This window comes from Ursus americanus, chromosome 15 (genome assembly GCF_024610735.1).
Source record: "Ursus americanus isolate L20-20 chromosome 15, mUrsAme1.1.p, whole genome shotgun sequence".
Lineage (NCBI taxonomy): Eukaryota > Metazoa > Chordata > Mammalia > Carnivora > Ursidae > Ursus > Ursus americanus.
In genome coordinates this window covers 34,302,006-34,374,094 of record NC_142141.1, presented here as the reverse complement: position 1 = coordinate 34,374,094, position 72,089 = coordinate 34,302,006, and positions in this window count along the sequence as shown.

Sequence of the window (72,089 nt, the reverse complement as noted above, 5' to 3'; positions counted from 1 at the left end):
TACTATAATGATCTTAAATGGGATCATTTTCTCTTTAAAACAACCAGGATGAAATACCCACCACAGTTAATATAATTCTAACAAAGATAGAAAGACTACCATCTGAAATATCAACCTAAGAAAATATGCTGAGCATTGGCATCTTTTTCAACCACGTTTTTGAATGTCAAGATTTAAAAAGTGAAATGTTAGAATCTACGCTTCTCACTGGAATGCTAGCAAATAAGTGAACCGAGGTTAATTTATTTATTACTGAAGGAAAGATGGCAACAAGCTTTGAGGATTTGGAATTTTGTTTTATTTAATGTTAGGAAATGCTAGGGAACTATCACTTCCTCTCTACTTACAACTACTGTTGCAGTGTATTTACTGGAACAAAAATTCAGTTTATAAACTCTGCAAAGGAAATAAAAGCAACTTTACATTGGTGGTGGCATTACTTTTTACGTAGGATTTCCTGAATAACATTGTGCAACACATTGTTGCTTGAGATTCTCTTCCTGTATTATTAAGTAACTAATCCAAACAGAATGTACCAAATCCCTTACAGATTTAGGGAAAATTACTGGCCTATGTACATCTCAACATTATTCTTCCAACATGCTGCTCTTTTTTTAACTCTGTTGTTGATTGTTAGAGAAATAATTTTTCTCTGTTTTAGTTGTGTAAAAATTAAGAATATTGGAAACTAAAACCAATTCTCAAGAAAGCCCATAGCTGTTGGTCCTCATGGCTTCTTTATGCAGATAATCTCTGTATTTCTCAGCTCTAAGTTACATCAAAGGACTGTGGTCCACCTTGTTTATCACTGTCTCTCTAGGTTCTTGCTCCATGCCTGGCTGATTGGAGTAAATAACTGTGGGAAAATTAGTGAATGTTACTCTTTAGTACTAAATTATTGACCCTCTATGAAAAGAGAAAGGGATAATTTACTATGAACTCCTCCTTGTAGATGGGAGGAATTTCTTCAGAAGGAGCTTTGAGAAGAGGACAAATGCATCCTAAATACTGTGTACTTTTTAATTTTTTAAACTGTCAAGACTGTTTGATAATTAACTAATTAATGACTGCAAAGCTTTTTGAAAAATGGAAAATTCCAGATACATACTGAATTTTAAAAATTTAAGAAATGAAAAAATTTAAATGTTCAGATACATAAAATGGGGGCAATGTTGAACAAGGATAGATCCAGGTCCTAAGAGTTTGCATTCGAGCAATGGACAGAGATCCTAAACAATCAATTATGCAATCATTTATTTAATTATAATTGTAATGAATGAACACATGGGGAGAAAAAAGAATGGCTATGACACTGTATAACAAGAGGATCTGATCTGGTATGAGGAGTCAGAGAAGACCTCATTGATGATGAAATGATATTTGAGCTAAGTTCTAAAAGATGAATAGGAATTAACAGATAGTCAAGGGGGTCCTGAGGATAGAAGGTGAGGGATTGTGAATGGAGTAGAAAAATGATCCTGAGCAAACAGAAGAGCAACAAAAAGCATCTAAGTAGAAATGGAATATAGTACATTCAAGAATCTGAAAGACCAAGTCATTGGAATGAAAAAACCCTATCAATGGCCTATAATGATGTTAATAAAAGGGTAGAGCAATCAAAACAGATTTACTTTCTTAAAAGATTATCCTGTCCCATTTTGGAGAAAGTGGGTATAGAATAATAAGTTCTCCTATGCTCTTCTATAAATGCAATGAAATACCCAGGAATGTGTCCACTGGACAATGATAAAAGACTCCAAAAGTAACCTGAAAGAGTGCCATTAGCACTAGGAAGGAAGGCTGGGAAGGATGGAAGAAGGCAGACCACTAGAAACCTCAGGACACAAGGAATGACTACATGGTGAAATTTCCTAGGTTTTCTGTTTATCTTCCAAATGCTCTCAGACTGGATACAGGAGAGGTATAAAACCCAGAACCACCAATAGGCATAGGCAAAACAAAACAAACGAAAAGACAAGCTTGTCTTCCTGGTCAAGCACTGGGAAAAGGAAAGCATAAAGAGACCTAGGGGGAGAGTCCCGGACCTTGCTTTATAATCCGGACCTGGCAGTGATCTGATCCACTGGAAGTAGGAATGGCAGGAAGCCCCAACCAACCCGGTCCTCACTAGACACCCAGTGGCAGTTCTGTTCTTGGCAGGGGCAGCAGCAATAGAAGCCTGTGTCTCCCTGTCCTGCACCCAGGATCAGAAGAAGGCCAGGCCAGTGGCTTCAGCTCTTTTGTCTCTTGCAGAACCTGGACCAGTGATATCAGGTGGCCCAGAAAGTTATCCTCTATACCTGTAGGTGACACCAGAAGGGATTGAGTAGGGAGTCTGTATTAGTTTGATCAGCTTGCTATAACAAAATACCATAGACTGAGTGGCTTAAACAATAGACATTTGTTTCTCACAGTGCTAAAGGCTAGAAGTCCAAGATCGAGGTGCTGGCAAGGTTCTGTGGAGATTAGATGGTTCTTAGGGATTAGATACAGAGCACGGAATGGGTAGGGCTATAAAGAGGTAACGTGAGGTAATCTTGTGATTGTACAGTCTAGTATTTTCATTGTGGTGGTGGTTACATAAAGCTACATGGGTGATAAAATTGCATAAAGCTGGGGCGCCTGGGTGGCTCAGTCATTAAGCGTCTGCCTTCGGCTCAGGGCGTTATCCCGGGGTCCTGGGATCGAGCCCCACATTGGGCTCCTCTGCTGGGAACCTGCTTCTTCCTCTCCCACTCACTCTGCTTGTGTTCCCTTTCTCACTGGCTGTCTCTCTGTGTGTCAAATAAAAAAAAAATTGCATAAAGCTACACACATATGCATGGAAGTGCATAAATAATGGTGAAATCTGAATTAATTTTATGGATTATATCAATGTCAATTTCTTTTTTTTAAAGATTTTATTTATTTATTTGAGAGAGAAAAACAGCAAGAGCAAGAGCAGGTGAGGGGCAGAGGGAGAAGCAGGCTCTCCACTGAGCAGGGAGCCCAACGTGGGGGTTGATCCCTGGACTTCAGGATCATGACCTGAGCGGGAGGCAGATGCTTAACCGACTGAGCCACCCAGACGCCCCTCAATGTCAATTTCTTGTTGGTGATATTATGCTATAGTTGTATACGGTGTTAGCATTGGTGGAGGCTGAGGGAAGGACACAGAGGACTTATTCTGTATGTTCCTTTATAAGTTCCTGTGAAACAATAATTATTTAAAATTAAGAAGTTAAAAAAAAAAAAGTCCAGCTTCTACATGAAAGTTGGACCGAAAAGGGTGAGAACACATAGGAGGAGACCACAAGTGGGTTGTTGAGGAAAGATGATGGTAACTTTGACAAGCATGATGGCAGTAGAGAAGGAAGTAGATGAATTGATAAAATATTTGGGAAGTATCAGTTTAATATAAATAAGGTGCCATGATTATTTAGATAGGAGGGTAAGGAAAATAAAACAATGAGTTTTCTGATTTGTAGATTTTGCTATCACTCACTAAGATAAGAAATAATGAAAAAAAACATTTAGAGTTGGTAAGATAACAAATATCATTTGGGGCTTGTTCATTTTGAAATACCTAGGAAGTATACTAATGTAAATACTATTAGTGGAATACATAGGCCAGAATTCAGGAGTTGTGTTAAAATATATAAACTCAAGTTGTCCATGCAGAGGTGACTATGGTGTGGCTACCTTAGACCAGCTGGAGAAGGAAAACATGGAGTGGTAAGTGAAGAAGACGTAGGAGAGAACCTTAGGAAACTACATTATTCAAATTTCAGGAAGTCAGGAAAAGGAGGTTGAAGTTATAAAAGAGATGAGGAAAGACAGGCCAGTAGGGTAAGATATCAGAATACATGAATTTAAGTCAGACTGAACTTGAAAAATGTAAGATCTTTGGGTGGTTGCCTTATTCTTCAAATCAGAATTTGACGAGCATTAAGGAGAAGGTGGGAAATATATCTTTAATTGGAAAGAAAGTGCTCATTTTCTTCTATTTTACTATAACACCACTTAGTGAAGAGGCTCCTCATGACTGAATGTGATTGTCTTGCGTTGTATTACACCCAGAAGAATGCTGGGAATATACCAGGGAGTGTCTGTGTTGCATTGAGAGGTTGGTTTGAGCCTTTTGTGTAGCACTGCACTGGCTCTATTGTTTTCCAGGTCCTTCAACAGATTCCTACTTGAGTTAAGAAAAACAAGAGAAATAGGATACCATTTGGTTATAATCTTTTTTCTGAAAGGATCTTAAGTATCCTGTAGATGTCATTCTATAAACAAGGTAAATATGTAAAAACACATATATCATCATGATCATTATCATGATTGCTGTCATCGTAGCTTACATGTCCCGAGTGTTCACTATGTTACGATATTCCAGGTACTACTCTAAATTACTCATGTAACATTTGATGTAATCCTTAAAAATGCCTCTTAGGTATTGTAAATCTTTTCATCTCTATTTTACAGATGACAAAATGAAGATTTAGTGATTTGAAGTAATTAAGTTCTCAGCAATAGTTAAAGAGCAAAGTAGGAATCCAAATCCAAATGCCCAAGTTCTTCACCATTATACAACATTGCCTTTCCAAGGATAAGTAAGTGGTGCTTTAATTCATTACTCTTGCCTGATACATGTTATTACAACTTTGAAGGAAAAATCATCACATGAATTATGTGTCAACTGTGTACAGAGATAGGTCACATCTCAAGCCTGCTGATGTTCACCTCTTTTTTCAGAGAACATATTAATTACAATCTGAAGTTCAAGGACTACAGGAATAAAATGTGGAAACAAAGGCTTTCAGGTATGTGGCTAGAGACAGAGATGTGACCTTGAGTATATGGTCTTGAACTGCAGTTCTCATTTCCAAGTGGAGAATAGGAGAGCTGAGGGCCAGGATGGTGATCTGTGAAAATCTGAGACCCTTCACAGGACTACACACACACACACACACACACACACACACACACACACACACCACACACCACACACACACACAGAAAACTAAAGGTCTTGCCTAAGCTGGCCTCTGCTTTTTTTTTCCCACATAACCACTGGAAAGTGTCATCTCTATTTCAAATGTAATAAATCATGTCCACAGCACCAAAGACACCTTTCTAGACTACGGTTTTTCTTACACAAAACAGTTCTACTTATTCAGAATCGTGTAAGTATAATTACTATGACCACACTGGGTCCCTGAGAAAGTATTCCTTTATAGTTTGATTTTTATTGTAGAAGACATCTTTAAATTTTTTTTTAAATACACTAAATCAAATCTCATTTCTCCCTTATTATAACAGCAATCATATTTCAAACTAAATAACTGAGAGCTAATTTTTAATGTTGAGTTCCAAACAGGAAAAAAAGAGACTAATTACTCACAATGGAAGATATTTAAAACAGGAGATTGGCTACACAGGTAAAGGAAGACTGAGGCTACCCAGAGATTAACAACAGAAGGAAGTCATCAAAATCCCTAGGCTGGAGGCTTCACGTGAGAAGATGATGTTATTTGAATCTAGAGCCACAATCACTCAGTGGAATCTGGAACCCAGTGCCCCTGGTCAAAAGCAGCTGGAGTCAGAGCTACACAACAAAATGTTTCCCAGGTGAAACAGGAGGGAAAAGGCTTTTTCCTTTGTTCACACTCAAATAGTCTATGAGTGTCTCCTCCTCTCGGCCAATCCCAGGAGAAGCCAGCTGTTACAGGAGCCTGAGAATTACAGCCTGAAGGTTCAGTTCTCCTGCCATACAGAGGAGAACCAAAGAAAGAAAGATCTAAGGGCAAATAGGCTCAGGACAAGCACACGCCCTGGGAGCAAGCACTCTAGTTAACCAACCATATGGTTCCATGTCATGGTATATGTGATCAGAAATTAAGTCATCGAACTCAGAAGTAGGTGTTTGAGAAGATTTTGATAAGTATAAGGAAAGAAATACAAGCTTTAGAAAAAGGCAGATCAGTAATTCATCCAACAAGTGTTTTACTGAGTAACTTTTGTCATCCTAGTTCTAGAATTTGGGAGTACAGTAAGTAAACAATAAATAGAAAACGAGTAAACAGTAAACAATGAAGAGGAAATAAGACAGAGAATTTTGCTGTTTTTGGATAGTAAAGCCTTTGAGGGATATTTATTTTGTTACCTCTGATTTAAATAATGAATTACCGCAGAGCTTTTTAGCTTCAACATTCAATTGACCTTTAGGCTCATGTTTAAAGATGTATTACACCCAAATTGCATCTATAGCTTATATTCACAAAAGTAGTGAGTAGGAGAAGAAGAAAGAGCATCGACAATCAACAGCCTAGACCTCCTGTGCCTTCCCTATATTGTTCAAAAGGTAAAGCTAACAGCACAGCAGCTATCTTATTCTACATATGCCCATAAGTTTTCCCCACACAATTTTATTACTTCTCCTCTCCTTTTGGCCTGTCTTTGATGTTTATTATAATGATGCACTCCTATAAATATTTTTTGCAACTCAGTATATATACTTTTGATGAATACCCTTTTGCTAAAATAGAATCATTCATGATATATCATTTTACAATCTCATTTTTTACTTAGCAATGTATTTTAGATATCCTTCCATGATAATATTATAGAGATACAGGTATAGACATAGATATAGATATAGATAGATAGATATACACACAAACAATTATACAAAAGTATATATGTATATGCAAATATATATCAAGTTTTAATTACTGCATAGTTTTCCATCATATGGATATGCCATTATTTAGTGAAATCACTGCTGATGTGTTTTGCTTCAAATTTTTTATATTTTTACAACAATGTGATGAACATCTCTAATCCTACATGTTTATTTACTTGTAAAGTTATTGCTGAAAATACATTCTCAGGTGGGGGGTATTGGTAGGTCAAAAGGTTTTTATTAATCAGCTTAGTCTACAGTTTTCTAGAGTAACAAACAACTCGAAGGATGTCAGTGCCTTGTAACAGTTTATCTCTTGCTTACACAGACTGAGGATAACCTCTATCTGGGATTGTGTAGGGGGAAAAGAGCATGACAACTCTGAGCTGGTTCAGAACACTTTTGTGTGTGTGTGTGTGTATGTTAATTATTTATTTCTTTTTTTTAAGTTCCATGATTTATTACTTGCATATAACACCCAGTGCACCATGCAATACGTGGCCTCCTTACTACCCATCACCAGCCTATCCCATTCCCCCACCCCCGAAGCCCTCAGTTTGTTTCCCAAAGTCCATAGACTCTCATGGTTCATTCCCCCTTCTGTTTACCCCCCTTTCTTCTCCTACTGATCTTCCTACTTCTTATGTTCCATAAATGAATGAAACCATATGATAATTGTCTTTCTCTGCTTGACTTATTTCGCTTAGCATTATCTCCTCCAGTCCCGTCCATGTTGCAGCTAATGTTGAGAAATCGTTCTTTTTGATGGCTGAGTAATATTCCATTGTATATATGGACTACATCTTCTTAATCCAGTCATCTGTTGAAGGGCATCTCGGCTCCTTCCACGATTTAGCTATTGTGGACAATGCTGCTATGAACATTGGGGTGCATATGGCCCTTCTTCTCACTACGTCTGTATCTTTGGGGTAAACACCCAGTAGTGCAATTGCTGGATCATAGGGTAGCTCAATTTTTAACTTTTTAATGGACCTCCACACTGTTTTCCAGAGTGGCTGTACCAACTTGCATTCCCACCAACAATGTAAGAGGGATCCCCTTTCTCCACATCCTCTCCACATTTGTTGTTTCCTGCCTTGTCAATTTTTGCCATTCTAACTGGCATAAGGTGGTATCTCAGTGTGGTTTTGATTTGAATTTCCCGGATGGCTAATGATTTTGAACATTTTTTCATGTGTCTGTTAGCCATTTGTATGTCTTCATTGGAAAAGTGTCTGTTCATATCTTCTGCCCATTTTTTGATTTGTTTATTTGTTTCTTGTGTATTGAGTTTGAGAAGTTCTTTGTAGATCTTGGATACCAGTCTTTTATCTGTAGTGTCATTTGCAAATATCTTCTCCCATTCTGTGGGCTGACTCTTAGTTTTTTGGACTGTTTCCTTGGCTGTGCAGAAGATTTTATCTTGATGAAGTCCCACAAGTTCATTTTTTCCTTTGTTTCTCTTGCCTTTGGAGATGTGTCATGAAAAAAGTTGCTATGGCCGATGCCAAAGAGGTTGCTGCCTATGTTCTCCTCTAGGATTCGAGATCTTTCATCCATTTGGAGTTTATCTTTGTGTATAGTGTGAGAGAGTGGTAAGTTTCATTCTTTTGCATGTAGCTGTCCAATTTTCCCAGCACCATTTATTGAAGAGACTGTCTTTTTTCCACTGGATGTTTTTTTCTGCTTTATCAAAGATTAGTTGCCCAAAGAGCTGAGGGTCCATTTCTGGGTTCTCTATTCTGTTCCATTGGTCTATGTGTCTGTTTTTGTGCCAGTACCATGCTGTCTTTGTGATCACAGTTTTGTAGTATAGCTTGAAATTCGGCATTGTGATGCCCCCAGCTTTGTTTTTCCTTTTCAACAATTCCTTGGCGATTTGTGGCCTTTTCTGGTTCCACACAAATTTAAGGGCTGTTTGTTCCAGTTCTTTGAAAAATGTCATTGGTATTTTGATCAGGATGGCATTGAAAGTGTAGATTGATCTGGGTAGCATAGACATTTTAACTATGTTAATTCTTCTGATCCATGAGCATGGAATATTTTTCCATCTTTTTGTGTCTTCTTCAATGTCTTTCAGAGTGATTTGCAGTTTCTAGAATATAGACCCTTTACATCTCTGGTTAAGTTAATTCCGAGATAACGTATGATTTCAGAAAACTTTTAGTCAGAAATATCCCACACCATTTCTACTCACAATTTACTGTCCAGAGCAAGCATGAATTCAAGAGGACAGAAAAGTAAAATCCTCCTGCAAAGAAGAACCCTAAAATATAATCCTTCTAGGAAGAGAAGCAAGTATTTTTTTTAAAGATTTTATTTATTTATTTGACAGAGAGACAGCCAGCGAGAGAGGGAACACAAGCAGGGGGAGTGGGAGAGGAAGAAGCAGGCTCCTAGCGGAGGAGCCTGATGTGGGGCTCGATCCCAGAATGCTGGGATCACGCCCAGAGCTGAAGGCAGACACTTAACGACTGCGCCACCCAGGCACCCCATGAGAAGCAAGTATTTTGAACAGCAAAACTACCAGAGGTGCTCATAACAATATGTACCGCTATGATTGTTACTATTACTGTAAAACAACAACCACAGGGGAAAAAAGGACACAGTTAAATGCTGCTCTAGACAAAAAAAAACAGAGATTCTGAAATAGAGAAAAAATAGCAGATCATTTAAAGCACATTATAGAATGGAGAAGCAAAATGGATGAGAGACCTTGTAGATACAACTAACATGGATAATCATGTCCATTTCCACTTGGCAAATAAACTCTAGCCAAAACATTACCCTACCACCAATTTTCAATCCCAATCATTGGATGACTACAAGCCATAGATTCTACCTCTAAATTGTCACTGCCTTCTTTTCCAAATTTGTTCAGAAGAGATTTGATTGCGTGCAAGAGAATTTAACCACAAAATGATAGGCTTTGCATCAAACAGAACAAACTAATAACCTATTGATATGTCTGAATTTATAGCTTCAAGTCACTTTTCTCTTCTTGAAAAGATATGGAGATAATGTCAGAATAAACCAGGTAAGATTGTTAAGAACATTGACAATTGATAGCCACACCTAAATGAACTGTAGAGACATCTGATCAGTAAAAGATAATTAAATAGTCTCAGGTTTAAAGCTAACCACTCTGGGAAAAGAAATTTTCTTATTTACATTTAAAAGGCAAACACAGACATGCACAGAGAAAACAAGAATGAAAAATAAGGAAGACCTGGAGGTTTTAAAAGTATATTAACAACTTGCTTGAATTGCCACAGCTGTAGCTGACCACAGAAGGCGGCATACATTTTGATCAACAGGGGACTACATATTTTCACATTAAAATAACCAAGGGGCAATCTCTCTTCAAGTCTACGAAGCTTTATGCTGAGAAAGAAGTGCTTATCCTAGAACAGGTGTATGGATGATATACTCAGGGACATTCTCTTGATTGATTGATTTTTGTTTATAAACCATGTCTAAACCCTCTACCTTGAGGGCAGATTAATACACAGCTCCTGAATCATTCTTCAGGCAGCCACTTCCAAGTGTACTGCTTCTGTAGACTGGAGGTTAGAGAAACCTAATTTTTCACCCGTTACCTCCTAGAGTTCCAACTACTAAAAGATACACCCAAGGGTCTAAACAAGGAATCACACTGTAACAGGAACCATGTTTTCTTATAAAGCTGGAGTAGAAAATAAGCTCTACCTCCCAACCCAAGTTCGACTTACTCTCCAGTGGCGGCCACAGAAGTCTGAGATAACCACAAGCCTTCCAGACAGAAGGGCTCAAATAGGTTAGGCCTTATCCAAATGTGGTTTCCTGTTTGATAACTGGAAATAGACAAAAACAGCACGTTCTTCTCAAGAGCGTGCTGGTATGGTGTGGCAGGGTGGGGAAAAGAGGGGAGTGGGGGAGAAAGAGATAACAATAAAAATAGAAAGAAGCCGGAGACATTAAGAAAGGGAGAAAAAGTTTTCCATTCCTGAATGAATGACAAAGATGGAGAGGGAGACTAGAATTTTACCCAGGATAGATCCTTATGGGATTGGAGAGGAAGTTTCATAATAGACATCAGGGAATAGGATTTTCCAAAGTGAAAGTTCCAAAATTCAGACCATTTTCTTCTTGAAAGAGGGAAGACATTGTTCTAGAAAAATATTTATTGAGAATTTAGTAGTAACACTTGTGGAACAGTTACTTACATTGCAGTAATATATATTAATGACACCAGATTACACTTCCATTTCTGTACCTAATTGAAAGGGAACTGCTTTCACAAATGCAAGAAATCAGGATTCCAGCCAGCCCTCCCCCTTTCAGACCACATCAAACAAGGTACTGAAAGCTCTTTGAGAGAAGCAGAGACTGGAAATCTGAAAACATAATTTGAAGAAGGGAGTAGTAACTGAGTTATTTACTACTTCCAATTACAATTAAAATACTTAGCAAAGGAAAAGCAACACCCTGTGTTCCCTGATGATTAGCCACATTGCATAGCTGTTAGTTCTTTGACATTTTTATTAGGAGATCCACAAAATATTGTTACTCCGGATATGACAACTTCAAGTAGAACCAGCTGAGAAAACAAAAAGCTACCACCATAGCATCATCCAAGCTGATCCTTCCAATGTGCAAACTGTCACTAGAGGCTGGAATGAGTTAGGGAAGGGGGGCCCACCACCAACTGTGTCCTCCTAAAATGCATACTTGGCCCAGACTTTAGTAAAACCACAGTGAAGAGTTAAAAGTTGCTGCTAGCACCATGGAACCATTTCCTTGACTGTTACTACAATCTACCTCTTAGTGATGTTACTGATCCATTTGGAGGTATATTGGGAAATTCCTTTACACCAAATCCACCATCTTTTCTTTTGTCATCTGATACTTGCTAAAACTAACCGATGAACAATCAATACAATTTGGTGGATAGAAAGAGATATAAAGGATATTCTCTGTTATAACATGCGTCTGTAGAAGAAAAGACCTCTCATGGTATAAGTTATCTGAAGAAAATTTAGCTATTATTTACGCAGATGGATCAAGATTGTGAAAATGAGAATTGAAGGGTTAGCCTCTCAGATGCCAAAGACAGCACTCTCTTAAATGTTCTCTCAGAACCTCTAGGACAAACCATATGGGAATCCATGTGTTATTTCCAACTATGCAGGAGTTTCCTTATGATTGTGCATTGGTAGGCTACACTTACAAAAGGATTTCTCACCATCTCTGTTATCAATTTTCACATTTAAATTAAAGGGATATACAGAAAGGTATCTCTAGAAGGATGCAATGCCTCCAAACTCTTGTTTATCTTAGTTCCTGGATGAAGGCAAACTCACATAATCCAAGTCACAACAGAACTTTCATGAACCTTAACACCCAAGAGGCAAACATCAGAAAAGTCCAAGCCACATAGAAAAGTCTGAGCATACCTAGAAGAAAATAATTGTATTGCACTTAGGAAAGGAAAATGCTCACTCAAAAAACCATTATAGAATAATTCTATCAATAATCAATGTGGTATAGGCAGTGTTTGATAGCTTGAGCTTGAAAATCAGAATGCTAGAGGTTAAACCCAAGCTCTACGTCCTATTATATGCAGTCTTCAGCTAATATCTGTTTTTGGTTCTTTTCTCTCTAAAATGGGAATAAACAATGAAACTAAAAGAGTGGTAGTATGGATTACAAGACAGAATCCATGACCTAACTATTGAAGTATACAGTCACATTTGGAAGCTGAATGAACTGATGATACAACCATCTTCTTGTCAAGATTACAGGCTGATCAATGGAAGGAACCATACCTTATTTAATTCTGCACCCCAGGGCCAAGCATCATATCTACAGAGCATAGTCAGCACTCTATAGAAGCTTTCTAAAATGAATTAATGATGTATTTATACAATTATATGCAAGTATAGGTGACAAAGTACAATGAACTCAATGAAAATGTAAAGAAACCAAACTTATTTTATTTTTCCATATTAATATCATAGGAGCAATCCACGTTTTTACTTTTTATGTAATATGGTTAATTTCATCTACACAGAAATTTGAAGAGAAATATAGTCACTCAAACTTTCTAGGTGAGCCATCTGATCCCAAGAGTGACTGTGGTAAACTGAAAAAATGGCTTCTCAAAGACATATTTACTTCCTAATCCCTGGAACCTAAGAATATTATGTGAAAATACAGTAACTATTACTTTATATGGCAAAAGATGTGATTAAATTAAGGATCTTAAGATAAGGAACTTATCCTGGATTATATCCAGGTGGGCCCTAAACGCCAACACAAGTATCCTTACAAGAGAGGCATACAGGCGGATTAAATACACCAAAGAAGGTGGCAACATAAAGACGAAGTTGAGATTGGAGTGATATAGCCACAAGCCAGGAAATGGTGGGCATCTACCAGAAGCTAGAAAAGGCAGGACTGGGTTCTTCCCCGGAGACCCTGTATGGGGTAAGGCTCTGACAACACCTTGATTTCTGACTTTTGGCTTCCAGAACTATGACAGAATAGATTTCTGTGATTTTAAGCCACCAAGATCGTTATATTTTGCTATGTCAATCCCAAGAAACTAACACACACACACACACACACACACACACACACACACACACACACACACAAAGTCCCTGGGCTTGTGCTTATAGAAATGGCTTTAAAAATACTTCCTTTATGTCTCATATGGATAAAAGAGATTCTGCAGGACTTGAGTGTTCCTGAAATGCTAAGAGCTGAGATGTGCTAGAAAATAAAGACTATCGTTCATTCCCATCCTGTTCAACTCTAGGGAAACTAGTATGGAGATTTGTCCATGGTCTACATGCAGAGCTCAGGAGTAAAGGAAAGGAAAAAAAAAAACACAATGAGTTTTTAAGGAATTGAAAGTTATTTTTTGTTAGGATTTTATAGAGGCATGGGAAAAAAATCTGGAACTGATTTTCTTAGAATGGTTCTTACCACTTAACGGAATCACTGGTAGAGATTTTTTAAATTACAAATTTATTGAATTAGACTCTCTGGGAAATGGAGCCTAGACTTTTGTGGTTCCAGAGGCAGGATGTCGGGTAAAAGAATAGGAGCTCTTCTCTGACTGTTAAAAATAATTATCTTTATGTACCCTTAGTTATAGAAAGTCAACTCTAAAAGTAAGTGCCTTTAAGAAATAGAAAAGAAAAAGAAAAACTGTATCATTAAATTTCAGTGACATGTCATCTATTTTTACTTGAAAACCAGGTTCAGGTATAGAATATTCTATTAGTCATCTCAAACAAAGCTATGTGTCTCATTAATTCCCCTTTTAGTCCTCTATAATATAACTTCCTAACCAGAGAACTAAGAAATCTTTTATGGTTAACTAAGAAAAATAGAAGTGTCCTTAATTTATTACAAAGACTCCTATCTATGACCAGACTAAATAAAAACCTCATTTTCCTTTTACTCATGATTACAAATGTGAGTGAAAAGTTCTTTTGTTCATTGCCATGTTCTATTTCAAATCAACGGATATGCCATTGAGATTCTTTGTCTTTGTTGGTATTAAACAAACTGATAACAAAATGTATTCTCACTGTTCAGCTCTAGCAATGAGTTGAACAATTTAACAAGTATCTTGAGAAAATTTTCATTTACTAAGCAACTGCCTTATGCACAGTAATCTTGCACCATAACTATGAGCTTGGGCTTTGAAATCAGATAGAACTGGGTTCAAATCCTGGCCTGTCTATTTGATAGCCATAGGATATTGGGCAAGTTGATATTTAAACCTTAGTTTCTTCTCCAAAAAATAAGATTATTAATTCTCCTTTATTAAAGTATCATGGGTATAAAGCATCTAATACAGAGTAAGCACTCAGTTGATTTACATTCATGTTCTTGTTAGAAGCTAAAGAAACAGAATTCTAGTTATCCACCCAAGAGGCTAGTGGTAAAAATCTGGCAACCACCAGATGACTATTAGATATGTGCTGCAAGCACCTATCCAGGCTGAGGATATCATTATTAGTGTCCAAGACAGGCCTGTTTGAAGAACGAGGTCACAGAATTACCCAGAATGCAAGTGAGGTTAGGAATCAGACTCCATAGGATACAAAATTAACCCCCAGTTCTGCTGCCTTCTGGAGACCCAGCAAGACCATCTCAAAATGAAAGAGTGGTTTTCGAGCATAACTGGCTACTTGAGACAAACAAACCCATCTTGTTTATAGAATGAATCACCATTTGGAACTAGTTGATCTTTTAATCTGTAAGCATGAATCATAAAAGTCATTTGTAACAATAGTGAAATCAAGAAAGGATTAAAACTCAAGAAGCTCTCTCATGAACACACACACATCAGTGTGTGTGTGTGTGTGTGTGTGTGTGTGTGTGTTCTTTCTTAATAATAAAAACTACCTTTCCTAATTTGAAAATATCCATTTCCATGTCAGAGAAGAAAATATCATTACCCATCAGGTAGTAACATGAATACATCTTTGGGCATTTCCTTGAACTATACTACAACTTTCCTTTCCTTGTAAATCTTTATTTTCTCAGATCATCTCCTTTTAATTGAGATCCAAACTGTGTTAGCTAATGTGATCACGTGAGAGAGTACACAGTTCAAACTCCAGATTCATGCTCCTTTGCAAAGTATAAAATCTTCTAAATAACAAAAACCCGCAGGAGGGTGTAGCCGAATGTGTTATGGGCTTCATTTGCCAAGGCAGAGGACTTGGCTAGCTGCTGCTTACCACTTTCTTCCTTCTTCTTCCAGACACCACTCACTTCCCTCTTCCTCTCCGTCTATATGGCCCCTTCTCCTTCCCTGGTGCCCAGGACAAAGGCCACCATGGTCCATATACCTACCCTGTGTGCAGACGACCATAGTCAACTGTAGCAACTATAGTCCTCTTTTACTGGACTTCTCAAATCACTCTGAGAAAAAGATGATTTCAAAGCCAGCCACACGGGCCTTGCCTGATACAGAATTTTTCTCTTGATTATCATGTAAAATCTAAAAAAGAAGGAAATACATTGGTGCTAGATTGTATACAATCTGTGCCATTGAAAATTTAGTTCTCTGGGTGGGTGTCTATTTTGTAAATTTGTTGAAAATCACAGAAGATCAATGAAGAAGACCAAGAAGAAAACTGGTCAATGACCAAAAATGTTGAAAAAGAGCCCAATGTTTTAGAGACAAACAAAAATCATAACAAGAGAAGCCATTTTACAATATGAAACATAAAAGATTTAATTGAATTTAGAAGGGAGTTCTAATTATGCTTTTTAGTAATATAAGTAACATAAGGGTTATCTGACAAAACTACTTGGTAATTTTTTATTAATTCTGTGTCTACACATCTTCAGACTTCAAATATATATATTTATATGTGTTAAATTATAGCATCTCCTAAATTTTTATCACACAGTTATTCACCTGTGGATAGGTCTCAAAATAAAAAATAAGCTATGCTATTCCATCGCCCTCATTAGAGATAAATATACCTATTATAAGTAAGCATGAATTTTGTGCTTAATAATCAATCTGATAAAAGGCAAAATCTTTCCAAAGCTGGGATCAGACACCATGGCTCCATGCTTACCTCTCTGCTGTCACCTCCCATTGTTCTCCTAACTTGCTCTGCTCACCTCACTCCACACACATTCGCTTCTTGGTTGCTCCTTGGCTACACTAAACGCTCTGTTACTTCAGTGCTGCCGTACTCGTTCTTCCCTCTCCCTGAGCCAGTTTCCCCCAGATATCTGTGTGTCTTGCTCCTTCACCTCCCCCAGGTCTTGACCCAAACATTGTTTTGTTGGTGACCTGATCATCCTACATAAAACTGCTACACACCCTCCCAATATTTCCCATTTCCTCTGCTCCAATTCATCTCTCTGACCCTTATGGTCTGTAAGTGCAGTGACATCAGAGATTTCTATTTTCAGAGATTTTTACATTTTGCTTACTAGTATATCCTCAGTGCTCAGAATAATTTTGGCACATTGGTAGGCATCAAAAAATATTTCTTGAATGAAGCAATTTGCCTAGTTGTATTTTTAAATTCAATTGTTATCATAAAATATTTGAGTTACTCTTGCTCTTAAATGACATGTAGGTTCAATATTGAAACTCAAGAACTGCATTCAAAGAATGCAGAGCAGAGCATGTCAGCCTTTATAAGTAGAGGTTAGATCTAAGAACAAATTCCAGGAGGCTCTGATGTTCCAATAAAGATGAGGGTTACGTGAATCAGAAGCAACACCAGAACAGGCCTGCAGAGTGACAATCCAGGGTCTGATGGTCAAAATATAACACACTTGCACTGTATTACTGTAGGTCAGCAACCTGGGGTGGTGGAAAGGAGGCTGGACTGGGAGGTAGGGGACCTGGGTTCTCCCTCTGATAAGATGTGAGATTTGGGGCCAAATGCTTCAACTCTCCAGCCCTCAGCTCCCTCTGTAAGAAAACAGGTCTCCCAGATAAATGATTTTCAAACTGTCTCCAAAAATAGCTAACTGTTCTCCCCCCATCCCACCCCAACCCCAAGTGAAATATAAAGTATTATTGCACTAGTGAAAATGGAGTGAAGTGAAGCTGTTTAAGGGAATTGTGGGCAAAGTGAACTGATGCCCTGACTTTCCCTCCTCCCTTCCCTTTATCACCGGGGACACTAAGACACTTTCGTGAAGTCCCTGGAGAATATGGGAACATAGTTTGGAAATCCTGGCTTGGAAGTCACCTTATCATTGTAAATGTCTTCTTCTAAACTACAGATAGTATTAACTGAACAGGGAAAGAAAATATGCTTACTATAAAAGCAAGCTTATGCAAAGATCAGAAATACTCATCTGTCACTTTTTAAGCTGCATTACCTCCTACAAGCCCTAGCTACCACACTGCTGCACTGGTACATTTTCTTGTGACTTAGCGGTCTAAGTTGGTGAAAGACGGCTCCATGAACTTGAAGAGCAAAACTCTTCTTTAGGGTGCTGTCACTTACTATGCATCATTGTCTAGAATTCTTAACATTCTTATGCTTTAGTTTTTTCATGTACACAGACAATATCTACCTCATATAGTTGCTTTGAAAATTCAATGAGATGATTTCTGAGAATTCAGAGTAGGAACTGACACATAGTAAGTGCTCAAAAACTTATTATTTTCATTGGCATTGTTACTAATAAAAATATGTTATGCTATTATGGGAATTATCACAACACCCATTACTCCCACATGGCACTGAAGAAGCTACAAAAAGTTACTTGCTGAACTCAAAGTTTGGCTAATTATGGCTCCCAAACACGGTAAGACTTTTCTTAAAATAGCAAAGAACAAAAGTCAAATAAGGCTTTCCATTGCCAATATGTAATTCTGAATATCACTTCTTAAAAAATCTTTATTAATATACTAGATTCAGATAGCTACTTGGATTATTATTTTCAAATTATATTAAATATTAAGTATTTTTTGAAATACAGGGCAATATGATTTCATAATTGCAACTCACAAAATCCTCCCAAGTTTGCTCTGTAGATAAAAAAAAGACCATAAAGCTAAGAATAATATACACAAAAACTTTTTGTATTGCTTACTATAGTCAAAAGCTTTGAAGTCAAGCTATATGAAATCATTCTGCATATACAATGCTACTTCAGTTCTCTTGTTATTTAAATCAACAAAGCTATAGGCATTTATTGCACCATTTTAAATTACTTCTGAGAATCAAAAAAAAAAAAAAAAACCAACCCATATTAAATTATCAGGTATGTAACCTAAAAACTACTTGAAGGCGAACTCCTATAGGGAAAGCCCTCTGCTGTGTTCATTTCGTAATTCTTCAAGATCCAGTTTACCAACTGACATGAAATGTGAACAAGCCCTGACGGGAGACTGGTGGTTTCCAGGAAGGACCTCTAAGTAGCCTCAGAATGTGATATTTGTTTTGTAATTTCCCACACTCCAAAGTCCTTGGCTTCATGGTTCAGAAATCTGATTTTGTCAGTATAGTAAGAGAGGTTTATCTATTAAGCCACCGTAGATGAATCAGGCTCACAAGAGATGAATGTACAAAACTAGGGTGCTTAAGTGTTCATCCACTGTATTATAGCAACCATGGATCCAGACAACTAGGTCAGCAAGGCTAGCATATTCTTTCTTTCTAGTCAAACTGGAAAATTAGAAACCTAAACTCTAATCAGAGGGTTGCTTTGAATGCACAGAAATTAATTGAATAATCCAAATACGTGCCATGCAGAGGTTACTTTACATGGAGAGACTGAGTGGTTGCACAAGTTTACCCAGTGCTTGGGTGACAGAACCCTGATTAGAGTCCACATCTGTTTGTCTCCAAAGACTATGCTCTGTGTTAATGAATGTGAGACTGCATTTGATGTCATGAGAGATAAAAAAAAAAAAAAAAAGAAGTATGTTGCCCTCAGAGTGACTATAATCTCACTGTGAAGCCAATGTTAATATTTATTGTAACTCTCAGAAAATAATATAAAGCAATACGTAATTGATGCCTAAGGCCCAGATGGTGATGATGGTAAGAGAAAGTACAGTGAATCCAGAAGAGAATAGAAGTGCCCACATTCCTAAACAAAATTGTTTACATGATGATTATCTGGAAGATGTGGTTTCTATATCTCATTTCACATCCATATGGTCAGTAGTCATGGAATCATTACATTCCTTTATTTTTTATCTCTTTGTCACTAATAACTCTATAGCTCTCCTTTTATTATTGCTTGGAAGAAAATATGGCCATTTTTTTCCAGTTATGAATTAAATTCCTTTTTATCCCTGTGAATTGAAGTACTTCTTTACTCAGCTTGTTTTATTCCTCTTTATTCCAGTTTCAGGAGTGCTGGGTGGCTTAGTTGGTTAAATGTCTGCCTTCAGCTGAGGCCATGATCCCAAGAGTCCTGCGATGAGTCCTGCATCAGGCTTCCTGCTCAGTAGGGAGCCTGCTTCTGCCCCTCCCCCTAGCTCGTGTGCACTCTCTCTCTCTCTGCACTCTCTCTCAAATAAATAAAAAATCTTTTAAAAAATCAGTTTCAGCACTCTTCATAATCTCCTTATTTGGGTATTTCACTATTGTTTTGATGGATCCAAAAATAAGTAATGCCCTCATAGGATTACAGAGAGGATGGACCAAGATCTCAAATGGCCAGAATGCCAGCAAGAGGGTAATTAATACCAAGGAAGAGTTACTTAAAAAAAGCAATGTGTATGAAATCTTTAACATATTCCATGTTCATATATGTATTATATACAGGTGATTTCATTTAATCTTCATATTAAAAGAAAACATTATCTTTATTTTACATATTAAAAAATAAAACACAAGGCTCAGAGAAGATATGCAATCTGATCAAAGTAATAACAGTGGTAATAGGCAGAATTATAGTTTGAATTTAGGTCTGTCTGAACCGATAACTGTAACGCCTCTCCAAGGGGATATCTTAGAGGGCGACAGAGGTGCAGATGCAGAGGTGGTGACCACCGAGACATCATAAATCAAATGTGATTTGGTACAGACCTTGCAGAAAGTGTCAAAAGGTCATAGAGGATAATGCAAGGGCATCATCACCAAGGCATCTTCCGGGAAAAGCCATGAGTTCATTTTACTTGTGTCAGTCAATGGGAACAGAAGAGATCAGAAAGCTAAGCTCTGGCTAACTTATGCTTTCATTATCAGGCTAAGACATTGTTATTCTTTTTTTTTTTTTTAAAGATTTTATTTATTTATTTGACAGAGAGAGAGACAGCCAGCGAGAGAGGGAACACAAGCAGGGGGAGTGGGAGAGGAAGAAGCAGGCTCATAGCGGAGGAGCCTGATGTGGGGCTCGATCCCACAACGCCGGGATCACGCCCTGAGCCGAAGGCAGACGCTTAACCGCTGTGCCACCCAGGCGCCCCAAGACATTGTTATTCTTAATGCAAGAAGAATAACATGCTCATAGTGACATTTTTGGACAATTACTGTAACAGTGGTGCAGTACAAGCTATTTTGAAGGCAGGAGAGATGGGGGCAGGCAGGTAGTTGAGTTCACAATATTTCTGGCAAGAGAAGGTGAAAGTATAAACTAAGGTGATGACAGGGACTGCAAGTGACAGCACAGACACGAGAGGGTTCCCATGTGGAGAGGTACTCAGGGGACTGGCATGGATTGAATGGGATGAGCAAAAGGAGGCAAATATTCCTCAAGATTCTAAGCATGGTTTGATTGAAATAAAGGTGATTTGGTCATGCAGCATAAGGAAGGAGAGCAAGAGGACCTGCCTAGAGTAGGAGATGGCAGGGCTAAAGACGATCTGTCTGGTTTTGTAATATCATCCTATTACGGGAACAGTGCTAGGCTGGAAAAGACATTAAGTAGTTTATTGGGATCAAAAGAATGATCTTGAGTATCTAGCCACAGCTTAGGCCTCTTCAAAGCTGAAATTACTCTGTAGTCAAAGATACTTGGAGAAGCATATAGTCCAAGTATATAAGTAATTGATGAGCATGTATTTTTCTTCATGTTAAAAACAAAAAGAAGAAGAAGAACCATAAGATCCCTGGGAAATTGCTGTCAGCTTTCTAGTCCCACTGATGTCGGAGTAACTTGTTAATAAGAGTTTCTCATGCAGAACTTGACTTAATAAGTGGATGCCTCTCAGACAATAAAGTCTAAGAATTTAACTTTCACAGACAAAAAAAGAATAAGGAAGGAAAAGTCCAACACACCTGAAAAACAGTAGAAGGAGAACTAAATTTACCTAAAATATGGTTTGGGAAACAAGAGCCCATTCAAGATAAAGAAAACTGAAAGAGACCTCAAAACAGTGTGGAGGTCCCTTAAAAAGTTAAAAATTGAGCTACCCTATGATCCAGCAATTGCACTACTGGGTATTTACCCCAAAGATACAGATGTAGTGAAGAGAAGGGCCATATGCACCCCAATGTTCAAAGCAGCATTGTCCACAATAGCTAAATCGTGGAAGGAGCCGAGATGCCCTTCAAAAGATGACTGGATTAAGAAGATGTGGTCCATATATACAATGGAATATTACTCAGCCATCAAAAAGAACGATTTCTCAACATTAGCTGCAATATGGACGGGACTGGAGGAGATAATGCTAAGCGAAATAAGTCAAGCAGAGAAAGACAATTATCATATGGTTTCACTCATTTATGGAACATAAGAAGTAGGAAGATCAGTAGGAGAAGAAAGGGAAGAAGAAACGGGGGGTAAACAGAAGGGGGAATGAACCATGAGAGACTATGGACTCTGGGAAACAAACTGAGGGCTTCAGAGGAGAAGGGGGTGGGGGAATGGGATAGGCTGGTGATGGGTATTAAGGAGGCCGTGTATTGCATGGTGCACTGGGTGTTATACGCAAGTAATGAATCATGGAACTTTACATCAAAAACTAGGGATGTACTGTATGGTGACTAACATAATATAATAAAAAAATATTATTAAAAGAAAAAAAAAAGAAAGAAAACTGAAAGAGGTAAGTTAGTGAAATGTCCAAAGAAGTCTTTTCCCAATGACCCTGTGACTCAGCAGTTTTCTCAGCCTTGGGGCCAGCACTGTAAGTAAAATCAGAAAATGGCAATGATTAGTGGTAATTACTTCTGGTTCTAGAAACAGGAGATGCTGCCAACAGTGAGGTTCCATGATAAGGAACCACAGGCTAGTGCCTAGGAGAGGAATTAAAATGACAAAATTATATCATCATCTGAACTTTGCATGGAGAAGAAAGAAAACCTTAGTGAGATATGAGATGCATTTTAAAATATATGTACATTATTTGGAGGAAATAAGTTTGTAAGTCTATGTAGTAAAAAAATCACTCAAAAGGTTAAACGCTGAATTAAATTTTACAGATAAAAAAAAAGCAAATTTTTAGTTGGACTTTCTGGAGGCTTCCTTTTCTTTTCTTTGTATCAAATTGAATTTAATCAGAGCATTGATATTGATGTTTGTAAGTCCAAATCAAGGTCAGCATTAGAAACACGTGGTACAAATTGAAGAGCTTTGCAAAAATCTTGCCCCAAAGATAATCCCCTATCTGCTTGCCATTGATCTGGGAATTCCATTATTATAAATGTAGTCATCTATCTTTTTTTTTGTTTTAAAGATTTTATTTATTTGTTTGACAGCGAGAGAGAGAGTACAAGTAGGGGGAGCGGCAGGGAGACGGAGAGGCAGACTCCCACCGAGCAGAGAGCCGGATGTGGGGCTCAATCTCAGGACCCTGGGATCACGACCTAAGCCGAAGGCAGACACTTAACTGACTGAGCCACCCAGGTGCCCATACAGTCATTTATCTTAACAGAATCTCTAAAACATTTCCTGTTGAAATGGGAACTTTCCCAGGGTGGGCTTACATATTACTTTTCTATCAGTCATTCACACCACAGAGAGAAAAAGATCCTCAAGCAACACTTACACAAAGGAAATGAGGCTTGGTAATGGTTAATAACTTAGGGACAGTACACATGGAGAAGGGGAATAGTCATGGATGCAATAAGCTGGAGAAAATCCAGTGGACTCTAACCGGGATACGTGATCTCATTATCACTTCCTTAAAGTCAATTCCCACTTATTATTTTCTTCTGGAGTCTCTTGGAATTAGCTTCCTATTCATCTTTTACTACCACAAAACTATTTTCCCTGGGACTCCATGTTCTTGAAGGAATGAGGTACTAAAACATGACTTTTCTCAAGTCCCTCATATCCTGTAATGAACCGACAAATTCTATTTTTCACCTCAAATAGCTACAAAAGAAAAGATCAGTTCACACAATATACCTTGAGAAAGTTACAGGGAATAAGAGCTGTATTAGTCACAAGTAGTCTTATCTTCATCAGAATATGACTGGGACTTGACCACATTTTTCTTAAAGATTGTCAGTCCTACCCAATCTTCGAGTGATCTGGGTAAACCCCCAGCAATTACTTCTTAACTTTGTACCAACACCATCTTCAAAACTTTCCATGAAGATAACCCATTATCAAGTGTAGAATCAAGGGGAAATTCCAAACCAGGGCCAGGCCTCTGCTTTTCCAAACAGAAGTTCATTATTTGCTACGTACTGCCACCTTCTACTTTGCATAAAATAAATGTGAAACAAAATCAAAATTCTTTGAATTAAAATGATTGCAAACTTTCTGTACAAAATTGTTCTCATCCTCCCCCCCAAAAATGCAGATGAACTGCATTTTAAAATAATTTAAAGTCGTTCTGGTCTGGTTTTCACTTCAGGAAAAAATCAGGGCATACTGACTAGTGCTGAGGACCTGAAATTTGCAAGTGGGATATGATTCCAGTGTTCTTTGGGCTTAGTTCTCTGATCTGATAAATAATCAAGAAGCACACCTGCTGTTTGAATAATGGAACAGCAAGCAGGCCTGAAAGCTTTTATCAAGCTCCCATCCTTTGGCACACATTTGCCTTTTGTTTCCCTGATCATGGACACATGGTTGACAAAGAAATGGTCATCACTGCCAATTCTCATTGAATACTTTAGTTTTCCTTATTTCCCTGTCTCTTTGGGTACTTCAAGAGAAGTTTTAGGTGAAAAAATATATGTGAATACATCTGGAAAGTTTATGAATTGGAAGTATTTGGTAATGAGAGTGTCATTAGCTCTTCTCTTTGGGTATTTCAAGAGAAGTTTTAGGTGAAAAAATATATGTGAATACATCTGGAAAGTTTATGAATTGGAAGTATTTGGTAATGAGAGTGTCATTAGCCTAATTCTGGGCTATTCAAACAAATATGGGAGTAAAACCTCACAAGGTAGTGATGTCTGCCCCCCCCCCTTCTTTTTTAGACTTTGGTTTGGGAAGTTTTCAACAATGGGATATTAGCCATCCCCCCTCAAGTAATAATCTATACATATATACATAATTTCTGGCATTTGGACAGAAAGTCACACTAGGGTTTACGAGAACAAAGATCAATGCAGGGAGGAAGAAAATAAAGATAGACTGTAGATAAGGAAGGGAAATTCCACAAGCACAGTGAGACTACCTGGGTTTCACCTGTGTCCATCACCACTTCCCTATCAATAAGAGATGTCCATAATTGCATGAATCAGTGGTGTGCTGAATCTGTCTCCAACCTGCTTCCATGAGACATGAATGTATGCCTCTGTTCCCAATGTCTTGCTCACTGATGTCCCATTTGCAGTGTGAAATAAGCAATGGTCAGAGTAACCACACCATGGAAATCAGCAAATGCTTCAAATCAGGCCATTTCATTTTTGGACAGCCAAATTACCTACACACTGACAATGATAATTTATATTAGAAAAAAGGAAATGCAAGAGAAGTCCTATCCAACATATGTACAATGCTCTCTTTGAATGGAGATCTGATGAAAATCATTTTTCTAATTTCTAATGATGTCTTACTGTGCCTCATTCCATGGTGACTCCTTGACTAGCAGCATTGCCGTCACCCACGAACTCGTGAATCAGAAACTCTGGGTTGAGGCCCAACATTTAAGGCCTCCAGGAGATTCTGACATTTGTTAAAGGCTAAACTTCAGCCTTGTGCATTGGCCATCCAGGAAATTTCCTCAATTGGGTGTGTGTTGAGGGAACTGCAGATGTTAAGGTGTATTATTTATGTTCCATTTTAATATAGAAGAGACATGAACAGATATCAAGGTTTATTTGTGGTCCATTTTTAAGACAGAAAAGATGCAAGCAAATGAGAAAGAAACAGTAACTGGGGAGAGAAGATATAGGAGAGAACAAGAGTAATTCAACAAAATTCCTTCAGAGACAGTAGATGGGACCTAAACTACAGATAATGAATTTAACTTTGGACAAAAACAAGGATACACTTTCCACCAAGACATTGAGTCTCACCCTTTAGAGCCTTGCCCCATCCCCACCCCCAGCCACCTTTTTAAGGATGGGATGCCTAAAACATCATCTCTTTAAAGTAAAATAGGCTCTTTTTTTAAGCAGATGCAGCATCTGAAATGTCTATGAACAACCAGTCTGTTGAATACTCAGATAACACAAAAAGTTTGTTGGATTTGCGAGAAAGCTAAATTAAAGCTTTCTGTCACAGATTTACTATGCAAATTAGTTTGATGAGTCATATCTTTGATATTAGAGGAACAAAATTTATAATGGGAAAATACGATGCTTGAATAAGGGCTGTCATTTACTGAATACATATTGAGAGCTAGGAATATTATGTGCGATATTTTGCTTCTTCATAATATTTGTACAAGGCAGGTGTTAGTAGTATTTTCTGGATTAACTAGGGTTCAGAGATATCTAAGTCAGTTAATTGTCCAAGATACTTAAGTCAATCATTGCTTATGATTGTGTCACAAATATTCCTTAGTGTAATGGATGTCAAAGTTTATATACCCCATTTACTTACTTTTATTGATATTACTGGTAACCTTAAATAATATAAATAAGATAAAATTGGCCATCTTAAGGAAATGCTTCAAAGTAAATTTTATAAATTCATAGAACACAGTCAATATAGAAAAAATCTCAAGGAAGACTCATACACAATAATATTCCATGGAAATAATTACAAAAACTTGATCCTTCCTAGGACATTACAAAGAATAACTTTGAATCACATTTAATTAAAATCTTTCCATGTTCACATTGTTCAGGAGCAAAAAGCAACAGAAATTAATATCTTACCAGGAATTCTACAATCTTTTGGTTTGGGGACCAGCATTTAGCACTATAAAATCATCAGGGATTTTAGCAGGCTTTATGCTAAACTCAACCCCTTAATATGGCACAGATCAATTATCTCAATAACTTCTCAAGTAAAATATTTGCATCAATCTCAGGTTTAATTGCTTAGCTAATTTTTCTTCCTGTCCATCGGACTTTCATGAAATTGTGAGGAAGAACCATTAACCATCACAAGGCAAAGATAAGGCCACTGGCTCAGCCACCTCAGTGTGACACGGACCATAATAAACACAGAATTGCCCTCACTTTTCCCATGCCAGCATATGGTTTACATTGGAGAAACACCAGGCTCACCAGACAATATATCTTCTCTGGATCACAGCCCTACCAAACCAGGAGGCATATTTTTCCACTCTCTCTCGGGAAGCTGATTTTCTACCCTCCAATCATACTTGGTTTTAAAGGAATTATAATCTAGTCTAGAGACCAGGACCTTAGCACTATGGAATACTCCCTATTCAATAGAGTAGAACCACCCCATTGTATGATTATTAAAAATGTATTTTACCTTTATAGGTTTTAATGCATGAAGAGTAAAAGTTTTTTCATCTACTTATGATTTATCTTTAACCATATGAATTAAACATGAACTACTACTCCAGGGCTCATTGAATCTTACAGTGAAATTCAAATTATTACAAGACATTCAATCACTCCTTCCTCTATTACTGGGCTACAGCCTCCAGCAGTTTTCCCTTGGTTAAAATGTCTCCTTCAATTAATCACTTTTGAGGAATAAGGAAGGGAAAAATACTCAGTATTACAACAATAAATTCTACCTATTTCCCTTCCTTAGTTTGAAATTACTTAAATTTTTCTAGCAGCCTGAAAAAGCAATGCTGTATTTTCTTTATTGTGAATAAGAAAAATTACATATTATAAAAGAATTGTGTATGTATATGCACGTGTGTGTACAGATAGATGGCAACTCAGAAGAACTAAAGGCACAAACATTGTGTAGCCTTGGCTAATTAATTGTATACAGGAAGAGAGTTTTTTGTTTAGCATTATAACTTTCTGGTATTTTAATACTATATTTAGGATTTTAGTATTATAATTTCCTGGTATAGTTTCCTAAGATGACATTATGTGTTTAGTATTTTCTAAGCTCTTCAAGTGGGTTTTACAAAAGAAAGGCTCTTTTTAATATATGAAAACATGTACAAATGGAATGTTTTCTAAAAATTAACATGGAGGGCTCCTGGGAGGCTCAGTCGGTTAAGCTTCTGCCTTGGCTCAGTCATGATTCCAGAGTCCTGGGATAGAGCCCAGCATCTGGCTCCCTGCTCACCAGGGAGTCTGCTTCTCCCTCTCCCTTTGCCCCTCCCCCCCCAATTGTGGGCTGGCTCTCTCTCTCCCTCCCTCTCTCTCTTTCACAAAGACAAATAAATAAAATCTTAAAAAAAAAAATTAACATGAGAAACTAGTTAACTCTCGCATGTCCCAAAGCTCTCCCCTTCCTGGCTTGTAGTGGTGTTCACGGGTGGTATATGCGGGCTTTTAAAAACTGGGTCCAAGGTACTCCTTCCTAGAAAAGCACAGTGGAACTGAATTGTCATTGGAAGTGTGAATTCACCTAGCCAATTTTATAACTTTCAGCAGTGTTTTGCTTTTTGGAATAGGAGGATTCTGTATTCCAAGGTAGATACGTGTTTGGGGCAATATGCTAGAAATGTTAGCTTATGATTTTAAATATCTTGATGGGTAGAACTAAACACTTTGTCATTTAAGTATTGCAAGCAGTTTTCTACATCCTAAATGGTAAGATTTTCATAGTCTCTGTAGAAAGTCTTGTTCTTTTGTCCTGGAGAACCTCTCGGATGTGGGCCTTCAACTACACATGCATAGAGAAAAGACTCTTCCCTGTACTTTTTATAAACTGCAAAATCACCATCAACTTGAATGCAGAATTTTCAGCACGTAAAGTGTTTTGTTTGCTAACTTAAATTGTAGTGGATAGTTGAAACAAAATGCATGCCTTTTAGGCATTCCAGCTTTCTAACTATTATGGATTTTTATTTGTTTGTTAAATGGGTAGAGGAAGGCTATGGGAGCTGGAAAAAATGGTCAGATGTGTTCCTGGGGTTTATACAACTTCAGAATGCCTGCTTTTGTGGAACTGTGGGCGTTCTTTTTTTTGAGTAATTGTTCAGAAGAGGTTAAGTTGAGATTGAAGGAATAGTAAGAAAGACAGATAACAGCTTCTCATCTGTGAAAGGAAAACTGTGAAATCTATGAAAAAAGACAGCTAGATGGTGATAGGCTGGTGATAAGTCATAAAGACTCGAAATTTTGGAAAGGTGCACATTACTGATATGTTCTCCAAGAATATCCTCATTGAAACAGATGGTGAGAGCTATGAGATAGTTTTTCCAAGAGAGGACATTCTGGAAAGAAAAATCCTACAACAGAAAATAAGGTATCAGAAAGGAAACTTGAGTACCTGTACACTTGGGAAAGAAAAAACTATTTTATTTCTAGAAATGGAGGTTCAGGCACACTCAGAATCTCCCTGGTGACTGTTTATTACTGTAGTATAGCCCATCATAGCCTGACAATTTCATATCACTCTGGAAATCTCTTAAATTTTTCCTATATAATGAATTCTGATTATATAAGCAAAAGCTGCCCTATTATTCTATACTCTTAAGGATTCACCAGGAGTTTGGCCAAACTGTCTCAGAAAATTATTATGCAAACAGATATCAGACAAAGAATTTAGTAACCCTTGAACATATGTTATTTATGATTCTTTTATGGTGGTAAGATTAACATAAGATTAACCCTCTTAATAAATGTCTAAGTGCACAATACAATATTGTTAACGACAAGCACAATGTTGTATGGCAGATCTCTAGAACTTATTCATCTTGCATAACTGAAACTTTCTACCTATTGAACTACAACTCTCCATTTCCCTCCTCCCTAGCCCCTGGCAACTACCATTCTACTCTTTGCTTCTGTAAGTTTGACTATTTTCAATATCTCATATGAGTGGAATCATACAGTATTTGTCCTTCTGTGACTGGCTTATTTCACTTAGTATAATGTCCTCCAGGTTCATCCACGTTGTCATATATGGCAGGATTTTCTTGTTTTTTTAAGGCTGAATAATATCCCATTGCATGTATATAACACATTTTCTTTATCTGTTTACCCACCAATGGACATTTAACTTGTTTCCATGTCTTGGCTATGGTGAATGATGCTTCAATGAACATCTGAGTGAAGGTATCTCTCCAAGATCCTGATTTTAATTCTTTCAGATATATACTCAGAAGTGGGACTGGTGAATCATACGGTAATTTGGTAATTCTAGTTAATGTTTTGCTAAGTACTCAAATTAAAATATCAAGTGAAAATGCTAAAAATGTATGCATTAGATATTATCTAACATACTGTCTTTGCTAAAATAAAGGTGTTTGAAGTTGCAAGATTATGAAGTCTTATTCTTCTTCCAGGGCATTAAATCTATATCATAAATACCTACCTCCAGTAATATTCAGAATTTGAATAATGATTAGTTTAGCTTGCATGCTCCAGAACCAAAGGATTAAGAAATAAAGGAACACACCCAGTACTGACTTGGAAACAAATTTCTTTAAATGAAAGCTATTCTACTTCTAAACCCAGAATTTGCCAGGTATGCCAACAATTAAAGAGGTCCCTAGTGGGTATTTTATTTAGAGTTGAACATTAGCTCAGCTTTTGCTTACATTAACAGAATTTATTATATAGGACAAATTTAAGAAAATGTCCACAAAGACATTAATTTAGTCACTGAACAAATCAGTCTAGATGTTCCAGGTTATGTTGTAATAATAAACTATCATCAGGAGTGTTCTAAGTATGCCTGAGCTCTTTTCATGGTTTCAGACAGTTTGGGCCAGATTTCCATAATCTTAACTTATAACTCAAATGTTAATTACCTTCTTAATACTTTGGGCTTCTCATATAGTCATTGATGGCCTTCCTGGCCTGGCACAACGCTAAGCTGTGTCTTCTGCCATCCAGACAAATATATTTTGGATTTTGTTCATTGGACCCCATTTTCTATAACAGGTTCTGAGCTACTTTTATAAAGGCATTGTGAGACAAAATTTCTTCTGGTCTAAATTCAACTGTCTATTTGCCAATGAAATAAAAGAATTATACCTTCTAAGTATTTTGAAATCATTGACAACATAAGATGGGACTTACATAGTTTTTTTTCATATTTCCAATACATGCATTCTTCAAAGAAAGATTTGCAAATTAAATCAAAGTTAATACAGCATTTAAGTTATGCTCACAATAGGTTCCTATTTTTCAGATCATTGTACAGTTTTTTCAGGCACTAGGTCTCTCTTATTCAATGAGTCAAACATCTACAAACTATGATCTGTCTGCCAGCCACCTGTCTTATAAGTAATGTTTTATTGGACCACAGCTATGCTCATTTGTGTATTGTCTATGGCTGCTTTCATGCTACAGTAACAGAGGTTGTAGTTTCTACAGAGACTATAAAGACCATAAGCCTGAAATATTTACTACCTAGACGTTTACAAAAGATTTTGCTGAGCCCTGCATAGACTGTAGATTGAAATGCCCTTAACCAGACATGTAAACATTTAAAAGTGATGCCTATGCTAGTATTTCTCAGAACTCTTGGCATGCTGATGATTTCGGATTCAAGCTGATAATGATTTTGCAGTTTTTTGCAAGTGCAAGCCACCCAGTTGCCCTTTCATACTCTGCCCTGAACAGCTGGGGTGGAAAGGCTGAATCTCCACTTCGCAGACCCCCTTTTTTTGTCTGGCTTCCTGTTTAGGGCTTGCTAATGAGCAGCACCGTCAGAAGAGAAGGCGAGAGGAAGAGGGGTTGTAGACACCACCACCAACAGCAGTTGTTGGCGGCTCCTGCAGCAGCGCAGGCACGGGGTGACCAGGGTGACGGAGAATCCCAGAGCCCTGCAGAGGCAGCCACCTCTGTGGGGCCAGCATATCTGGCAGTGCGGCCACAGGGACAGCCCCGTGAGCTCCAGCCTAGGGGTCTGAGTGGTTTCTGCATCTCAGAGTATTGCCCCTTCCTCCTTTTTGCTCCTCCAGTTTCCCTCTTTTTCTCTCTTTTTATTCCTCCAGCCCTTCCAGAAGTTTGCCACAAAGTTCCCATACAAAGCCCCCCCCCCCCCCCGCCATTTTGAAATACCTAGCTTCCTCTCTATTTCCTCAACTCTGCCCTCACTGATGTGGGCCCCAGGGTGTCCTGTTTTCTTCCTCTCTTTTGATGACCACATATTTATCTACTCTACCACACACATCTATTAATCTACCTTAGGCTCCCAGAATCCTTACTGCTGCTCCTGCAATTACCATAAATTTTGAGAAATTCATTGCCACTCAGGCTTCAAGCTGATATCGTGAATAGAGAGAAAATAGGCACTCAGAGGCATTAAGGGGTAGAGGTGATGATGCTGCAGTGATTTGTGAAATTGTAAAAATGTGCTCTTTTGCTTTTCCTTTCAGATATATTGGAATCTTACCTGATTCTGAATTTAGAAAAGGACACTCTGGAAATGTATAAGAACTGCAAAATAAACAAATAAACAAACCAACAATAAAGCAAGCAAACAAACAAATACCCAGCTTTGTGACCGTAACCACAAAAACAGGCAGTCTGTAATTCTAATTTAATATTAGCTGGAATAGGCTTCTGTCTGCTGTATGCTTAATGGTCCCCATCTCAACATGAGACTGTCTTTTGGCTTTTTAGTCATCATAATGAATTAAGGAACCTAGATGTTTTGGCCCCCTACGTTTCCTACGTTACTTGGATATTCTGAGCACATTTCCTGTCTCTAATGACACATACAAGCCTGAACTTTAGAAATTCATTTCTCACATTCCCCATTTATATACAAAATTGTTCCATATATCGTTTTCCCCAAAAGAGATTTGGGGATGAAGAAAATTAGTATTAACATTAAAAATTACTATGACATTTGTAAAGTCAAAAAGGAAGTATACTTTATTATATGCCACATTATATAATTAGGCTAAAAATGATGTGCATTTATTCCTTTGTGATATTTCTTCCTTCTGTATAAGCTGTTCTTCATACACTCTTAAGCCATGTTTTAAAAATTTGCTTGGCTACTCTTTCAATCAATTTAGTTCTGAAGTATTAAAGTCATAGCTCCTCTTAGAGTCAGTACAATTTGTACTTTAAAAGAACTCATCAGTACTTCCCTGCCCAAAATACGGGGATTTTTTTTTTTTTTTATCAACCCCAGTGTGATTCAAACAAAGTGAGGGACTCTAAACAGTGTGGTAAACTACTCCTAATAAAAGGCTAACAATTCCAGGGTTGTAAGTCATACTGGATCTATTGTTTTCATTTTTTATTTTTTATTGCATGATTTTATTTCCCCCGGGAAATTCTAGAATACATAATTTTTCATTAAAAATGTATTTAAAGATATGCATCATTTCATGCCCTGTTTTTGCTAGATTTGATTACACTTTGCACATTTATGTAATGCTGGACATTTACTCTCTAGAGCCGGGTTGACACCAATGCCTTGAAACCCTCACTGTGCACCACTTCCCATCTGTGTGACCTTGGGCAGGTAAGTGAACATCTCGGTGCTCACTGTCTGGTCAGCACAATAGACATAAGAATACTCTTAATACTTTCAGTGCCTGGAAGGCTCTAAGCTCTCTGTAAGTGGTCGCTATATGTTTATTATTTGAAAAAGGAATCTCTCATAAACAATAAGAAAATCAAGGGAAGTCTGCAGTACAACAGATAGAACATTAGGCTAAACAGGGGAGTCTGGTTCTAATCTGCTCACAAGGACATCAAGCTAAACTCTTGCTATGGAGGCCCGTAAGATTTAAGAGTTGGGTAAAATCATCACAAAGGCCTCTTCCAGGCTAATTTCAAATGACAGAAACATGACTTTACTTTCCTGTTGGCCATTAAATTACTGACTCTTCTGACACAAATATCATTTCTGCTTCTTTCCTGATTTTCCAGCCTGACGAAGTCCCAAAGAATCCATTTTTTACCAAATTCCCCAATGATCAATGTGTGCTTTTCTCATCTCAATATTTTACCCTCTTTTTTAAATCTAATAACCAAAACAGAGTATTTAATATTTACAGCAGCAATACCTGTGGTCAAATTACCCATCTCACTAATGGATTTACCATAAGCACATGCATTTATTTCCAAGAAAACATTCATTTCCATCTTCAGAGCAGAATGTTTTTAAGGTATGTTAATGAGACATCACTTATATAATTCAGTATACAGCTCTGGCCTGAACTAGTGCCAATATTACTGATCCAAATGCCTAGATGGGAATAAAAATGTTGCAGGGACATACCATTCCTGGGGAACCTTGACACCATGACCATTTTAAACTCTATCAGTAAGTAAATGCCACTATGGGAAACTGAAATAATACTGGCTGTCGCCAAACAGTTCAGTTCAATGTAGTTTCCACCACCTCACCCTTTAATGAGTTTGAAAGCTCCCATTTTTCTTATTTAAGGCATGGGACTGGGGCTTGAGATACTGCTAACTTTACTCTGCCAGGACATGTGAATTTTACTGACAGACACACGGTTTCTCTGAAACCAGCTCCTAACCAAGTCTTCAGATCATTTATTCCCTGCACACCTGCGCATTCACATTGCCTACGTACAGGATAATCAAATTGTGCCCTCTAGGTCTCAATAGCCATGATTGATTGACCTAAATAAGATCCAACAGGACTTTCTGCCTGGCGTGGTTCTCACCGATGTAATTGGATTAGGTATTTAATAAAGCCTGTAGACAGTAAGCCAACTTTTGTGACTCTAGCTTAACAGCATTGGTGGTTTTGTTGCATTTTTTGGATCTGAAACATTGCCAGCATCAATCAGGTACACCTCATCACCACCAGCCTCCGCCTCCACCAGTCACCTCTCACTTTGGACCTCTCAGAGGCCCATGTAGAGTGGTAGAATTCATACTACAATAGATTTTAATTTGCTTTTTGGTAGGCCCCAATACAGGCCCTTTAAATGTGAATGGGGTAGCTGGCTGCAGCTGGCTACTGCTCTAAATATGGCAGTATTAGTTGATGCCTCAAGTGAAATTGCCTAGGACCACTCTGCTTGCCTGGCCCTGCATCTTGGGCATGCGCTTGAACTTGACCACAGTGGGTTTTACAAATCCTTATGTCTGTGTCACTGTCTATTCTCGCGCTTAACCCATCACACTCTGCCTCTGCTCTGGTTAATGGCCCAGCTTGTGCATGATTTATGCAAATACTAGTTATAGATTATATTTGTCATGAGTCATAAAGTCAGATCACCAAACAATGTGACCTTTCTTATTTTTCTTTTCTATCTTGTAAATCGATTTCTACTTAAGCACAAAAAGGTTTATCTAGAACTTCCCAGGTAAACTCGGGAACTTAAGATATTTTTTAGGCATTTCAGGTTAAACTCAGTCAAAACATAGAATTTCCTTCCTGACCCCCTCTTACCTCTATATTAGAGCACAGAATTCTGGGGCTTTTACAAGACTGAAGCAGTGATAGGACTGTCCACTTTATAGTCTCTATATATTGCATGCCAGAGCTGCTGAGATGTAGAAGAATTCTACATGAACCTTGCTTGATGGCATGTCCAGACCAGTGCTATTCAATGGGAATATAAGCCACAGCTGCCATTTTAAATTTTCTAGGCAACACACTAGAAAAGTTACTAAGTCTTTAAAAAATGGTGTATATTTTACATACCAGCATAATCTCAATGCAAACGGACACATTTCAGATGAGCTAGTGGCTAAAATATTGGCGAGCATGGTTCTAGAGTGAAGCCTCTCCTCCAGGCAGTATCTGCTGGCACATTCGTTCGTAGTGTTTGCTGAAACTACCGTCCAAGACTAGAGAGAACAGGCCAGTCACAGTGCTTGAAGGCCTTGGGAGATCTAGTCATAGTCCAAACAACATGGGACAACTGCATTTCTAGTTAGGGAGACAACATACCAGTATCAGGACTCAGATTTTAACATAATTATTATGGGAGATCTTTCTGTGGTTTTCAGGACTTGAAGTATCAGAGCAAAAAAAAAATCCATGAGATGGTAGGTACTTCCTTCTGCCAGCTTCTGTGGGAGCCCTGAGGCTGCCACTGGGCATTCTTTATTCTTGTTCTGTCTATGGTTTCTATGTGGTTGTGCCACAGAGCAGATGCTATGCCTCTTCCAAAACTATAATCAGAGTATTACATATATCTCCTCTACTCTTAGGTCTCTACATTTAAAGGTTGGTATTTGGCCTCCAGCCTCCACTAGAAAACTCAGGCCTGGGTCGAGATGGGTACCACTCCCTTTACCCCACTCAGGTTCTTTTTATCCTGCTTCCAAGCTCATAGATTTCCATGTAGGGGGATAGAGAGAGGGAATATGTGGATGACTGACTCTACGTCATCAAATATTCTTCTACTCTTTCCTTCTTTATACCTGGATCAATGTGTTTGTGGTTAAAACCCAAGACATTTGAAGTTTCTCTTCTGTATGCCTCTATGATTCTCCCCCCTGAGGAGTTTCCAGTACCCACATTTCCAGACCCATGTGTATATGCGTGTGGAGGGAGTTCTGGGGACAGAATACACACCCATTACTACCTCACATACAACCCTGCCACATGCATGTCATACAGGTTTCTCTTTCCAGGCTGTGCTCCATCTTTTCTCAAGGTGAGTCCTTTACCAAGACTATGAGAGCCTCTGCTCCCATCCGATTTCTGGTATCTCCCAGTACACTGCAGGAACCCAATTCTGGGTCCTCTGATTCAGACCCTCTGTTACCATCACCTAGAAGTCTATCATATAGTGTTCTTACTCACCATCGGCTAACTCTTCCAGTGAGAAAGATTCACTGGGCTTGATACTTCCATGGGCCTCTAGTATGCTTACATCATCTTCCTCACTCACTGTTATATTCCTCAGTTAATGGGTATCAGATTAACAAGACTGAAATGAGGCTTCATGGTGAGCCTGTGGCCATTCACTGAAAATGAATATTTTGAAGGGCACAGAAGGTCAAGTACCTATGCTAGTAGATACTGAGATGGTTGACGTATAAGATATTTACTAAGGATCAAGGCCTGTGAGAGGAAGGAGGAGAAGCAAGACTGGCCAGAAGAAGTTGAATTGTGTTGCAGACCCAACAATCTTCAGCCAAGCAGATGGGGAGTTCTGGAGCAAATTTTGTTCATTGGAATTATCCTATATCAGGCCAAAAATGATCAGATGGTACATCCCTGCCTCACCTCATGTAGGCTCATCCCAGAAAGGACATCACCTCAGAGGAAGTAGCTCTGTACAGCTGAGGCTGACCTTAAAGGAGATGGCAGCTGGAGCTGGCTGTCAACCACATTCCCGCAGCTGGGCACCCTTCCTTAAAGAGGGACCTTCTTGTTTACCACAGAGTTCAAGCCACAATTCAAGAAATATTGTGGCACCTAGATGTTTAACTGGATAAATAAGATCTCAAGATAGAGAATTCAGGTCTAGAGGGTCAGAAAAATAGTATAGAAAGACTGTCCTTGGTGTTCAGGATTCCAGCTACCAAGACCATATTTTTGAGAATGAAAACTAACACAAGCAAGGTAGAATAGTGGAGTGCCTGGCTGTGGAACTGGGCTTCAGGGTGTGGTTCCTATTATAGACAAAAACTATCCAAAAAGGAAAATCAGAACTTAAGGGCAGGGACCAATGCAAAACTCAGGCAAGTGGAGTAAACCAATGGCACAGGCAGGGGAGGGAAGCAGAAAGTAGAAAAGAAGATCCAGTACTCGAAATGACTACGCAGAAGAGGAGTTAATGAAGGACAGAGGCCTAGCGAGACACGATGTTACTATAAGCAACGATGCTAAGGCAGGATGAGTGATTCTTCTTAATGCATCAAGAACCATCCAATTGAGTAAGTAGTAGGTTCTATTACTTCAGTATTAACAAGACACAGACTTTTTAAAAAAGATTTTATTTAGTTATTTGAGAGAGAGAGCACGAGCAGGGGGAGGGGCAGAGGGAGAGGTTGAGAAATAGATCCCCGGTGAACACAGAGCCCCAAGCAACCCGATCCTAGGATGCCAAGATCATGACCTGAGCTGAAGTCAGATGCATAGCTTAACCGACTGAGCCACCCAGGTGCCCCAGGATATAGACTTTTTACTAAAATGAGTTTTATCAACTATTTAACCAAGACTTGGGTTTTTCCTAGCAATCTCTCAGTAAGTAGACATGCTGTCTCTCAATATGTACATATGATTTATAAATATTTTCACATTTTATGAAAGTGTTTTAATGGCCCAGGAAGACTTAAATCTTTCAAAGCATCAAAATGAATACTTTGGAGAAAAAGTGCAGGTCCTATTGCTTTAACATAAAATAATTCTAAGAACCATGACTTAATTTCCAAGATAGCAAAATTGGTTCTGTTTAAGAAATATAACCAGGCATACTTAGAATCTGTTGGTTTGGTCAGTTGTATGGAGGCAAAAACAACATCCTGACAATTTAGTTAAAATGCTTATTTCTACCCTCATACTGCTAAAAAAAAAATTTTTTTTTTCGATTTTAGTCAAAATTGAACTGATACCAAACATTGAAAGATAAAGCTAATTTCTCTTTTTTTTTTTAGAAATCTGTTCACGCATGCAAAAAAAGAGAGAGAGAGAGATTAGCTACAGAGACTGCTGCTAGTGGCAGCATGTATTTTATGACCACATGAAGGAGAAGGAGAATAAGATTTTTCTCTGCAGAGAGTACTGAAGAGATCATAGCTCTCATGAGATAAGCAAACAGCTGGGGTTTTTTCACAAGAAAACCTCATTTGATTTTCTTCTTTGTTCACCAAAATACTTATGTATTCATCTTTTAGGGAAAATATGTTACAGTAGGCTCTTTAAAAATATGAATCAAACATCTTTTCTTCTTGTTAAATGAAATCTCATGTCCAAGAGTGCCATTATGGAAAGCTACTAAAGCAAAAGCCAGGCGTAAACATCATTAGATGATTAGAAAATAAGGACATTAATGTTTTGGGGATTAAATGGCTTAAGAAATCTTGATTTTATGGATGGATGATGGACTATCGATGACAATGACTATTTGTTTAAAGTAATTAGACTTACTGGTTGATGGATTTATTATGAGATAAATTACTTCATACCTATTAGTAAGATGTCTTTAGAGATGATGAGACCAGATATGAACTTCATTTGTTTTTTTCTAGTCTGCTTACATAGATATGTATATGTGTATATAGGATGTGGGTGTGTGTAAAAGTACAATAAAAGTTTATCTGGAATTCTTTCAGTTGGAAATCTACTGTATTGTATGTTCTCCCATATTTGCTATACAAGGAAAAATAACATCCTTGGCAGTATCAAAAAACTGGTAAGAGACCAAAGTATTGCCTGAAGAATTAAAATTGATTAATTCATATTTAGTTTACTGGTAGTGTTCTGAGTGTGTTCTTACATAAAAAATTTAATTCTTTAGATCAGTAACACATAAATTATCTGCATATTTATAATCTTTATTAATATCCCATTCTCTAACCCTCATATACATTTATCTTTAGAAAGTAGGATTCATAAGTTATCAATTCACTTAATATTCCAATAACATAAGATAAGAGAAATTTCTGAAAAATGTATTTAAACCTCTCAGGTTAGATTTCCAGAAGTCCCATGAGGTCAATCGAAAATATTTACACAACCCAGGTTTAAGTCCATACATTCAGATTTGATTTTCAAAAATATATATACCTTGGGCCAGGGGGTAAAAAAAATCTCTTGCCATAAGCTGTAAATACAGATCTTTAGGGAAAATAGGAAAATTTCTACCAGTTCTTCTTTTATTAAATTGGATGAGAGTATAAGAAAGACAGATCCAGGTGTGCCTGGACAGCTCAGTCGGTGAAGAATCCAACTTTTGATTTCAACTCAGGTCATGATCTCAGGGTCATGAAATCAGCCCAGGCTCCACGGGGGAGTCTGCTTGAGATTCTCTCTCTCCAACTTCCTCTGCCCCCCGCCCCACACACAACGTGTGTGCACTCTCTCTCTCTCTCTCAAGTAAATAAATAAATCTTAAAAAAAAAAAAAAAGGAAGAACAAATCTGAATTTATAGGTAAAGATGAAACATACAACTTCAGATGAAAGGAATGGAATACTTATTGAATGCAAAAAGGGCCAGATAATGTGTTGATTATTTTTGCTACCTGACTACAATTAACGGACAGCTGAATTCAGTTTGAAATTTCTAACTATAGTGCTGTGGTCATCCTATTATTTTACAATATTATTACTAGTTCCATTTAACAATTATTCTTACCAATAAATTCTAATTTTAATTTTCAAATCCTATTTCCAGACTTCATTTCTACATGTTATCATAGAATAATCAAAATGGATCCTTGTCTTTTCCATCTTACTCTCAGAACCTAGCTTCAGAATAACACTTGCGGGACCTTACAAGTTACAGTTCTCTCAGAAAATTGTCTTTATCTTTATAGAAAAACAGCTTTATCTTTTGCTTGCCCTTTTTATGATCTGCTATAAAATCTGAAGTCACTCATCAGATGTCCCTGTAAAAATGACCAAAAAATGATTGAAAGTATCAATTCCTTACTATCATCACTTGAATGATCTATGTGAGGCTGATCAAATGATGCAACTGACTCAGGCAATGGTCACTAACGATTCTAACAGGATGCTAACAGAAACAGGATTCTAACAGGAAGCTAAGTCTCATCATTCCATGACGAAATCCCTTGACTTATTAATGCACACTATTGGGCTATAAGAAAATAGTGGTTTACCCTAACCTGGACTTAAAAAAAATTAGTTGGTCATACTCACCGGTCTATTTTTTCTTTTAAGAAATATACTTCTTTTCAGTGACTCATTTTTATAAATAACCTGAAAAAAATACATTATTTTATTTATTGCAACTTTTTTTCCATCTGCTATAAATGCATTCTGAAATGTGTGGTAATAGTCCACAAGTATTATGTAAGATGGATTTCAAATAAATGAGGTAGCAAACAGATCAGAAAGTGAGATAGATAACAAACAGATCACAATTGTGGTAAAGATAGATTGGTCCCCAGTTTCAGCATCTTCAACATATTAAATGAGGCAGAAAAATTAAGATTCCTTATAACAGAATTTTTTCTCACTGGGGCTTCTATTCAGTACCTGCCGGTCTGGACTAAAGAAAAATGAACAAAACTGACTGCTAATAAAGTCTTAATTATAGGATGAGATTTATATAGTTTCAATAGTTCCTTAGAAAATTGTAATTGTAAAGTCCCAAGATCAATACCTAATCTGCCCAGACATTTTGTAGATCTAGTCTTACCCAAGTACTTGTCAGAGGAGTTCCGTGTCAGAGAGGTAAATTACTACTGGTTATAAATGTGACTAGGAAAGAACAGGGATGACTCATTACAACCTATCACCTCCCTAAGGGAAAAAAACACTCAAATGTCTTTTAAAAATAGCTTAGACAAGAGAGATTGCATTGTGGGCCTTGGATGAGGAACTTCTGAGGCAGAGGCAGGAAGTGTGATCTTTAACTGCCAGCCCTTCCCCACCTCCTAATAGAGGCTTAATTTGAATAAAGGGATAGAGGGGGAGGCTAAAGATTATCACTTAAAACATATGTGGGCTCCAGAAGGCCCTGCCTATTGGTCAAAATATGGTTCTTGCCAGGTCGCAATCTATTTGTTTATTCAATAAACGTTTAGGGGCACCTGGGTGGCTCAGTTGGTTGAGCATCTGACCCTTGGTTTCAGCTCAGGTCATGATCTCAGGGTCGTGAGACCAAGCCCCATGTTGGACTCCGCATTCAGCGAAGTGTCTGCTAAAGTTTCTCTCTCTCTCTCTCTCCGTGCCCCTCCCCTCCACTAGCTCTCCCATGCTCTCTAAAATAAATAAATAAATCTTTTAAAAAAATAAATAAACGTTTATTGGGTGGCCTATAGTGCCAGTTACCATGTCAAGTAAGGGAAATACAAAGACGAGTAACACTGAGTTCTTATCCGTAAGTAAGAAGCGATTCAAGTCAGGGAACCAAATAAGAAAGACAATGACAGGAGCACCTGGGTCGCTCAGTCGGTTAAGCATCCGACTCTTATTTCAGCTCAGGTCATAATCTCAGGGTTGTGGGATTGAGCCCCGTGGGGCCTCCATTCTCAGCGGGAGTCCGCTTGAGGATTCTCTCTCTCCTCTCCCTCTGCCCCTCCCCCTGTTCTCGTGCTCGCTCTCAAATAAAGAAATAAATCTTTAAAAAAAAAAAAGCAAAAAAGACAATGACAATTACAACACAATGAAATGAGTGCTCTGATTCACTCAAAGGGAAAGGTCAAGGAAGGCTTCCTATGTACCAAAGCAGCCAAACTTTGGGAGACAGAAGGAAAAAAGTACGTATGAGGAATGTGCTCCAGATGAATGAAGATACTCAAAATGTGTAAAGAAAGTATAGCACTGAGGAGACTTCACCCAGTTCATGACTAGACTGTGGAATTAATCAAGAACCGTATCTTGAGAGTCCTTTATGCCACACTAGGTTAGAGGAGGGGTTTCAGGAACAATTGAAGGATGTTAAACAGGAAATGTTTTTAGAAAGTTCATTCTATATTAGCATGGAGCCAACTATAAAAGGAAAACCTCTTAGGAGATACAGCAAAAGTCCAGATAGGTATGATAGGGAAAAAAAAGTGTCGGGTATCAAAAATATTAACGATGTTGAGTTAAAATCCTGATGCAGATGGATATCCTGTATTTCTGTCCTGGTTTCCAGAAGTGAAGCAGCTCTTACTATTTATTAGTTCTTAAAATTTCCTAAGATGACTCTTTTCTCTGATTGTTTGGTAGTGTTCCCAGAGTATGAGTAAGCCCTGAGTGCAAGTGATACTTCTCTCTTAAGCCTTAATGAACCACAATTAATCTAAACATGCAAATTATGTCATATAATAGGTTTATCTTTAGCAATATGTGTCCCATATTAATATCTTATTAGATACATCATTCATATCAGGTTGTAAACTCAAAATTATAAAAACTTTCCTCAGAATACCTCAACGTTAAAAATAACCAGCTTTGACAATAGAGGATTATTTTCCTTCCTCATTCCTCAACACTCTCTTCAATATCCTAGTAAACAAGCATATCTTTAAATGCTCTGATTTATAATTATGTCTTATACAATTTTTTCCTTCCCTTAATATGACATTATGTTGTCCTGATTCTTTGTTTTTGTTCACTTATCTTTTGCCTGTCGTTGAACCAAAGCTCCGTATCTATCCTCTTTCCTCCAACTCATCTCCTCAACCATATTACCCTTTCCAAGACTGTATAAAATCTAAATCATGATATGCATGTGTATGTGTGAAGCTAGCCTTGGTTGTCCAATCAATGTCCAATCTCTAGCATCTCAGATATAAGGCTACTCATTTGCTAACACAGTCTGGGAGCGTTACATGGCCCTGATATTAAAATCTTCATCCAAGACATTAAAGATTTTATTCATAGGGAGAAACTGATATTTCACCACATATGACAATGGCCTGAAAGAAAAAAATCAGACTCAAAAATTACCACACAAAGAACAAAAGACTTATCTCCAAAGGATGCCCTACAACCAACTTCAACACTGCCATCAGTAAAGATTCAACCATTGCCTGACATCTGATCATCTTTTAAGAATCACCTATATACTCCTGGTCCATAGGCTTTGTACCGGGTTACATTTAGTTTTATCTCATCATCACTATAATCCAGTTCCTTATAGTCCCTCAATACCAACTTTGTTTTACCTGACTTTCCTTCAGCTGCTCTGTTAAGCTATCAGATTTCGTTCAATGTCTCCCTCACTTAAGTCAGCACTGAGTTATTCTATTCTATTCATTCTGTCTGGTTAACCCTGGTTTTGTATTCATTCTTTCATTCTGAGAATAAAACCAACTTCTTCCATACAGCCTTGTGTTATTCCTCAGAAACTGAAGGACCTTGGCAATCCAACAATTTTTATGTGTACAGACACAGCAAAAATCAGTATGAGTTGATGTAATTCCTCACCTCGTAAGTGGGGAATAACCTCAAGCATTGGTCATGGTGATGATTTACAGAAGTTAGAGATTTTTGTTTTGTTTGAATTGCTTTGGTTTGTTTTTTTATCACAGTCTTCAAGATCTCTGACTTCTGCTGTTTGTCAACTATATAATTAATTTTAGTTTGCGTCAAGCTCTTAAGTTAATGTTAGAAAATCATTTCCATAAATGTAATTCATTATTTATCTAATAAATTAGACACTACACAATGAAGATTGCTCATCTCAGTAACCGTATTCTACAAAAGGAAATTTTCTACTCAGATGCAATATTTTATCATCCCAATATTCCTGGAAGATAATTTAAAATCTTTTTCAAGTCAAAGGACAAAAGGCATTATAATGCCTGAGTACAAGCAGATGAGCTGGTTATTTTTGTAGTGGATTGAGCTTCCAGTGCAGTTACAGTTTTAGTCACGGTGCATGTTCACACACTGAATGAATTTCCACATCTCAGCCTTGGTTTGGTTAGTACGTGTGTGCTGGTGTTGTACAAGTTTCTTTTTTCCCCCTCAGGAAGGCAAATTGAACTATGATTATCATCTGGTGGCAACTGTGATGAAGGCATGGGAGAATTAATCTGAGAATAATTACGTTAGGGAATTTATATTCAAATAGAGAAATAAATTCTCATTTTCTTTTTCCTCTAGAGCAATTCGGTAATTGTTCCATCTGCTGAAAATAGCCACTAATCCCAACATTATCAGTACAGAGGAGAAATTACTAATTTTTTTTTAAAGATTTTATTTATTTATTTGACAGAGATAGAGACAGCCAGCGAGAGAAGGAACACAAGCAGGGGGAGTGGGAGAGGAAGAAGCAGGCTCATAGCAGAGGAGCCTGATGTGGGGCTCGATCCCATAACGCCGGGATCACGCCCTGAGCCGAAGGCAGACGCTTAACCACTGTGCCACTCAGGCGCCCCATAAATTACTAATTTTGTATAATTATAAATTGTACACAATTCAAAGTAGCTATGCCTTTAAGAAGTTATTTTAATTCTTTTATCATCTCAATCCAAGCACTTAGAGAGCACTACCCTTAAACCTCTCAGCCTACTCTGTCAGTTTCTGAATTACAAAGACTAGCTTATATCAATTAGTCAACCAAATGAGACCAAGCAAAGTTTATCTTAAATATGTTGAAAAAAATGAATTCAACATGGTTATTTTAAGAATAATTATTTTACTTTTAAAAAGCCAGAATTAAGATTTAATGGACTTTGAGAGAGCATCCTATATAACAGCCTCTCCTAACTTCCTATTTAATACTCAGGATAAAATAGGGGGGAAATGCAGTCAAAGTCAACTATATATACAAGAGAGTGATATAGCCAGCAATACATCGAATAAGTACAGATGAACATTCATATACTCTTTCTGTTGATAATCCCCAATTCTAGAAAGGTGTATCTTCACATATGGATAAGTAAAGTAACATTGTTATCTAATCATTTGTTGCTATAATATAGAAATACAATTGATTCTTGTACATTGAACTTGTATTTGAAATGTTGCTGAATTCACTTACTAGATCTATTAGTTTTGGGGGGATTACTTGAGATTTTCTACATGTATGATTATGTATGCTGTGAAGACAGTTTTACTACTTTTTTTCAACTCATGACTTATTTTTCTAATGCAATTTCACTAACTAGGTCCTGCAGTATAGTGTCAAATAGAAGTGATGAGACTACATCTTTGCCTGGCTCTCCACCTTCAAAGCATTCAATATTTCAAAAATAGATGTCTTCACTAAATTAAAGAAGTTCCCTTCTATCCCTAATTTGGGAAGTTTTTATTATGAATGAACATTGAATATCATGAGAAAATTTTTCTGTATCTATTGACATAATCACATGGGTTTGTTTTTTGAGTCTGTTAATACAGTAAATGACAATAATTTTTTTCAATATTAAATGAAACTCACATTCCTGAAATAAACTTTAATTGGTCAAATGTTAAATCAGTCTTGCATTCCTGAGATAAACCTCACTAAATAATGATATATTATGCTTTTCATATATTGTTGAACTTAATTTATTATTTATTTAATGATTTTTGTGTCTGTGTTCATGACAGACATTGGTCTGTAGTTTTCTTATAATATCTTTGTCTGATTTTTGTATTGGAATAATCTGGTCTTATGAAATAAATTGTGAAGGATCCCCCCTCCTACATATTTTGAAAAAGTTTATATAGGTTTAATCTTGTTTTGTCCCTAAGTATTTGGTAGATTTTACCAATAAAGCTATACAGACCTAGAGTAGTTTCTACTGTGTTTTTCAATTTATGAATTCAATTTTTTAAAAAAAGCATAGGTGTATTCATATATATATGAATATATATTATATATGTGACTATATAAAGTGAATATTATATATGTGAATATATATAACTTATGTATATGTGAGTATATATTATAAATGTGAATATGTATACTACATATGTGTGAATATGCATATGAATATATATGTGTGTGTGTGTGTGTGTGTGTGTGTGTGTGTGTGTATAAACTATGCCAGGTTTGGTGATCTGAGTCAACAAATTTCTCCATTTCATCCAAGTTGTCAAATTTATTGGCATAAAGTTCATATTCATTTCTATTACTATAAAACAAGTTACCCAAAATTAGCATCTTAAAACAACAGTTATTATCTCACAGATTCTGTGGGCAAGAGACCAAGTAGGGATTAATTGTGTTTTCTGCTCAAGGTCCCACAAGGCGGCAATCTAGGTATTTGTAGAGCTGCATCCCATTTTGGATGTTGTGGTCACATGACTGTTGGCAGGATTCAGTTCCTGAGTTCCTCATTTCCTTGCTGTCAGCTGGCATTGTCTCTCAGCTCTTGGAGGCCACCTGTTCCTTGCCATGTGACTCTCTCATAGGCCTTTTGAAACATGGCAGTTTACTTCTTCCAGGCCAACAGGAGAATCTCTCTCTTTTTTTTTAAATTTTATTTATTTATTTATTTATTTAAAGATTTTATTTAATTTTTTGACAGAGAGAAAAACAGCCAGTGAGAGAGGGAACACAAGCAGGGGGAGTGGGAGAGGAAGAAGCAGGCTCCCAGAGGAGGAGCCTGATGTGGGCCTCGATCCCAGGGATCCAGGATCATGCCCTGAGCCAAAGGCAGACACTTAATGACTGTGCGACCCAGGTGGCCCAGAATCTCTCTCTCTAGTTTGATATGACAGAGTCTCAATAATGCAATCATGGGAGTGATTATCCCATCATATTCATTTCTGATATTGGTAATCTGTGCTTTTCTTTTCTTTCCTTTTTTTTTTTTTTTTTGGTCTTGGTTGGTCTAGTTGGAAATTTATCAATCGTTTAATCTCTGGGTTGCATCAATTTCAATGACGTTTGTTTATTGATTTTTCACTCATGTTTATTATTTCCTTCTCTTAACGTATTTTGGGTTTCATGCCCTTCTTTTTCTCGCTCCTTCAGATTGGCTTTGGTAATTTGTTTTAGATCTTTCCTTTTTTCTAATGTAAGTATTTAGAACTATTTGTTTACCTTTAATTACTGCTGTAGTCATACTCTATACATTTTGATTAGCATGTTTTCTTTGAAGGTCAAAATATTTACTAATTTCTCTTGTGATTTCGTCTTTAACCCATACATTATTTCCTTTCCAGATATTTGAGCATTTTCAAAATATCATTCCACTATTCATTTTTAATTTAATTCAGTTTTTATCAAAGAACATACCTTGTACTATTACAGAGTATTTTAAGATGTAGTAATTTTATACTGATTCGAAGGAGCACATGCACCCCTTTATAGCAGCATTCTCTACAATAGCTAAATTATGGAAAGTGCCCAAATGTCCACTGAATGATGAATGGTTAAAGAAGATGTGATATATATATACATATATATATATATGTATTATATATATATATATTTATATGTATAAATATATATTTATACAATGGAATATTATTGAGCCATCAAAAAGAATGAAATCTTGCCATTTGCAATGAAGTGGCTGGAGCTAGATTGTATTGTGCTAAGTGAAACAAGTCAGTCAGAGAAAGACAAATAGCATATGATTTCACTCGTATGTGGTATTTAAGAAACAAAACAGATGAACACCGGGGAAGGGGGAAAAAAAGAGAGAGGGAGGCAAACCATAAGAGACTCTTAATTATAGAGAACAAACTGTGGGCAGGGGATGGGCTAAACGGGTGATAGGTAGTAAGGAAGGCACTTGTGATAAGCACTGGGTGATACAGTTAAGTTATATTCTACTCCTGAAACCAATATTACGCTATATGGAAACTAACTAGATTTTAAATAAAAACTTAAAATACATATATATGTGTATGTAAGTTTTTAAATAAAAACTTAAAATACATATATATGTGTATAAGCTAAAAAAATAATAATACTGTTTTGCTGAGAAATATCTAACCACAAAAAGTTGGGGATGCTTATAGGTAAGATAATATGAAAAATTATTCTTATTGTTATATTTCTACTGTCTAGTACTCGACCCAAGTTCCTAGTCGTCTTGAGTATGGCAAGCCTGCAAAGCAGACTGCAGCTAATATAAATTCCATTAAAACACTGTGTTAACCAGAATTTAGACCTGAGCACACAGCACCACCAGCTGAAAAGATACTCAAACTCAGCTTATGTTCATTAACTATCTTGAGAAATAAAATTTTTGCTAAACTTTGAATTACTCTGAAATTAGGTTTTACAGTAATTGTATATGTATATGGATAGTATATTTGTGGGTACAGAAGAGTTGAAAGTAGCTTTGTTGTATACATTGCAAGTCAAATTTTTATGACAGTATCACAAAGCAGGAATACCTTTTCCCCCTTTCTAACATTGGCTACATTTTTCCATTAAGCTAAAATACTAAGTTTGATTTTTAAATAAATAAATAAATAAATAAATAAATAAAATGTAGTCATTTTAATCCTTTACAATTACTTTAGAATCATTGTTTTCTAGCGTAGAATGTGGTCTAACATGATTGTTCCATGTGCACTTGAAAAGCATGAGGATCCTGCTGTTGTTGGGCAGAATGTTCTAAAAATGTCAGTTAGGACAAGTTGGTGGATCATTTTGTTCAAGTCTTCTATATGCTTTCTCAGTTTCTGATTACTTGATCTATTAATTACCAAGAGAGGAGTATTGAAATTGCCACACCTATAACTACGGATTTGTTTTTTTCTCCTTTCAGGGCTATCAGTTTTTGTTTCATGTATTAAAGCTTTGTTAGATACGTATACTTAAGAATCATGATATCTTCCTAATGAATTGATTCTTTATCATTATGGATCATCCCTCTTTACGTCTTATAGTATTCCTTGTCTTAATGTCTTCAGCTGTTTGATATCAACAATACCATTCCAGGTTTCCTATAATTCATATTTGCAAAGTATGTCCTTTTTCATCATTTTGTCTTTATACTTATCTGTGCCTTCATATTTAAAGCAAATTTCTTATAGACTACATATAGGTGGATCATGCTTTTTTCACCAATCTGACATTCTCTGACTAATCATCGGATTATCTGGAACACTTAACATTTGATGTAATTTGTTATCAGTATATTTGAGTTTGGATCTGTCATCTTACTATTTGTTTTCTATTTTCCCATTCTTTTGTTGTTTCTTTTTCCTCTTTTCCTTCCTTCTTGTAGATTTAGTTTTTGCTTTGTTTTGTTTTATTAGATGCTTATTACGTATAACTCTTTGTTTTATATTTTTAGTGGATGTTGTAAGGTGTTCCTGTCCAATAGACAGATAATGCAATTCATGTGTATAATTTAAATTATCTAGAAACCATATAAAATTTAAAAAGAGACAGGTAACATTAACATTAGCAATATATTTTTAATTCAATACATCCAAAATATTATGTATCAACATATAATTCATATAAACAATAATGAGACAAATTAGTGTCATGTTTTTCCTATTATGATGCATGAAGAAGATTACATCATTCATACGATTTTCTACCAAAAATGAATAATTTTAATGTAATCATAGGAAGTATTCAAATAAAAATTATGGGCTATTCGACAAAATAACAGGTCTATACTCCTCAAAAATTCCATCCTCATGAAAGACCAAGAAAGGGTAAGGGACTGTTCCAGGTCAGAAAAGACTAAGGAGACATTACATCTAGACACAATGTGTGATCCTTGATTGGATCCGGGATCAGGAAAAATAAAATTGATCAAGAAAAATAAAATAAAATAAAAAGAACATTATAGGGATAATTGGTGAAATTTGGTAATACACTGGAGATTAGATAATAGTATTGTATGGAAAATTAAATTTAGTAGACTTTATTATTTTATTCTTTTTATGTAAGAAAATGTCCTCATTTTTAAGAGATAAATACAGGACTATTTGGCAGATGTTCCTGAGGTCTATAGTTTATTCTTTAGTAATTAAACAACAGCAATAATAATAATTGATGTTAAATAGTAAGAGGCACTATTTTATATACAGAAAAAAAATGATAAAACAAATGTGGCCACTGACCTCTACCTTTGAATAATACATTATATGTCAATTAATTGAATTCATATTTAAAAAAATAAATTTTTAATCTCTGAAAAAAACCCAAAAGATACCTCCAAATGTGGCAAAATAACAATATTAACAAATGATGGATATTTAGGAGTACCTCATACTATCCTTTTTTTTTAAGATTTTTTTTATTGGGGTGCCTGCATGGCTCCATTGGTTAAGCACATACCTTTGGGAGAGTATGCTTGTCTCTTTGCCCCTTCCCCCACTTGTACTCTCTCTCTCTCTCCTTCTCTCAAATGAATAAATAAAATCTTTTAGAGAGAGAGAGAGCACAGGTGGGAAGAGCAGAGGGAGAGGGACAAGCAGACTCCATGATGAGCACAGAGCCCAATATGGGGCTCAATCCCATGACCCTAAAATTATGACCTGAATCAAAATCAAGAGTCAGACACTTAACCAACTGAGCCACCCAGGCACCCCTACTTCATACTATTCTTAAAAATTCCCTGTAAGTTTTTCCAAATAGAAATTTTAAAATAGTAAATTTAGTAAGGTTACTGGCTACATGATCAATCAAGATACCCCAAATTCATTGCATGTTTACATATTAGCCACAACTATGTATAATATTAAATTTAAGACATGATGCCATTAGCAATAGCATTAAAATTCAAATACATGGGAACATATTTAAATAAAAATGTACAAAATCTCTACATGGAAAATTATGAAACTATATAATACTAAAAAGAAAAATGAAAGAAAACCAAAATAAATAAGGGATATATCATTTCATGGACTAGGAGACTCAATTCTGGGGAAAAAATGACAATTCTTCCTAAATTAATCAATACTTTCAATGCAATCCTAACAAATATCACAGTTGTTTTTTTGTTTGTTTGTTTGTTTGTTTGGGGGTTTTTTATTGGTTTTTTAAATCGATGAGCTCATCGAACGATTCATATGGAAGAGCAAGGCCAAGAATAGCCATGGCAGTTTGGAAGAACAAAGCTGAAAGTCTTATTGAACAGACATCAAGACCTGTGATAAGCTAGAATGAATAAGTAATAAGTAATATAACAAATATGACACTATTGTTTAGGTCCAAGTTGGAACAAAGTGACCAATGGAAGAAAAGAGTTCTAAAACAATACTAAACTAAAAACAAATGTAAATGTATATTTATGAAAAATTAATTTAAAATTTTTGAAAAAATGTAACAGTATATTGAAGTGAGACCATTTACAATAATCTTGTAAATAAACGTTGCTGTTATCAGTTGGATAGGCACATGGCAAAAAATAAACTGTTTCCACTAACTCACACCATACAGTTGCATGGAGATTGCAGGTCTAAATATGAACATTAAAACAAAAAACTTAGCAGAGAGAAAGGTAGAACATTTCCATAAGCTTTGAGTCAGTAAAGATATGTTAAAATGCAAAAATCATAAGGATCCAGTAATTTCACTTCCAGGATGTTCTTCACAGTATTACATATAATTGCAAAAGAAACAGAATAATCTGAAATGTACTATATATAAGGGTATAACTAAATAAATTATGGTAAGGTTTTGATGGAATATTAGACAACTATTAGTAAGTCTTATAGAGAAACCACCAATATTTTATAATACCAAAACATTAAGCCAAAAGCGGAATACATAATAATAAAATAGTTACATATTCATGTACTAATATTCACACATGAATTCGCTCTTATAATTATACAAAATACCAGATAGAAATGGGTCAAAATATTAGCAATTTGTTTTTATGAACAAAGATATGTTACTATTTTCTTTATCTTTTCCTGGGTTATCTACATTTCCTACAATGAGAATATTAATTTTGTAATCTGCAAAATAACTGTATTTTATATGATCAATATTTCATCTGAAAAATATCGTTTTCAGAGACATTTTTAGGCTACAGGTGAGCTGATCTGCTTCCTTCTGACTTTAAGTAATCATAAGGATATGAAGTCAGGACCTTGTAGATTTAGATAAGAGCTAAGCAAAATCAGATTAAATATCTCTACCTAAGAGCACAAAAATAAAAAGATTCGGTGAGCCTTGTTTGTGGTACTGTGGGGTGAATCTCTAGGAAGATAATTATTTCTTTACACTTCATCTTCCAGAGCTATCTTAGGTCCTAGAATAGTGTTCCAGGATGGCTGTATGTTGATCAGTAGTTATTCACAAGGTGTGACTTGAAGGTTGCCAAGAAATAACTGAACAAAATATTTACCCTGTTCGTGTCTAAAATGTAACAACTGGTCATTTGTTTCTGTAGGTTCCTCAATGCCCAAGGATCATTTTTATTAACCTCTGAATTCTTAACACTGGCACATATTTTGAGGAATGAAATGCTAGCTAACCTTTAGTACTCATTGATTCTCAAAAATACAAACACTTTTCCAAGAAATAACACTTTATACCCTAATACTTAAGAATAAAAATGTATCAGATTAACTTCTTCTTCAGTGAGAGACCATGAAAATGTCCACTATGATCACCCCAGATTCAAACCTGCTATCTACTCCAGAATCTTGACACATATTCCTCAGAAAGTCTCAGAAAGGATAGGGCTTCTAGATTTAGGGAGTAAGAGGAGGATTGAGTCTATAAGACTATGGGATTTGATACTGATTTTATTTCAGTAACAAATATGTACAGTGTGCAGGAAACTAGAGGAAATCTACTACTACAATAGGAATGGTCTTCTCACTCCAGATCCTCCATCACGACTGCCAAATGTTTCATGTGCTCCAAAGTCTAGGAGGTCACATTTTTATATCTGTGGTTAAGTTTTCATAACATCAAAACTAACTAATGAATCCACTGCAAAGCTCATCCAACGAAAGCAAAGCATCAGTCAGCTATGGCTGACTATAATTTGGTAGTTCTCTATAATCACTTACTTATTCACCCATATGCTTAAACAATTAACTGAGTACCTGTTATTAGCTAAATCCTGCAAAGGATCTAACTGTGTATAAGACACGATCTTTGCTTCTCAGTATCTCCATGGTCCTCCCATAAAGAAGATCATTTCTTCTTCTCTTCCCCCTTTTCTCCTCTTCCTCCACTTCCTCCTTCTTCTTTTTGTACTTGATATTAAAGATTTATTGACTGACCGTGATTCAACTATACTGTTCAAACATTTTATGTGTATGAACTTATAGAGGAGCAACTGCCACCTCAAAATATGCCTCTTTGGTATATTGTTTATTTTAAGCTGGTTATTTTTAAGAAACTGTGAACACTGGAAAAGCTCTAAAAATCTAGTTCAAGTTATCCTTTTGTAAGAAACATTTACATTTCCAATGGAAATCTCTATTTGTAAGGGTGTCTCCCTCTCAATACCAGAGGGAGGAGGATGACTCTAGAAATCTCTAGAAAAGGTTCCAGTGGAGAAGGCATGGACTTAAATGTGCATAACAATCTTATCTTTGTTTACTGTGCTTTGCCAGGTAACCTCCCATAACTGACTCACCACAGCCAACATCTTTTTTTATCTTTAGCTGAAGATGGTATTTAAGGTGATGGCTTTGGCCATTTTGGTGAGTTGTTCAGTTTTCTTGTGTCTCTACCATGTATACAGAATATATACATATTATTAAGCTTTTGTTTGATTATCTCCTGTTAATCTGTCTCATGTGAATTTGATTCTTAAATATCTAGAAGAACCTTAAAGGGTATAAGAACATTTTCCTCCCCAACAAACTCATCTGTTCTTCACTACCCCCCATTTTATAGATGGGAAAACTGAGTCACACAGAGATTGAAGTACTTGACAAAAATTAACAACCCAGTAGTACAGTCTTTGAACCCAGGAAATAGAACTTCAGAGTGTGAGCTTTTTATTATATATGTATATAGTATATGAAATACACATACACTACACATATACATATATATAGATATACATATTCATATTCATTTCTAGCTCTCTAAAATTAAGGGCCTTCCATATTTATTAATGTGCTCTTGGTAACCTCGCTGTATGATAAAAACAATAAGATAAAAATTACAGGACACTGAGACACAGAAACTAGTCTAAGGACTTCACATCCCATTTACTCCTTAAAACTATCCTATTATTAACATTCCTTTCAGCCCTCAGCCTGAAGGTGATGTCACTTTTTAGAAGGGTCCAGCCCCCACCCCCACCCCTACGCTGCCACGTGGCATTGCTCACTTCCATGACTATGGATCAAAGATAATGATGAAGAGTGGGGGCATGGTAAAGAGGCACCTATAGAAAACATGGAAGACTTAACCCATCTTCCACCCCAGTAAGGGAGAAGAGAGTTCTGACCTACTTACAGAAGCCTCCCTTTGCCAAAAGTGTCTACAGATGAAATGTGAGTACAATCTCCCCAAGGCTAATCTCAGAAGAAACTACCGAGGGAAATTCCCAGTCCTTGCCCAGAGAAATCCCATCAGACTTTGAACAAAGGGAACAACTTCTCTTTAAATAAATTAAAGAAGCATGAATTCAAGGAAAATATTTGCATACATTATTCACAGCATCCCTCTCTGTGGCTGCCTTACTTTACATAGAACAATGACTATAATTTGCCTTTTTCCAGGGTTTTTCCTGAGTTGTCCCAAGCCCTTCCTATAACATCTAACTCTATCAGGGGAAAACTGGAATAATGAAAGCTAAGCATTAAAGAGTCCAGAGGCACAGAAACAGCACATCTTGATTCAGTAAGTCAGAAAAGTCTCCCAGCTTGAGAAGCATTTAGATTGGGAAGAGAGGGTGAGAAATTGGAGGTAAGGGACTAGGCAGGCTGGGCAAGGGTTCCCACCAGCTTCTCCCAGCTAGTGGGGAGCTATGATGATGTGGCCTTGGATAGAGGTGGTAGAGACGAAGAGAAAGCGTAAGATCCAAATATACTGGTAACACACAAACGACTAGACAACTGATTGGCTACAGAGGCTCAGAGAGAGATGAAAATATAAAGATTCTGCCCAAGTGTCTAGCCTGAGTAGGTAGAAGAACTGACGATGCCTAAAGGAAACAGAAATCCACCCCCCCTTTTTTGAGGGGAAAAAAAAAAGAGTCAGACTTGTTAACTTCAGTCACTGGTCATAGATGCTTATGGGGATATCCAGTAGGAACCAGGTAAAATAAATGAAATGATTAAAGCCAATAACAGTGGTGCTCAGTTTTTTGCAGTGCATTATACTTTTCCAAGTGCTTACTTGATTTGATTCTCACAGTGACCCCATTAGGGAACCAGGAAAACTCTACTTACTCTCAATTCACAAATTTCAAAGTCAAGGCATTGTGATGAGAAATTTTACAGTGTGCATGACAGAACTGGCAACCTGAAGATTCCTGGTACATTCAGTACATTTATGCCATGAGCTACCATATCACAGAGCCTGAATATATTATCAGTTGAGATATTACTGAGATAAAGTGTAAGGAGTCTAGACCACTCTAAAGAAAAAACAAATAACTTTGTTCTCAGCATATTTCATATAGGTTATTTCACTGAAAAGTAAAATGTTGACCATTTTTTCTTCAAATGGTCCAACCTTAATTAACACATTTGTAATCAATGTGTTTATCCAAATCCCTAGTACACCACTGCATTAACCATGCCTTTTATTTTCTGACACTGACATCTTGAAGCCTTCTTGAGTCAGGAGGAATTGGCCTTCCCTTGGCTAACTGATTTCCCAGAGATAGCAAACTACTTGCCTGGAGCATGCCTTTCATATGCAAATCACCAATCCGGAGCTCAGATACTCAACTGCTTTCTCAATCTGGCTCTCAAGCTCTGGCCACTATCCACCTTCCCAATCACCCCAGGGCCAAACACCACTGGACAACTAGGGACAGACTTTATGCCCCAGAAACCAACTGGTTTACCCTGTCTCACTTATTCCTTCCTTTGGAAAACACAATAGAAGCTCTTGCCAGGGGTCCCTGTCCCCACCCCCACTCACCACCTCTCAACCCACCCTGTTGCTTCCCTCTGTAGCCACTTTGGCGTGGCATGCCCCCTTCTCTTTGCATACGTGAGTGTAACAATCTATCCAGTGGCTGTCCTCTTATGACCTGCTAACCTTGCCACACCAAAATAATAACATAACCTATATTTTAAAACAGTCAGAAACAAGCCCAAATAATTAAGAAACCTGGAGGTGAACAGATTCCCATATGAATGGTAACACGAAAACCACCATCATTAAAAACACACAAAAAAAAGGAGAAACACCAAAACTGACATGATGACAGTGATAAAAACTACATAAAATAAATTATATATATCTTATATAACTATTATGTAGAAAACATTATTCAACATTGTTTTATTCATCTAAATGTACTTAATACGAGTTTTGGTTTTTTAAAATGTTCCCTAATTTTAAATATTTTTACTTTTAAATCATTTTTTTGTACTTTGATGTACATCTATGCACAATATCACAAAAGATAATTTCACCAATAATAACCAGTGTTCACATTTTAACATTTCTGCATGTATCTCTTTAGTCATATAGTTTTTATGTAATAAGATTATATTGCACATACCAATGTATACTGAGATTTTTCATATTATTATGTATTTCAATATGGACTACCTGCAGCCCACTGGCAAATCAGGCCTACTGCCTATGTTTGTAAATAAAGCATAATTGGAACAAACCATGCTCACTCACTTATGCATTGTCCATGGCTATTTTCCTGCTACAGCGGCAGAGTTCAGTAGTTGCAAAAGACCATCATATGGTCTGCAAAGCCTTAAATATTTACTATCTGGCCCTTTATTAAAAAAGCTTGGGGTGCCTGGGTGGCTCAGTCAGTTAGGCCTCTGACTTTGGCTCAGGTCATGATCTTAGGGGCCTGGGAGCCAGGTTCCCTGTTCAGCAGGGAGTCTGCTTCTCCCTCTTCCTCTCCATCTGCCCCTTTCTCTGTGCACGCTTGCTCTCTCTCTCTCCTCTCAAATAAGTAAATAAATAAAAATCTTTAAAAAAACAAAAAGTTTGACAACCTTCATGTACTATGTACATTTTTCATCTTAATTATAATATCATATTATTTTAGATCCTAGAGTAATCTATCACAAGTGCATATTATAATTTCATCTATCAAATGCTAGTTTTTGGATCATAATCTTGGATTTATGATTCTCGGGTGAAAATAAAGTTTTTTCAATTTGATTTTGGACCATGAAGTTTCATAGAAGTCTGAAAAGGTTACTTCCTAAATAATAAAATTATTTTAGTATTGTTAAACTTCAAACTTTAATTAAAAAGCAAAATATTGATTCTGTGTGTAGGGCACCTGGCTGGCACAGTCGGTAAAGCATGTGACTCTCAATCTTGGGGTTGTAGGTTCAAACCCCATTTTGGGTGCAGAGATAACTTAAAAAATAAAAAAATCTTTAAAAATAAATAAATAAATAAACAAACAAACAAATAAATAAATAAATAAAATTCACTTCACTTTCAGAGAATATGAAATAGCATAACCAAGATTGAGTATAAACTAGAGATGCCATGTCTACACACACAAGCATTCAAATTTCCCATGTTCTACAAGGTATTCTCTTGCTTTATTGTTACCTATTTAAAGTGAGTTGATATAGCACATTCATAGTTTGTATACTGTTCTACAAATCTCCCTCACATTTTTGTAACCATTTGGTATAGTAAAAACATGTTTAAAGAGGAGGAGAAGGAAGAGGTCCCTACACAATCCTTCCTCAAAATATTTATCAATGTCTATATTAAAAATTTAAATATGTGGGATGGTATAGGGGTAGGGGAGGACTAGAGTGGTCATTCAGGACCCAAGTTTATCCCAAATTAGACTTTCTTCTCAGCTCTACAGAATGAAATCAGAAATGTCAAAAATAAAATATGATGGGATGCACACCACGATTTCTACTATGTTAACAGTAATAAAATATTTGATGTTATGTTTACTTTTTACATGAACTACAGGTAATAAATACTGAGTCTGAATCTTCCATGTTTGGATAAATGACTTATTATTGAGACTTTCTAACTCATGTAAAGTACCTATAGGCTGATGAAAATCATTTCATAAAATAAAAAATGTGTCATACTACGCTATGTTTAAACAAATTATTATATATGTGCCTCTCCCACGTTCAAACTTTGATGAGGTTCCTTAGCTTTATAACTTCTTATAATCCTATATATAATTTTTTTCATGAAATTAATAAAGAGTAATATGATAAAGGCAAGGAAGGGAGTTACTACTGACGTACATAGGCTGGGCAGGAAAGAAATGATCAAGGTTACTGATCAGGCAACATGTACAGGATTTTAAACTGTCATCCACATCCTTAGAGCTAAGATTATGGAATCGTTTATAATGAGCAGGGCAATTAACCTTGAGAATGGGTGTGTCATTTGTTCATAATTTGTATAAGCCTCTACATTTGTATAAGCCTCTACATTTGTATAAGCCTCTACATTTTGAAAACCATAACTTCCCGATGATGACAAATGCAAAGATATGTCAGCATTCTAATTGCTTATTAAATAAAATTCACTAAATATAATCAATACACAAATCAATATGAAAGAGGAGGACTAAAGCTTTACTTTCCTTCTCTGCCTCTTCTCATTTTCTCCTTAATCTTTAATTTATATCACTAATATTTAGGAGAAAAGGTGAATTCAGGGCAGGGATGAGTCTGTCACACCATGCTTCTGGTTTACATTATCAGACATACTTCTTTAATTCATCACAAGATGTGCTTCAAACTGACCCAGAAAGCATTACCAAAGAGGACAGCTGAGGTTAGACGGATCATAAATAATTATAAACAAATGAATTGTTTACTTAGCCTGTAATGTTTGGGGAGGCAGTTATGCTCCAATTTTCAAAGCCCTGCAACGACCCAACCAGTCTGCCACCGGATTCCTTTGCCTACGCAAATCGCAGGTTCTTACTGCATCACACTCGTATCTCTCGGACAAAGCTTTTCCGCTCCTCATATGTTATGCATCACTAATTTGAAAGAGAGCACAGCAGTAATGAACTTATCAATAAATCACCTTAATGTCAGATCCAATCGTGTGGTAGTTTCGTGCAGCAATATATCCAGGGCTTAGTAAGTGGTCTAGCTGTGCCATTACTTCAGAGCGGGTGGAGGAAGCCATTTTACATACTTGTATTTACATAATGCATTTCCTAGCATGTAAGGAGAAGCATTAGTCTTGTAGGTTATTTAATGGTACTTAAATACTCTCATGACCTGAAAGAAAGACAAGTTCATTTGTTCCGTAAGGTCGAGAGTGTGTGGGCTTCCAAAGTAAGTTTGGAGATACTGTGGGTAACAGGGAATTTTAAAGTCCCCTCAACATTATCTAAGAGCCCCTGCAGTCATCAGAGGCTTGCCTCTGACTCCTCATAACCTCACCTTATGTACTATGCCTACTTTTTACCCACATTTTACTAGATTTACACTATTCTTATTTTAAATATTTTTGTTGGGGCGCCTGGGTGGCACAGCGGTTGAGCGTCTGCCTTTGGCTCAGGGCGTGATCCCGGCGTTCTGGGATCGAGCCCCACATCAGGCTCTTCTGCTATGAGCCTGCTTCATCCTCTCCCACTCCCCCTGCTTGTGTTCCCTCTCTTGCTGGCTGTCTCTATCTCTGTCAAATAAATAAATAAAATCTTAAAAAAATAAAAATAAAAATAAATATTTTTGTTGGTTGAAAAAAACAATTCAAACATTACAGAAGTGAATAAAGGAAATTGTTAGTTCTTCCCGTGGCTCCTCCCTGCCACCATCCCCCTCTGCCACAATGCCTGTCCTCAGGGGAAGCCGCTCAACAGATCGCTGTAAAAACACCGCAAACTTTGGAGCATACACACACAACACATATATTTTTAAATACTTCAATAAAAATTATATCATCCTGTTGTATTTCTTAAAACATTTACTTAACCGCATGTTACAGGTGGTACCTCTGCAGCCACCTCATTTTCTTGAACAGCAATATAAGATTCCTTTGTTCGGCTATAATGTACTCTATTTAACCAACTCCTCATAAAGAATTTTTTTATTGTTTCCAATTCTTTAATTCTATACAAATGCTGCAATGAAGATCTTTGTCCATATCTGTCAGCACAGTATTGGCAGTTGTTTATACAATGTTTACTATTTTCCTGGCACTGTTATAAGTATTTCACTTATTCAACCATAATGAGTATTTGAATTCAGTATTATTATTACCTTTTGTTTAGAATTAGAAGGAAAAAAAAAGAAGTCACAGAAAAAGCAATTTTCTCACATAGATATTAAGTAACAGAGCCAGAATTCAAACTCAGGCTTTCTGTCTACCAAACCAAACTCTTAACCACTGTGCTACACTGCCTCTAAGTGCCTTTGCTTCTGGTGATGGTTCACAATTTTAAAATTCATCTCTGCTTTATTCTGGGCATGTTTAGACCCTCAATTACTAGCCCATTTTCAGATTAAATTCTCTTCCTTGATACCAAGCTTGGGTGGACAAATCATTCTCTTCCTGTATTCCAATTCTTTGTTCTCAGCCCGGACTTCTTCATTTTCCCACTCCAGAATTCCAACCCTGCTTTTGAGATTTAGGCCCACCCACAGCCTTGGCTTGAAAACAAAAGAAAACTTTAACGTAGTCATCAGTATAACGAGCCGTGAACAGTTGGTGTCGGTTATGATTAAGTACTTAGGGAAAACCATGAATATTTAGGATACTAGTGAACATCTTTGTTACAGAATCATTGACCTGAACTTAATTATGTAGGTTTGTGACCTTGGAACTCAATTTCTTCACCCATACAATGAAGAGATTTACCTAAATTAGCACTGAGATCTCTTTCAGTACTAGAATTCAGTAATAAGTCTCTAGATTTCCTGATTTAATTATTCAGATGTCAGTTATCCAGTCTGTAGGTTTGTCCTGAAGCTGTGAATCAGAATCCATCTAATCATCTCAGTCATCATAAACATCAAAATAAGTAATGCAAACAGGGCTCAATTCTAACTTTACTGATTTGACTGAACTGATGGACCACTGTAAATAGACCAGTGTCTTCTCCTTCTTCTACTTTTAAGGATGTTACTCAAGATCATTCATACGAAAGGGGCCAGAAGAAAAAAAGAATCCCTGATAAGTGATTCTAGGATTATTCATAATGAGCTTTGGGGAAAGATGCATTGGTGTATAATTTGAAATTGTCCCCTGTATTTGTGCAGGAAAGCTTAGGCCCTTTGGGCCAACACCAGACACTGAGGGGGGAGCCAGCCAGGTCTTCAGACTACAGACTGTGAAAATAAGGGAGCCGTGAAAGATGTTCAGGAGGAAGTCAATAACTGAGAACTAAAGGAACAGTCCGCATGAAATGGCATTCCAAAAGGAACAGAGTTGGGTGCTGAAGGGCAGAAACCAGAGGCTGAGCAAGTGGGTGTGGGTGCTGGCAGGTGATGGAAAACCATGACAAAGACATTTTGTAAGGGCATGTTTTAGTCTTGCTCAGGGTTCATGATGGTGTAGTGACAAATCTGGACAAAAACTATTTTTTAAAATGAAATTTTCAGTATTATATGGCACATGCATTCTAGGGGGAAAAATAAAGGCGGAAAAGGACTCCATTTAGAAGCCATTTTTCTTATTCAAATCCCGACTCATATTAATTGCGTGAGCTTGGAAAAATCATTAACTTCTATAAGCCTTATCTCAAACTTATGAAAGAAAGAGATTGGTTTCTACCTCGTAGATCTTTTTATGGGCATTAGCTGAATTAATGTATTTGTCAAGGATTTGTCAACTAAACATATGCAGCAAAAATACAAATGATTACTCTTATTATCACTGGATTATGACTGGATTTCAGTTTCTCAAAGTAGAACTCCATATGCATGAATGCTTATTACTGGATTGCTTTCTACTATCCTTGGCCTTTTGCCTTTGTTCACTCTATACAAGCAACATGTTACAGCTGGTCCATAAGTGGCTATCAGAGAAAACAATGCAGTGAATTCTATTTGTTCTTTGGTATTCTCAACCAGCTGTTCTTCTCAGAGATTTCAAGATCTGATCCCAGCTCTTGTAGTTTTCATAACCCATTCATTGAATTACTGGAATATGATTCTTGTCTTTAAATCCTCCTTGATAGTTTCATTTTCTTGGAATTTCTTTTCCAGCCTTTGTCACAAATAATTATAGAACAAGGGGAAGGGGGATTCCTATAAGTTGTGAGGTAATAAATCCAACAGTTAGTGATCTAGATATTTTTTTTCAATAATTCTGCAACCATTGCATGTTACTGGCCTACAAATCAACAGCATTCACAGAGATTGATTAGAAAAAAACTGGGGCTTTAGAAACCAAGATATAAACAATACATTTTTTTGAGTTAAGGAGGACATTTACAACAATGATATATACATCAAGGCTAATTCTATCATATCTATTCTAAGACACTTTAACATGACAAGTGGTCCCCAATTGCCTTTCCTGGAACCAGCACTAGGCCAGTTGCATCAGAATCATCCTGGGAGCTTTGAAAAAAATGACTAAATCTTCAGCCCTGTTGCTGAACTATTGAATCATAACCTCTGGATACAGAAATCAGGACTCTAAGTAGTATTGAAAGTTTCTCAGATTATTCTGCTATCAAGCCGGTTTGGGTAGCACCTTGGGTACCAGATTTGACGATGTACGGGTAGCTTTGGGTCTGATTCCCTAATTTGAGGTATCTCTTCATATTAAGTAGCCATAAAGGATTAATTTTTTCAACAGAGTAGGTTCATCACAAAGCACAATGTGTGGTACATGGTACTTAGTTCATGCAGCATTCAGTGCACAAAGATTGAATTCTACTGAGTTCTATCCAAACGTTATTAAAGACCAAAACTCAGATTAATCACAGGTAAGGCTAAGTGCATGTCCCATTGTTGTTATCTTAACAACTGAGCTACTGCAGCTACTCAAACTTATCTGCCGTTCTTTTCCATTGAAATAAATAGCAGTAAAAAAGGAAAATAGCAGGATCCGTGGAAAATCATGTACAACCTTGGATGTCAGAATAAAACTTTCAGACAATGTGAAAAAGGAAATGGTCTGTGAATAAAGTGATTCAAAAATACATTGGAGAAAAGTTAAATTATTTAATCCATATAAAATTAAAATCAAGTCCACTATTTGAGCCACAGTAACTGTCATAAAATAAGTTGAGTTACATAATTTCACTTAAGGAATGGTATTTGGAGACAAATTTGCTTAAAATGCCCCATTTCTCCTTCTGGTCCTCTTGACCATAAAAAAAGTTATTCAGGCAAATACTTTCTAGTTTTAGGTGACTCTAACTCTTTTCCTTCATACTTGAACAACTCAATTAGGTTTCATAAATTACTGAAGGAAGAATAGAATCCAAAGCCCTCATAGCTCAGAATATGAAGTATACATTGGTTTTCCTTTTTTTTTATTTTTTTATTTTTTTAAAGATTTTATTTATTTGACAGAGAGAGAGAGACAGCCAGCAAGAGAGGGAACACAAGCAGGGGGAGTGGGAGAGGAAGAAGCAGGCTCCCAGCGGAGGAGCCCGATGTGGGGCTCGATCCCAGGACTCTGGGATCACGCCCTGAGCCGAAGGCAGATGCTTAATGACTGAGCCACCCAGGCGCCCCTGGTTTTACTTTTAAAACAGTAATTTGTCAAATTTCTTCTTCTTCTTCTTCCCTTTATCTGTGTTAGGTTTTGTAAAGTACTAATTTTATTCACCATGTAACATAAAATATGGAACATGGTTGGTTTTTTTAAGAGTTGGAATAAGCAGAGCACCAAGAAAAAAATTATTTAGTCAAAATGAAATAATTTTATTCTAGAACCTCAATTTCCAAGCACCAAGGTATGAAAGCAGAAACAGTCCCCAATAATCAACTAATGCTGAATGATACTACCCCCAGATACATAATAATCAATAGTCTTGCCTTATGAGCATCTATTTAATCATCTAGGGGAAAATCCTACTATAAGATTATTACTGTCTTCTTTTCTCATTTCTTAGATCCACTTCAAGGTTTGTGACCCTATATTCTATAGCCTCAGGTTAAGGACCCCTGGGATTCTGGAGCAATTTGAAATATTTGTGATCATGGCCGTAAGATATACCTTTGACATCACACACACACACACACACACACACGGAAAAAAAAGTAGTTTAAAGCTATCCTTCTTATACGTAATGCAGTCTGTTTTTGTTGTTGTTGTTCTAATCCATTTCATTTTTTAGAAATTCTGGATGGAATCCTACAAATTTATTTCACTATTTAGCAGTGGGATATATGAAATTTGAAAACACTGTTCTAGTGGAGATAACAGGACTCAGTTTCATGTTATTCACTAAAAAACAAAAGTTTCTTTTTCCACATATCAAATTTTTTTAACAAAAGTTACAATTTTCCGCTTTGTGTTGTAATTATGGATTTTCATGTCTCTTGTTGTATTGAACCATAACGATATATTCATTGATTATTTCATTTTCATTATTCTTTTGACTGAATGCCCTGGTAAAGACTGAGTCAAAGCCTGTAATAGACGTTCGTACCTCATGCTATCAGACACATGCAGAGTAGACACATTAGCCAGGTTGTTAGCTACCGAATGTGATGGGCTCAGTAGGTGTGTACTGGTCACACATCTCTCATAGTCACCTTCCACATGGAATACAATCCCAGCTCTGCTAGGGGTGCTCCCCTCTGTAAGAACTAAATCTTAAACAGAGGGCATTTGCATTCCCACACACCCCTTAATCCCAACAAAAAACAGTCCTATTACCTGTCTCTCATTGGGCTCTATGCTTGTTTGTCAGAGTACTAAGATTTCCAAGATCTGACTGACAGGTATTTTAAGAATAGAGATGCTATGAAGGCAGAAGGTGAATTGAGTCTTTCAACGCCCACAATCTTTCAATCCTATTCTCAGCTCTTTCTCCTCTGTTTAATGGTGGCCCCCCTCCTCCTACATACAACTCCCTTCTACACCATTTCTCCTTTGTCTCCGTCTAGCATGTCTTTGTAAGATTCATTCACACTAAATTACCCACTATCAAAATGCAAATACGAGAAATACAAATGTGATATTTTAGGAATAAGAGAGCAGATAGAGACGTTTAAGTCAGAAGGTAGGCTCATGAGTTTTTGGACAGATTTGTATCATATATTTAAAAAAAAAAAACTCTCTGTCCCATTACACATCAAAAACCAAAGTTATTTATCAATGAAAGTAAATAAATCTCCCTGGGATGGATATATAAGTTCTTCATAATTGAAATCAGAGCCAGGCTTTGCAAGTTAAGAGAAAGCAATGTGATTACATCATTATTGTGTTATTATTTACTTCTCTTGCCTCCAAATGAGAGGTTTTATAAGAACAATTGCATTTTATTTTTTTAAAGATTTTATTTATTTATTTGACAGAGAAAGAGAGAGCACAAGAGCCAGAGGGAGAGGGAGAAGCAGACTCCCCTTTGAGCAGAGAGCCCAACGCAAGGCTTGATCCCAGAACCCTGGGATCATGACCTGAGCCGAAGGCAGACACTTAATCGACAGAGCCACCCAGGTGCCCCAAACAATTGCAGTTTAAATATACTAAAGTGGAAGAACATTTTAGACAAGTGAAAATTTAAATTTTCATTAACTTCAACTTTAAAATAAAGGGACTTGCAATGTTTTGCCTTGTTCCTTCTAGGGAATTTATGTGAAAGAAAAATTTATAGATGATCCAAATTTCTTTTAATTAGGCTTTTGCATGTGGGCATTAAAAATTCATTTATTCAACATATATTCATAAAGTACCTACTAAGTGCCAGCAATTTTTTTTTTTTAAACGCTGAGGACACACCAAGGGACAAGATTGGAAAGCACTACTGTACTTGGAGAATATAGCAAATATATATACATATGTGAATATATATATATATACATATGTGAATATATATATATGAAACACATGTATTTCAATATATATATTTGAAATTAAATATTCAGTAAGTGCTACAGAAAAAAATTGTGTTAAAAATGGGAAAATATGTATTTGTCAACATACATAATTATATGAGTGAGATTAAGCTGTCTTGCTTCTAAACCAATTTGTATTGTCTTTCTCACTATCACTAATGTATGTTCATTGTAGAAAAAAGCAGAAATGTGTCAAGAGTAACAATGATAATATCATGGTTAACCTTTACTGAGAATTGTACCATATGCTTTTAATGTAGTATCTCATTTAATTTTCATAAATATCCAGTGAGGGGCGCCTGGGTGGCTCAGTTGTTAAGCGTCTGCCTCCGGCTCAGGGCGTGATCCTGGCGTTCTGGGATCGAGCCCCACATCAGGCTTCTCCGCTGGGAGCCTGCTTCTTCCTCTCCCACTCCCCCTGCTTGTGTTCCCTCCCTCTCTGGCTGTCTCTCTCTCTGTCAAATAAATAAATAAAATCTTTTTAAAAATAAATAAATTAAATAAATAAATAAATAAATAAATATCCAGTGCAATAGGTATAATTATTATCCCCATTTTGTACCTAAGACAACTGGATTAACTTTCCCACAATCTATATATATTGAGTGGCAGCTTTTGGAATACAAAGGAAGTATGCCTGTCATCTGTCTCCAAAGCTCATGCCATTAACCATATACTCTTTGTTGCAGTTCAGAGAACTGCCCCCCAAAGATGTCTATACCTTAATCCATGGATCCTGTGATATGATATGTTAAATGGAAGAAGGGGCTTTGAAGATGAAATTAAGGTTGCTAATCAGGGGAATTTTAGAAAACCGTGTATTATCCATGTGGATTCAATGTAATCCCTAAAAGCAAAGAAATTTCTCCAGCTGGATTCAGTCAGACGGATATCATAAAATACAAAGGCAGGAGAGATTTCAAGTAGGACTTGGTTGCTGACTTTGAAGATCAAGGGGGCCATGAGCCAGAAAAATGCTGACAGTCTCTAGAAGCTGGAACAACCACTGGCAACAACCAGCAAGAAAATGGAGCTTCAGTCCTATGACCAACCACATGGATCTGAATTCTTTTAAGAATCAGAAAGAGCCTGGATGTGCATTTTCCTCCAGAGCCTTCAGGTTAGAGCCCTAGCGGGCCAAAATTTTTGATTTAGGCCTCAGGGGACCGAGAGCATAGAGATCGGCTGGGCCTACTGCTCTTCTGACCTATGGAACTGTGAGATGATAAACTTGTAGTTATATAGGAAAGTTATTAAGAGATTAAATTGTAACCATTCTTATCACAAGGAGAAATGTTTTTTCCTTTGTTCTTTTCTTCTTTCTTTTCTTTTTATTGTATCTATATGAGAAGATGAATGTTAGCTCAACCAATTGTAGTAATCATTTCACAATAGATGAAAATCAAACCACCATGCTATGTGCCTTAAACATAAATAGTGATGTATGTCAGTTATTTCTCAATAAACTGAGAAGAGAGAATTCTGCATTGTTTTAAGCTGCTAAATGTGTGGTAATTTGTTTTACTAGCAATAGATAATGAATATACTATTCTACCTCCCAATAAACAAAAACATCTCTAATCCTACCACCCAGAGATAATCACTGTAAACATGTGAGTAGGTATCATTTTATCCTTCTTTGTATGTATTTAGATACAGTGGTATGAATTTAAGATTATGCTGAATGTACTATTTTTAACATCTTGTATTTCAAACCCAACATTTCATTTGACTATCTTATGTTTTTAAACACTCTTCTAAAAGAAATGTAATGGCTAATGCTATTCCACTGAATAGTTATACCACAGCTTAATGCCCTACATTTGAATATTTAGGTTGCCCTCAATATTTTACTAATAGTCACATAAACCAGATAATTAATGGGACCTCTTATCTTCTGAGATTTAGACTGATTTTCTTGAAGGCACTATTTCCATAGCTTAAAGGGCCAAAATTTCATGAAACAACCAGGGACTTGTAGTTTTAAGGTGGCATTTATTTTCCTATGCTATCTCTAGGTTATGTAGCTTTTCCTCAGATAAAAGACTTACCTTTTCCAGTTCCCCAGAATGAGTATTCTGACCCTAAATCATAAATGACTAATATAAAATTTATTGCTATTTTTGTATATAAACTTACATAGAAATGGTCTCAATTTCCTTCTACATTTTTCACCAGTTAATATGATCTACCTTTCTTATGCTGAAGTCAGAATTACAAATTATTTTTTTTCATGTTTCATAGCACTGTAATAAATATTCTTATACAAACATCTTGACACATATTACTGAGTATTTCCTTAGGATAAAGGCCTTGATATGGAATTACTGAATCCATTTTTTTAACATTTTTTTATTATATTATGTTAGTCGCCATACAGTACATCCCTGGTTCTTGATGCAAAGTTCGATGATTCATTAGTTGCGCATAATACCCAGTGCAACCATGCAACATGTGCCCTCCCCACCACCCAATCCAAAAGTATGCACATGTTTAAAGCTTTTAGTCTTCATAGCATCCCAGCTCTTTGTACAAATGTATTGCTCAGACACAAAACCAATGCTAAAATGTTTATTGGAGAGATCTTTGTATCCAAAGCCAAGAAAACTATTTTTGATGCTCAGATCTGCAAACAACTAAGGTTCTCTGGTTTTCTGGCTTCATCTTTTCCTCAAGTGCAAAATGGGAGTCTCAGTTATAGAGGATCCCATTATGTAATGCTTTGAAAAGACGGTGGAGGATTTTATGTTCTAAGCAGTATGTTACAATAATGAGCTAGGATTAAATATATTTCTTAAAACAGTTAGCAGGCTCATATTGAATCTATTCAGGGAAAAGTTACAAATATGCCTCCACTGAAACCTCTTATCTTATTAAAGCATATTTCCTTCTCAAATGTTTACCATGCAGGAAAAAGAAGGGTTGGACCTATTAGCAAATTTTGTGCATTGCTCATTTCCCTAATTATTAATGAATATTGTTCTTCCACATCACAAATTCATTTCTGAACTCATAATTAAATGACTAATAAATATAAGGTTTTGTATCCAGTAAAGGAAATAACCAAATAATTTCCTATATTTGATGGCATTTAGGTTTATTAAAAGCAAATGACCTCACTCTTCCTGATGCTGACATCAGGGTGCCCTGGAGAGGAGTGGTGGGAGAAAGCTGGTCATTCTTTGGTTAGGATTTTAAGTATGACACACCAAAATTTACATTTTTGTAAAAGAAACCTTGAGAACAAAAGCCAGTTATTATTAACTGAAAGGGGAAGTTGCTAATTTGTTAAACACAAAGAAATACAATGACTTGATACCTAATATGTGGAGAAATTCCCTTAATATAAGCTGAACTTCAGCCCTTTCTCTGTTCCACTAAACACTTATCATAGCTGACTATTTCCTCAATTTCCAAAAACTTGGGAATTTCTTTGTTTCTTAGTAGATTATCCTCACTGGAATGTTCTCATAGATGAAGTATTTTTTTCTTGTAGTTTTCTTGTTGTGGGGGGGGGGAGATCCTACATATGCTAGATATGTTTTCAGGTGACCAAAATTCTAGGTTGTCCAAGGCTTAGTGACTCTGTAATTGTTAGGGGTGAATTCTCATCATAACAGCACATGTGGTTTGATTCTGTAATAAAATCAAAGCTCTAAAGAGAATGAGTACACCGTCCTAGCATGCGCACATTCTGAGTTCATGGACCCTGGATAGGAGGAGCACGCTCTATAACAGCCATTCTCTAGTTTGGGTTGGTATCAGACTCTCCTGGGGAACTTAATAAATATACAAAGGTCCAGGCTCTGCATCTGCAATGAGGCAGGGACTCTAGCTCTCTGGCTGATTCTGTTACACAGCAAAGTTGGAGGACCACTATTCTAGAACTTTGTTTCTAAGTTGTTGTTGTTGTTGTTGTTGTTGTTGAACGTTGCATGAAAAACTGGAAGACCTCCTAAAATGCGGAGTCTGAGCTGCATTTTCAGTCTCACCTGAACGGGAGTGGGGCGTAAGAATGTGTACCTCCAGCAAGTACCAAGGTAATGCCCACGCTCTGGTCCACAGACCGTATTTTGAGCTATAAGGCAGAGTCTAGGGTGTGGTTTACACCCCTTTACATGTAACATCTGCCTCAAGCCAATGTGAATAAAAATTTTCCACTTCCAGCAGCGCTTGCCTAGGAGATATGAAAACTGATTGTTGTGTTTTATCACAGCCGGCTCTAAACAACTGAAGTTTCCCTGAACTTTGAGTGACCTGGATGACAGATCTTTCCTGGACCTAACTGAAGATACTTTTCCTGAAATACAAAAAATGAGATTATTTTAACTAAGTGTACACAGACCTACAGACTCATCCTGCCCGCTCAGAGTGCCAGTTTTCTATGCTCAGTGTAATTATGAACTCCTCCTCTCTAGCATACAAAATCCCTATTTTTCTCCTTCAGCAAATGACTCAGTGAATCAAATTTCTTCACTGACATATGTTGTCTTGTCTGGCAAGTTAATGGTGTAGATTTGCTTTGTTGTTGTTGTTGTTGTTGTTGTTAATTTTGTTCTGGAGGTTTCTGCTTGATTTTTTAACAGTAGTTTTAGGGCACTGTTTTTGCATAAAATCCCTGTTAAACGTATTATGCCTTTCTCAGATCATGTCTGCCTAGGAAACTGTCCTTTCCCCCTCAAAAAAATCTTTGCTGTAGTTTTACCACATAGTGAAAGTTTCCATCCCTGCCCAGCTGGGGCAATGTGACCATACTCTACTCTAAGCCAGCACCAGCCCTCGTTCTTTACCTCTGGTAAACACCTACCCCATGACTGGCTATCTGTGAGTTTACGTCTTGGCTTCTCCGCTGCAAAATGAGCACCTTGAAATAAGCGCCATATTTTATTGCTGTTGTTGTTTTAAGATTGATTTATTTGTTTTAGAGCAAGGGGGCGAGCAAGCAGGGGGAGGGGCAAAGGGAGAGAGAGAATCCTGAAGCTGACTCCCTGCTGAGCTCAGAGCCTGCCATGGGCTCCATCCCAGGACCCTGAGCTCATGACCTGAGCCCCAATCAAGAGTTGGCCACTTAACCAACTGAGCCACCCAGGCGTCCCATATTTTGTTATTTTTGTCACTGTTTTTATATTTGTATCTCTGTTGAACTGAAACAGGTGGTGGTAAAGAGTTGTTACCCTCTTGTTTCTTGGCATATAGGAATTCACAAAACACTTTTATATGCATTATATAATATGATGGTTGTGACAGATAGGAAAGATTTTATGTTGCCAATATGAAAACTAAAACTTAGAGAAGATAAAGGATAATCTCAGGGTCACAAGCAATTACATGTTAGAAAAAAAGATCTACATCTTTTTCCTGTAGAAGTACATTAATCCATCTTCAACCACACTAATACACATAAATTTCCTTACCAATTTTTACTTTTAATTCCTTATCAAGATAGGGTAAAACAAAATCATGGGAGAATAAGATGAAGGCCAGATAAGATGTGATGAAGCATAATGTTTCCCAAAAACACCATGCACAGGGGAAGCAGAGCTAGCTAGAACAGAAACAGGTATATGGAAGAAATCCCAATACGAGTGGAAAGATTAAAACAGAGCAGGAGAAGAGAGATACTAAACACTGCTAAGAAGTCAAGGAGAGTTTCAGCCTGAGTTCCTAGCAACAGCTTGTTTATGTCTTCAGTATACTTCCTATTCTTGGAAGTCCATCTTGCAGCTGTAGAATTTGTTTGCTCACTGATTTTTATTTGTTTGTATGTTTTAAAGCAGGTAAAGCTAACTCCTATTTGTAACATTGTAGTAGATGATATATTTTTAAAGCCATCCAACTATAGAATACTTAAAAATGAGAGATACAATGTAAAAAACCGTTTTTTGTGTGTGTGTTTTATTTTTGTTTGTTTGTTGTTGTTGGGTTGGTTTTTTTTTTTTGGTAATGAAAAGCCAAGCTCACAGGAAACTAACGGACTACCCTGAGAGAGAGAGAAAGAGAGAGAGAGAGAGA